Source organism: Falco punctatus (assembly GCF_963210335.1).
Source record: "Falco punctatus genome assembly, contig: scaffold_52, whole genome shotgun sequence".
NCBI classification, from domain to species: Eukaryota; Metazoa; Chordata; class Aves; order Falconiformes; family Falconidae; genus Falco; species Falco punctatus.
In genome coordinates, this window is record NW_027660219.1 from 144,935 (window position 1) to 216,224 (window position 71,290).

The 71,290-nt window shown below is 46.4% G+C and overlaps 1 protein-coding gene and 4 long non-coding RNA genes across 5 annotated transcripts; 4 read left to right on the top strand and 1 right to left on the bottom strand.

Annotated features, from left to right (window-relative positions):
• Positions 1-11,780: 11,780 nt before the first annotated feature.
• LOC308057582 (MLV-related proviral Env polyprotein-like) lies at positions 11,781-18,995 on the top strand. Its single transcript, XM_080411654.1, has 2 exons — positions 11,781-12,588; positions 17,419-18,995. The coding sequence occupies exons 1-2, from the start codon at positions 11,891-11,893 to the stop codon at positions 18,233-18,235; spliced, it is 1,515 nt and encodes a 504-aa protein (XP_080267780.1). The 5' UTR covers positions 11,781-11,890; the 3' UTR covers positions 18,236-18,995.
• Positions 18,996-30,506: 11,511 nt separating this feature from the next.
• On the top strand, positions 30,507-35,654 carry LOC308057579. Its single transcript, XR_013925339.1, has 3 exons — positions 30,507-30,586; positions 32,175-32,440; positions 35,038-35,654. It is a non-coding gene; the product is annotated as an uncharacterized lncRNA (long non-coding RNA).
• Positions 35,655-41,224: 5,570 nt separating this feature from the next.
• Positions 41,225-45,030, top strand: LOC308057575. Its single transcript, XR_013925335.1, has 2 exons — positions 41,225-41,836; positions 43,487-45,030. It is a non-coding gene; the product is annotated as an uncharacterized lncRNA (long non-coding RNA).
• Positions 45,031-45,080: 50 nt separating this feature from the next.
• On the top strand, positions 45,081-45,951 carry LOC308057577. The gene is made up of 2 exons (XR_013925337.1): positions 45,081-45,134; positions 45,617-45,951. It is a non-coding gene; the product is annotated as an uncharacterized lncRNA (long non-coding RNA).
• A 17,151-nt stretch (positions 45,952-63,102) lies between these two features.
• On the bottom strand, positions 63,103-64,394 carry LOC308057583. The gene is made up of 2 exons (XR_013925342.1): positions 64,054-64,394; positions 63,103-63,257 (listed from the first exon to the last, which is right to left on the bottom strand). It is a non-coding gene; the product is annotated as an uncharacterized lncRNA (long non-coding RNA).
• Positions 64,395-71,290: the final 6,896 nt, after the last annotated feature.

A 71,290-nucleotide genomic window follows, 5' to 3' on the forward strand; every position in this document is an offset into this window, starting at 1 on the left:
GCACGGGAATGTTCTCACAGGAAACACTGAAGGCTGTGCAGAAGTAAACATACCTCCAGTGTGGAGTGGCACGGTGACCCAGCTGAGACCCTCTCTGGGGACTAGATTCCCAGGGATGATGCACAAGGCCCTTGGGGTATTTACACAGCCTGTTCTCTAAAAACCAGCTGCCACTCAGAACAGTTTATCTTCTTTTCCTGATTATTCAGTCTGTGTTCTCTTTGCTCCTCCTGGCTGCTTTTCCTCCAGTTCCTGGAACTGTGAGGAGCACAGAGGAGCCTCTATAGCACCTGTGTGTGCATGCCAGGCACAGCAGCTGCCGCATCCCCCGATGCTCAGTGCAGCCTGTCCACCACACACTTTTCCACACCACTGGGCAACAGGCTACTTCCAGATCCTTCCCATGCAGGTTTGTTCCTAAGACCAGAAACTTTGTATTTTCCTTGAGCATGAAAACTCTGTTCTTAGCCCTAGGCACCTCTGCATTTTGTGTTTCTTTAGATCAAGAGGGCTACCCAAAAAGTTCCACCTTCTTGCTGCCAAAATTAGGAGAGACAGTTCCAGCTTGTGACAAGCCTGGACGAACTCCAGTAGAGGCAGAGGGAATAAAAAGAGCGAGGGCCTCACTGGATTCCTGCATTTAGGTCCTGCAAAAGGCTCCAAATTCCAAGAGTCTTTCAGCAGAAACAGCATTTAAAGTGGACACAGTTCTAGTGCTTCTACAGAGGGTCAAAGCCCTTCTTTGTCTCTGCTCGCAAAGGCTTGTGTGTCCATATCTGCTAGATCTCCCTGCAGGGACACAAAAGATGCTCAGATACTTGTTGTGGTCTCCACTTGGGCTGGAGGAGCCCTGACTTCCACAGGATTTCCAAACACACAAAGATTAAGCAGGCCAGGCTAAACGGCTGGCATCTCTTCAAATTTTGCTTACTTCTTGCAACAGCAAGGCTCAGAGGGGTGCATTATTCTTTGTGGAACAAAGAGGGTACTATCTACCAAGCTTTTGCTGTATAAAATCAGTTCAGTTCAGTGAAATTCACGTTTGCTGCTTGCATGCTCCCTACTTCCACAGGCTTGCTGTCTCAACTGCCTTCATTAGTCCCATTATTTTTTGACCCAACTGCTGTAACAATAAAAAAATCAACATGAATTGGCCACAGAACACAATTCACATCTGTTTCTGGAACCCAGCACCTAAAAGGGAGATAGATTTCTTTATCCACCCAGGCCTTCTCTAGAGTCATAAGAAAAATGCACAGAAAGAATCCTTATAAAATACGATCTTCAAAAAGAGAAGTACTTATTAAATGTGCAAACAAAAGCTTCCCTTGCTACTTTCAAGTTCTATTAGCATTGAAGATCTCCATTTAAGAACAGTGGAGGAGAGGAGAAATGATAATGTTACGATTCACGAGTTGTTCATAGCACCCAAGGATGTGCTGTTTAAACAGAAAAAAGATTTCTTGCGTGCTGCCTTCTCCCGAACCAGTTCTTACAGGGTAGGAATGTGTGCCTTGATGTTCTTACTACTGAGGGACCAGAGGGGCTGCCTTGGTGGGTACGAAGTCTACGGATGTTTACAAGGTAGGATTTCTACAGCATACAAGGGAGCTAGTCATCAGCCAAGGTTACTTCTGGCTTAAGCAATCAGTTCAATGGACTTTAGCACTGTTATAGAACTGTAACCTGAAGTCCTCTGGGAGTTTGAACCATGCTGTTGTGCTCTCACAACAAGTAATTTGTGAGGCATCTCTCCCCTTAGGAGTCCGTATCAGTCAGTAACGTGAAGCAGCTGTGAGCTCTCTGTGGGAGAGAGGTACTCCCAATGGCCAGAACCTAGGTCATACTCTCATCAACTCCCATGATGTTATCTCACAGCTTTTCAACAAAGCATGTAGCCACCTCTTGACCACTTTAACTTTCTCATCAAGTTCATATTGTAGATTTATAATTTTGTTTCTCCACACAAAACATCCAGCATCATACCCAACTTCACCACAACTCTTTTACTGCCATTTCTGCTACTGCCGTCCCATTGGCTCCTCATTTGCACTCCACAGATGAAATCCTGTTCCAGCAAAATCAATGAAAGCTTTGCTACTGACTTCTGCCAGACCTAGCTTTCAACTGGTAGCCTCTGGCTGTCACAAAACCTGTATCTTAACCCAGATACTGTTTCTGGTTTCAGATATTTTCACAGCACAATTCTTCTAACCATTCAGCAATACACACATCTAACAGCCCACTTGAGCTCCTATTTCTGCTTACATCAAGTAGATAATGTTTTGAAATAGGCTGCAGCTTTCACCTGCCCTCAGCCAAGTTCATACAGCTGTGGCCCATCAGTTCAAAGATAAATGAACTCAAGCTGCCAAGATGTGATTCTGGGTTAACAGGGGCAAAAATAAAGCTATGGCCAAATGAGAAGGAAACATTAAGTTGTTTCGTATTTTGAAACTGATTAGGCATTTGTACAGAGAGATCCACTTAAGTCCTAGAACTAGGCATCCAGATCAGTCAGTACTGGCCCAAACAGCTCTCTCTCTCTCCCAAAATAATTACACCTTAACTCATCCCTGCTGGTAGTGTAAAAGTAGCTGTAAAACAAATGGTGCTTGAAGTTGCCTCGTGGTGGTTCTCTGGGAAAGGAAATTTGGTTCACAAGCACCACCGTAGTCCAAGTCTGCATGTCCCAGGTGCTCAGAAGTTGGCAACAGCCCATCCCACAGCGATTCTACTGTGCCAGGCCAAGCTTTGCAATGTGTTGTTATTAGTCTGAGGTGAACCGTAAGACACACTATGGCTGTCTAAACCAGTAGTCCACCACAACACCCACTCCCCTGCCCTCAGTCCCAGTTTTCTTTTGAATGGAAAGCTGGAAGCATGGCAGGGAAGAGAAGGCAGACCATTACACATCCAGGCTGCATCCTGTCAAGCAACCAGGATGTGACTGCAGTGCGCATCTGGGCCTCTGAGCTGGAAAACAGTCCCAGGACTCACAGTTCCGGTGTGCCTCTATGCCTCAAAGGTTGCTGTGAGCATGGAATTGCCCTGTGGCTGGCTATAAAGCCCGAACAACTGACTGTGTGAGACCCACCCCATTTTCCATTGGCACAGTGCTGTGCTGCTGCATTGACAAACTCACGGTGGGGGCTTGGGCATGTGATTTCTCCTATTGTTGTTGAGGAAACTTCCCTAGTTCAGACCTACAATGACCTCCAGCCCTTGCTGGCCAAGCTCAAGGTTACTGTGTTGCAGGAAATCCAGAGGTAGAGGCCAGCAGAACTAAAGGCACATCTAACAGCAGGAAAGCAAACTGGTAGTCATTATGATGTGTGACACCACTTGTATTCTCATACAGACTAAAGGCCACAAGTGAGACTGGGGGGAGGATTAATTCTCCTAGGTGCTGAACAAACCCAGAGTGACCCTCCACCCTTGCAGTTTACAGGTGTAAACCAGGCTTATGTAAAGGAAAATTTCTAAAGTTGCAGCATTTACTTGCTCGCTTTTTTTGCTCTGAATACTTTCACTTACTTAAAGACCAGAAAACTTGAAAAGAGATCAAACCAAGAAAGGCTGGAGTCTGCAAGGAGCTGTGTGGCTCAAGCCTAGAAATTATGATTTTATAGAGTTAATCTGGTTTTGGGAGCGATGCAGACAATTATAAACAAATCAAGGCAAGAAGGAGAGAGGTAGGAAATAAATGTCAAAAGATCGTAACTTATTAAGAGGAGTCTTCATGCATGCCCATGAAACCACAGACTGCATTCTCTCTTTAGATCAAGTAGGAGTCTCTAAGCAGACAAGAAAGAAAAATTTCTCCTACCGGAGCTCTGTCAATAAAGAAATGTCAATAAAGGTTCAGCTGATTAAAACAATTGCCCAACACAGAGGATAAAATAAATTTGACAGGGTGGTCTATTACTTCTTTCAGTGACAACCCTTCTCCTCTCAGTTACAAATAATTACTTAGCTTTTCATTAGCTATGTTGGAGGCACGCATCCATTTAGTATTTGGAATTTTTCACATATAATTCCCTTCTGAATGATCAGTGTGTGTTTAAGATTTTACTAAAGGAATAGGGACAAATTCTGCTCTTTGAAAATTTGATGTAAATCTGAAGTATCTGCCCTAATATAGACGTACACTTGTCGTTAAATCAGAGTAAATGAGAGGACACTTTGGCCTCGTGATACCTAGCACAGGGCCAGGAATATAATACAAGAAAGGGTTACTTTCTAACTGCTTGTAAGATTTAAGTCAGACAAATACATGATAATAGTAAGTCTTTGTTTCTGAAAGGAGATATTCAGTCTACCCAAAGCACCATCCGAGTCATTAAAGGATTCCCAGGTGCCAGTATTTGGAAAGGGTATTAGCTATTCAAACAGTTTAGGCAGAGGTCTCTGCTGTTCTCTCTCCTGGGTCATCTCAGATGTCCTCAATCTCTGCCCAGAACTGAGTACAGGCAGCAAAGAAAGGCTGGAAATTTCAGAGGAGTAACATTTTCTCCAGAACTAGACAGAACATATTTTTCAGTCTTGCGGTAAAAAGGAGGAAACCCCTCCTTTATTAGCGCTAAGCAACTCCAAGGCTGGCAGGGTGAGGGCCATACAGTGCATGTGGAGGGACAGACTCTGCAGCAGATGCTGTGCAGGGAGCCCTCTTTTCCTCCCCTTTTCAGATATAATTTACCTGGTTCCACTCCATTACTGGGAAAAGAAACCACATGAAAGTATCAGCATGATGCAGCTGGGTTGCTCAAACAAAGCAATTCAGCAGCAGATTGGAGGAGTGAATCCACACAAAGGCAAAAGGCTTGCTGAGGAGATGAGTGAGCTCCGCTGACAAAAGTCAGTGCCTCAGAGACAGGGATGCAAACACAGCAGAGAGGTCTCTGCGTGTTTGATGCTTGGAGGGTGCAGACAGACATCTGAAGCCACCCACCCCACCTCAGCTGGTGTCTGGCTCCTGCACATTTTTAAAGATTAATAGTTCTAAGCAGGTGCCTGAGACTGAGCAGAAATTTCAGACTGGGAACTATTTTCCTGAGGAGGAAAAAAAAAAAAGGTGTTGGAAATGGCAATTGCTATAGAAAGTGACATGAAAAAAGGCCAGTGGTCTCTGACTATCTGGCAAAGGGAGGGATGCAGATATCTCCAACGGGAATAACCTCTGCCTAGATAAAAGCAAAGCTAACTAGAAGGAGCATGTTTTCTGAAAACGTCATCTTTAATTAATGAGATCTGCCTTGTTGATTACTCTGATCCCAGAGCTCCCCTGGATTCGCTTCCTTACTTCTGCTCTGGGCTCTCAGGCAGTAGGCCAGAAACACTTATCCCATCATCAGCTTGCTGCATGCTTTTCTCATGCATCACCCAGGTCTTCCTTGCCCCTGTGCTTAAATGGTTTACAGAGGTTCTGCCTGGAGCCATCTGCAAGCTGCAAACTTGTTGGGCTTTCTTCCAAGGGCAAGTTGACTAAACCTTGTTATACCAAGACTGTGCTTACTGATGGCTGCCGATTCATTCCTCTCTGTCATATGTAATCTTGGTCATGGCTCTGAAAAACCTAAATCGTTCAGGTCCCTGCCACTATAAGACATGCTCTTCCACCACTTTGCTGTAGCAACTTCAGCTTGTAGAGACAAGATGAGTGTCAGCCATAAAAACTGAACTTGCAAAGACCAGGGATCATTGTCAGCAAGCTGCTTCCAGGGAATCACTAAAACAATTTGGCAGTATTTCATGCAGTGCCTGTCCTTGCTTAGGATGTCTAAGAACCCCTTTATTATATTGGAGTATATATTTGTGTATATATTAACTGCTAGTGCCAAGACACTAGGATGATGGGCAGCCTGAAATGCGGCTAATACCTATACCAATGCATTAAATCCTCCTGAAGCCTAATCACAGCCAGGACTACACTTACATAGCAGTTTCTCACCGTCCTGTTTTGTCTTTCCCAGGCTTCCTCAACAGCATCCTCCTACTCAGACTGCTGGCAGTTTGACTGGCAGTATGGTGGCTGCAAGGTCAGAGGGCTGCATCTCACCCCTCTGGGTACCTGAAAAACACAAAGACAGACGTGTGTGTTCAGCTGCCAGCTGGAAGAATCACAGCTGCTCATGTGATGCCTGGGCAAGATGATATAATCAGCACATTAGTACTTCTTACCCCAGTAAACTCTACCTGTCCCCTGTGCCAAGAGCAGTCAGGAAGACAGAGGCTATTAGGGGAGTGATGAAAAATACGAAATGAACCTTAAAGACATAGAAAACTTCATGTCACAAAATGACAAAGCTCTTTGGCTCTTGTGCCTTCTTCCTGAGTAGGGCAGTATAACACATAATGTCTGCCCCGGATTACGCCAAAGAGAATCTCCAGGGAAGACTTGTCACAGTCATCCCACAGATTCCTCTTTTATCTCAGCACAGCTGTTCCCATCCTGACCTACTAGCCTGATTTCTTGCTGCCTTCTTACTGAGAATGCTACTGCAGGGATTCGATTCCAGATGTGGAGGAACCCAGCCCACAGCACACATTGTACCTTCACCCCTTCCTTTCCGAGTCTCCCAGTGACTGCACACAGCTAGCTCCGGTCTCAGTAATGGAGACAATGGCACTGGTCCCAGACAAGCCAAAAGACCCACATTCTTTGGACAGCTTGCAGTCAAAGTATTCCCAGAGTTTTTCTGTATTCAGTACAATCTCCAAACCAGAGGAAAGCGTCTATATTATACCAGGTAGGGACACCCCTGGTCCCTTCCATTCCTGTTAAACTGTTACTTGGCTGCAGTTCCTTACTTCATGCTCAGCACAGCTCAAGGCTTCATTTTGCAGCTCTTGAAGTTTGTCCAACTGTTCGTCACCCACAACCTCCTCCCCTTCTGTCAAGCAGCCACCTATCATGCCTTCCTTATTGAGAAAAACTGTACTTTTCTTTCTTGTTTCCTATCTTTTACTATCCTTACACAGTAATGACTTACACGCAGGAAAATGATTCAAAACCACACTGTTTCTGAAGCCAGACAGTCCGAACTTTTGAGATAACTGGAAGGAAAACCAGACCTTATATTCAACACACCTGGGAGGAATAACCCCAATCTATTTCTTGGTGCATCAGAACCAACTGCAGCCTGTCCCCACCACACTGAAGTGACCTGGATGATGGATACCAGTATAACTCATGAGCAGTGTCAGTCTAATGGGTGCCCAGGACAGTGAAACAGTTTGTCCTGCAAGAGTATTTTGAGGGTAGCCTTCTTAATCTGTACCAGCAGAAATGCTGACATGGATTAATAACTATTTTTCTTTCTCTTGAGATCAGTATACTACAGAATGCAAAGGAAGGTGAGCTAGCTTCCTCCTAAATCACTGAAAGTTTTTTCAAATGTTTTATAAAGCTGTGCAAGCATACAGGAGTCACTGTGCACTCAGCATTAACTTACAGGTACTTCAGGATTTTTAACTCTGATGCTGTAAACAGTTCTGTGAGCTTCATTCAGTACCTTGCTCAAGATGAGCGGAAGGGAACCCGAGTTTGATTTCTCACCCAAAATGATGCCAGCTCTAAATGAGTGGAGCTGGGAGGAGCTAAAGCTGTTTGGCACACAGGTACACACACGTTCTGTGCAAAGGCAGGAGAGCTCAGTCCTCTGACTGGAGCTGCTGGGCATTGCTGGAGCATGGCACCTTCCCTCCCTGAAGCAGGTGTCCACGCAAAGCCGCCTAGCCAGCAGCCGGCTGAATGATGCCTGGTGCCTCTCTCCCCTCCTGGCTGCCCGAGTGCTGCTCCAGCCTGGGATGGCAACGGATGGGAGAAACTGCTTTCAAACTGTTTAATAGCAGTGATGGTAACCTCTGACCTTAGTGAATAGCAGCACTTTTGACCTTTCATTTGTTAAATAATGCAACCACTTACTTCCCAATCCTTATCAGTGTTCAGTAATTGGGGTCAAGACAAAGCAAAGCAGAGTACAGTTACCCACCAGACTTCACTGAACCAGGAAGAATTTCCTTAAGCTATAGATTTCCTTTTTGATAATCTTCAATCAGGACTGGCAAAAGCTAGACACTGGGTGGCTTAGAAGATCCATAACAGGCTAAAGAGCCTCTCAGCTGTTAGCATCTGGTTTGAATCCAGCTGTGGTTGACAGTGGCAGAAATTCACTTCAGATCTCAGGTTGACTCTGACTGGTTTGCAGTTCTGTTTACTAGCCAGAGAGCCATAGCATATTAACATGTGATTCTAGAGACATCAGTGATTGAATGAGCTCACAAAGCCTGAAAATGCCTATTCCCATAGAGAGAATCAGACTATGGCACAGTGGTAGGTGACAGCATGGACAGAAAGTTTGCAGTCACTCCTACATGTTCTGCCTGATTCATGTCTAGGAGAGGTGGTTAATCTTCAGGAATCTGAGTCGCTTTTTGTGTGGCGTACATAAAACTAATGGGTCAGATTGTGTGCTGCACAGCTCCTTAAAGATTTCACGTGACAGATCAGCAGGTGACAATTGTTACAGGCAGCAGTTCCAGGATCACTGTTTTCCTTAGAAATGAACAGGAAACATGAAAAAGAAACCCAAGAATTTATGATGTGACAATGGATTTAAATGTAAGTGCATACACATATATTTATTTATATAATGCACACATATAAAAGCTTCAACTTCCTGAAGATGTCAAACAAATTCTGTTTGTTTAAACACCCACACAATCTCATTATTTATTGCATTTTGTACTAAGTCAGGTTGCAAGGGCAGGGACTGTTTCATGGCTGTCTGTATGGGATTCAGCAAAATGAGCTCCCAAAGAGTGACTTGCACAAAGAGTGAAAGCACAAAGAGTGCTGTCGTTTATAAACGAGCCAATTGATTATAGATGTACACGAGCTAGGTAAGAACTGTAAAAAAGACACTGCAAGTAATGAGATTCAGAGGTTTGGATTTTTTTAATTTTTTTTTTTTTTTTTGCTGCCGTTCATGTAACAAATGAGGAAGGTGGAGCCCTTTGTGGCATCCTTTGTGGTGTAATCGTATGCCCTCCTGCTTTTGGACGTACATTTGGATTTGGGCCTCTTGAAATGGAGGCCATTGACCTAGGCAGGGCAGCCACCCCTAACCGCATTCCGAGCGGGCTGCTGCCCCTCAGGGCCGGGGCTGGCTCCCCACAGGCCCGGCACAGCCTGCCCTGCCTGCCCAGGCTCTCCAGGGCCCTGCTTTCTCCGCCGTTCCCCGAAGCCCGCGGTGCCCCAGGCCTGCGCACGGCCTCCAGGCCGCGGCCACCCCGCTCCCCTCAGCCCCGCACCGCGCGGGAACGGCCGCCGCCTCGCGCCAGGCACTGAGGTACACCGGCCCCGCGCGGCTCCCGGCGCGCCCGGGCCCTCAGCCCCGGCACACCGGCCACCTGCGCCCGCCGGCGCCACCGGGAAGGTGGGACCCGCCATTGCCGTGCATAGTTTATGTCAGCGGTTAGCACTTATAGCTGCAGTGAGTTCTCTAGATATAGGGTGTAACCAAACGGGCACAGAGGGTTGGTCTCAACTCAGTGCCCATTGCTCATCTAGGACTGCAGTTAGCATGGCGTGCAATGCACATCATTGATGACTGATGTCACCCATTTCCGGCAAGTCTTTGGTCTTCTGTGGAGTCCACTGAAGAAAGATTGTGATTCTTTCCTATGTTGTGGGCATTAGAGAAACGATATGATACTCTATGGTGTGACGAACGTTAGCCTAGCTCACTCTGTTAATGGTCATCAGTGGCTGTTTGCAGGTCTTTCTTTGATGGAGGCAAAAAAGTTAAGTTCCTATTTCCATTTCACTGAGCCTGTTAAGCTGAAGAATAAAACCCTGCTGGAAAAGGCTGACCTCGACCCATCCACTGACTTTCTAGACTCTCTGGAGCATGATATCCCACAAGGTAAAGGTAGAAGAATCGACAGATGCAATGAAAGGGAAGGCAGCCTTGAGTAGTCTGGGAAATGCTGAGGTGACAGGATGCAGGTTACTATGGAGTTTGGTATGCTTGTGAGGAGCTCCTGCAAATCTGTAAAGGAATTGTATCCTTTACTAACTGTTGTACTTAGTTCCCTTCTTAAGCAAATCTAAATGCTTACAGTGGTAGATGTAAGTGTACCAGAGCTGTTACATCCTCACAACAGATCTGACCACATCAGCAGTTAATAACCCCTCTGCCTGAGTGGCATATTGTCTCTTGGCTTGGGTAAAGCCTGTGACAGCTGGTGTCCCTGTGGGGAGAGATAACTCCGCCAGTGACAGAGGGAATTTATGTGGTTTGAAGTATTGAAGAGACCTCTTGTCTCACCCAGTATTGCTGCTCTTTATCTAAATGGGCTCTCATTAACACTAAGCTGGTATCTCTGAGAGGCTGAATTCAAATGTTCCTTTGATAAACTGTGTTAGATGCTGCAGTGGGGAATAATCTGTATTCTAGTGGGATTACACTGGAAGCAGAAAGGAAGATGTGCCTACTGGAATGTATTTTCAGTTCACATCTCTATTGTTCTGCTGGACAACTGTTAAGTATATTTAAAGCTTCTTCCTCTGGCAGGCTATTTCTCTAAAGAGATGGGCATGATTTTTATTTGCTTCTAACTACCTTTTGCTGATTTGTTGCATTTTTTTGGATTGGGCCAAGTGTTTTCATGGCCTGCTGTCTAGAAAGAACAGAAAGAAAGATTCTTGGGTCATAGTCAGAACTTAAGTTTGCTATTTTATTCCTATCCTGGAGTAGCAGGATAGGATAGTAGGTGACCTGTGCCTGATGGATTTGGCTGGAAGGACAGTGAATTACCAGTGCTCTGACTTTCAGACTTCATGTGTGTGTGATTAGACAAGATATATATATATATATCTCGTCCAATCTTTCCTTTGACTGAGAAGGAACCTAGTGAGCTCCTGCCTGAATTGTGAACATTTCTGACTGTTCAGAGCATAAACAGCGCTAAAATGTAAACGATTGTTCAACTTACTGGGAGTGTCCTTGCTGCAGTCATTTTACAAAGGTGTAGTCTGGAGGGACTGCACATTTTTATGTATGCTGGCCCATTGAGCTGGCCCTTTTGACTCAAAAAGGCCAGGGAGATTAGGTCCTAGATACCTCCTAAGAAAATTTTAGCTGCAGTTTTGTATGGTAGTTCAGGCATTGCTACTGTTTGCATTCCCTGCCCACCCTTTTTTTCCTAGGGTTTGTGGTAGGGAGACTTTTTAATTTTGTGAGGCCTGAAACCATAGAGCCACTGCAACAGGCGATAAATCTGGGGTGCTTTCTATGTTTCCACTAGAAAACAGGCACCAAGGGCTAAGAGCCTTGTTGCTAGGTAGGGCCTGGCGGCCGGAAGATCTCGCGCTGTATGGAAACACAGGGCCCCCCTCCAGGTAGCCAACAGCTTTTGGTTTATGATGTAAGCAGACGGAAGTGACATTGTAAACCTAGGCTATATAGTGTCACGTCGTTCAGCAATAAACGCCATTTGCCATCCACCACATTGGTGTCTGTGAGCTGATGGACCGCGCGGCCAGGGGTCGGCCGCCGTGCCGTTCCTGAACCAGGTCACCGCGTGCCTGAAAAGGCAACAAGTGGTGCCGAAACCCGGGAACAATCACCTGGAGTTGGGTGAACGGCGGCCGGAGCGGCAGGACCAGCCCGGCGGGGAGGACGCTCCCGGACCAGCCAAGAGGATGGAAGCTCTTGCGAAGGTCGTATTACAGCTGCATAAGCAGTGGGGTATTGACTGTAAGCCCAAAGATTTTACTCTCGCAGTCGTGAGACTTTTGGAGCTGGGGGCCATTGACCAGCCGGTGGATATACTCCACCCAGATGTGTGGGACAAATGTTCCCACGCTTTATGCGATGAAACGATGTCTACTGGTAGTGGGAAAAATCTGAAAGCGTGGGGGAAAGTCGTCCAGGCTCTCCAAAAAGCTAGACACGAGCAGGAGACCTGGAAAGCTGCCAGGGATTGTCTGTTAACCACCCCGCGGGTGGGAATTGGGGCGGCTACGCAAACCTCACGCCCCCCGGCTGAGGAGGGTTCCGTCGACCCTCAAAGCCGACAGAAAAGTGACGCGCCCACTCAGCGTCCGAAAGACTCTAACATCTTCAGCTCGCCCACAGACTCCTCGGCGAACTCCTTTTGGGGCAAACTGGCGGCAGAGGCCAGGGGTGCTGAGGCGAAAGCCGAGGCTGAAAATACACGGATTGAACCACCACCATATGTGCCCCAAGATGGCGCCGAGCAGCAAGAAGAAGGGCGGGGCGAGACCACCCCCGGCGGGAGCAGGGGGGGAGCGCTAGAGTTAACAGGCGCACACCGAGGGGAGGGGGAGGAGAATGGGAAGGAAAAGAGTGATTGGCATGACCAAAAAAGGGAAAAGATCACGAGCGAGGGGCAGAAAGCTAATCAGAATGACCCTCCCCAAAACCGTCCTTATAAGGCAGGCGCCTCCCCAAGCGGAAGGCAGGGCGGGCAAAAAGGGAAAGAACCGCCCAATTACACAAGAAAGGGGAGGGGCCGAAGCCCGACCACATACCACCAACACCCGGAAGAGAGCAGTCAGTCGGACTCTGACTCCGACTCAGACTCTGCATGGGAGACTTGGCTTGCAAATACAAAGACCAAAATATCACCACTCACGGGGAAAGAAAAACCTAAGGGGACAGAAATTACTCTCACTGATTGGAGAAAAATACAAATTGCATGTGCCGATTGGGCCCCATCGGACGCACTAGCATTCCCAGTCCGAGTGACGGACGGGGGACAGAGGGTTCACTCGCCCTTAAGCCCTAAGGATATACAAGCGATTGTTAAAGCAATCGCGGGCAAAGGACTCAATTCGGCCATGGTCTCCACCCTCATAGATGGGGTTTTTGGGGGAGATGATTTGCTCCCGTTCAATATAAAACAGACCTGTAGGTTGATTTTTGACGGGGCAGGGATGATTGTGTTTAAACAAGAATGGGAGGAGAACTGTGCGAGGCAGTTAGCCCGAGTAACCGGAGCGGATCATCCGCTACACGGCTCCAGCCTACAGCGGTTGATGGGTACAGACCCAACAATGATTACCCCCCAAGCACAAGCCCAGGGCCTGCGGGCCCATGAAGTTATGGCAACCACCCGTGCGGCTAGAGAGGCTATTCGCACAACCTCTAGAGTTATTGCCAAGCCATCGCCATGGTCCACAATAAAACAAAAAGAAAGCGAGAGTTTCACACAGTTTGTAGATCGCCTCCAAGCAGCAGTCGATTCCTCGACCCTGCCCCCAGAGGCAAAAGGCCCGGTTGTCGCAGACTGTTTGCGGCAACAGTCTAATCTAAAACCCAAGGAAATCCTGCGATCGCTGCCACCTGGGTCAAGTCTCGCAGACATGATTAAACATGTAGTGAGCGAGGAACACCTAGCCCCAATCCAAGTGGCCGTTCGTGCACTGGCTAATGTGATGATATGCCCCAAATGTGGCCAACCAGGCCATGTGATGATTAATTGCCCCCAATCAGGAGACCCGCCAACAGCACTCCCCCCGCAAAACCGATCTAAAGGACCATGTTGGGCCTGTGGAAAGAGAGGGCACCTCGCGAAGGAATGCAGACTTAAAAAGCAGGGAAACGGGAAGGGGAGGGGGCCCCTGGGCCGCACACAGCCCTCTCCCACTTGGGATGTCAGGCGGCCCCATTACACCAACCCCAGACAGGGGGGGGTCACTCCCGAACCCGTTGCCCCTGCAGGAAGCAACCAACTTTATGGCCCAGCCAACGACCCCACAAACCTGGCCTCCGTCCCAGGGACAGCAGGGACCGCCCGGTGGGGGCGAGACCCCTGGGTGGCCCTGGCAGTAAGGTGTGACAACCCGCCAGTGGTGTGGAGGATTTGTTCCCTCCATAATTCCCTAAATGGTACCACCATCAGTATCCCCTTTTTGTTTGATACCGGAGCAGATGTTACAGTCATTCCTGAAACGAGCTGGCCCCCACCTTGGAAATTGGAAGACGCCTCCATGGTGCTCCACACAGAAAAGGGACCAGAAAAGACCATTACCCTCTTCCCATACGTCATGTCAGGAGTTCCACCCCTGTTGGGAAGGGACACCCTAGCCTTATTAAAAGACAGAGTGACAAATTTACAGTAAGGGCCACTGCCGTACACCCACTCCCACCGATCAGACTGACATGGAAATCGTCTGACCCAGTCTGGGTCGAGCAGTGGCCCCTGTCAAAGCCTCGAATGGATGCCCTTCTTGAGTTAGTTGACCGCGAACTGCAACGAGGTCATATAGAGCCTTCCACTAGTCCATGGAACACCCCAGTCTTTGTAATACCCAAACGAGCAGGCGAGGGGTTTCGTCTCCTCCACGACCTGCGCGAGGTAAACAAAAAAATCCAACCAATGGGTCCCGTTCAAACACTGTTGCCCATGAACTCCATGGTTCTGGAGGGACAACCTTGTGCTGTCCTTGATATTAAAGATTGTTTTTTCTCAATACCTCTGCATGAGGCGGACAAAGAGCGGTTTGCTTTTTCTGTAGTGTTTCCAAACAGCCAACGCCCTAACTTGCGCTTCCAGTGGAAAGTGCTGCCCCAAGGAATGATCAATTCACCCACTATCTGTCAAATCACAGTGGATCGAGCACTGGCACCGGTTCGGCGCAGTGACCCGACTGCGACTATCATTCAATATATGGATGATATCCTGATTGCCGCACCATCAGGCAATCAGGTAGACCACCTGGTGACAATCATTTCAGAAACCCTCAAGACAAACGGGTTTGAAATCGCGAGTGCAAAAATTAAAAGAGGACCCTGTGTCAGTTTCTTGGGAATGGGAATCACAAGTTCTTATATAACACCTCCTCAAATAAAAATCCGTCGAGCCGTTAAAACACTCCATGATATGCAACAGCTAGTGGGGTCTTTGCAATGGCTCCGCAATGTTGTCCTGATCCCTCCCGAAATCATGGCCCCCCTGTACGATCCTTTGAAAGGGAAACACCCATGGGAACAAAAAACTCTGACGACAGAGGCAGTAAACTGTCTCGACTTTATCGAACAACAGGTGTCATCAAACACGCTCGCCAGGTGGAACCCAGCTATGCCACTCGACCTGTATGTGCATTTCACGGAAGGGGGGAGGGTAGGAGCGCTGGCCCAAGGCCCTCCTGAAAAAGCTCAGCCAATACAATGGATAGTCCTGGGAAAAACGTCACGCGCTTTCTCTCCAGGAGTCGAGTGCCTCGGTAACCTCATCATGAAAGGCAGGAAACTCGCCCTAAGGCATCTGGGCATTGAGCCAGCCAGAATATACCTACCCTTTCGCAAACAGCTCCCAACACAATCAGTGGCAATGTCAGAATATCTAGCTATAGCCCTCGCCGGATTTGGGGGGGAAGTCCGGTATGCCACAAAGCCCCCCTGGACTCAAATGCTAGCTATTGTCGACGTCGACCTCCCGCGGAAAATCATGGACCAGCCCCAACAGGGACCAATGGTCTTCACAGACGCATCCTCAGCGACCTCAACTGCGGCAGCAGTATGGCAGTCGGGAGGAGAATGGCACTGTGTCAAAATGACCGATCGTGCGATCTCCGTCCAACAGCTGGAAGCAGCAGCTGTAGTGCTGGCATGCGGTCTGTTCCCAACAGAACATCTCAACATAGTAACTGATTCAATGTTTGTGGCCAAGCTTTGCTTAGCCATGTCAGGGCCCGGCGTGTCAACATCCACAATAGCTCTGATGCTAGAAGAAGCACTTTTTTCCCGAAAGGGCACTATATCGGTTATCCATGTCAACAGCCATAACCCAATCAAAGGGTTCTTCCAAATCGGCAACGACAAAGCAGATGCCGCTGCAAAAGGGTTGTGGACACTGAAAGATGCCCGCCAATTACATGAGTCCCTCCACATTGGAGCTAAAGCGTTAGCAAAGAGATGTGGGATCTCGGCCACTGACGTGAAACATATAGTAGCTACATGTCCCCACTGTCAAAAAGCACCATTGTGGTCTAGCAGAGTCAACCCCAGAGGTCTTAAAGCCTCTGAGGTGTGGCAGACAGATTTTACGCTCTGCCAATTGCTAAAACCTCGAGCATGGCTAGCAGTAACTGTAGACACATATAGCGGGGTGATCGTAGCGACACAACACCTTAAGACCGACACTAAGGCAACCATCCAACATTGGCTAACAGCCATGGCGTGGCTTGGCATCCCTAGTCAAATCAAAACGGACAACGGCCCGAATTTTTTGTCTAAATCAGTCCAGGCGTTCGCTCTGAAATGGGGTATTACTCTGATACATGGTATCCCATATAATAGTACAGGACAAGCCATAGTCGAATGGGCAAATCAAACTCTGAAATCTAAATTAGAGGTATTAGCAAAAACAGAAGGTTTTACCAACATCATTCCCTCAAGGGACCAGGCACACTTATTAGCAACAGCCCTGTTAGCTTTAAACCAGTTCCCCAGGGGAGACGAGGTGAATAGCCCTGCCCAGAAGCACTGGGCCACTCGAGCGCTAGAAGAAGGTCCGTACGTCATGATCAGTAATGAGCTAGGAGAGTGGGAACAAGGGTGGAAATTAGTTCTGACAGGGCAAGGGTATGCTGCGGTCAGAAAAGATAGCAGAATCAAATGGTGTCCACTTAAGTCTATCAAGCCAGACCTTCAAAATAAAACTAATGAAAACTGTGAGTTTTTATCTGCAGGACCAGATCATCGGACACCCCCGTAACCAGTATACCCTGGTGACAAGAGAAGACGACGAGTCGGCAAGCGGCCTGTCCGCATCTGAGAGCTCTGCACCGGCGGAGTCCAGACAACGGCGAAACAGCTCCCGCAAGGCGGGGCTGCGATGTTTTTGTGTGATCTCAATTTTGGGGTTCATAACGCCGTCTAGCGGCTTGTATGAACATCAGCCGTGGGAATGGGTACTGGCAAGATGGGAGGACCAAAAGATACTGCAAAGGATAGTTACCCCGGGATCCCCTAGTTTTCAAGTATATCTCTGTGATCTAATCCTCTCAACCCCCTGTTCGAACACTATAATGTATTATATGTGTCCCAGCTCTAACCCCGGCAAATCTTACTGTAACGTCCCTAATCAGTATTACTGTTCTCGCTGGGGCTGTGAAACCATTGCATCTGGCTGGAAGGTAGCGAAACCAGACCCGTTTCTTAAAACCAGTTGGGGACCAATAGGCTGCACCCCTAGGAGACCAAGTGGGATGGGAAGGACAGTATGCCGAGGCAAATGTGACTGCCAACATATTTTCTTAAACGTAACCAATGAAAACGACCTAGGATGGACATCGGCAAAACTTGGGGCGTTAGATACTGGCAACCCGGCACAGATAGGGGGGGGACTGTTTTTTATTAAAAAACAGGAAGTAAAAAGCAGAACAGCGATTGGCCCCAACGTCGTGATCAAAAGTGATAACCAGCAAAGAAAAGAAAACTTGCAGACTGCCATGCCCGCCCCAGCCGATCCCTTACTAACCAAGCAGATAGTTCCCTCAAGCCAACCTAACATGAACCTTCACCATTTACCCGACAAGCCATTTTTTAGCGTGTTAGATGCCACCTTTCGGTCGCTGAATCAGTCAAACCCGGATCTCATGAATTCCTGTTGGTTTTGTTATGACGTGTATCCCCCCTTCTACGAGGGCATTGCCCTTGATGCTTCCTTTGATTATTCATCAGACAGCAATCCAACCCAGTGTAGGTGGGATACACCATGGAAAGGAGTTACCTTGAACCAAGTCAGGGGCCTGGGCGTATGTATTGGTAATGTCGCCCTAGCAAGCTGGGATAATGCTGTCTGCGCAAGAACCGTTGCGGTTGACAAGACCCGTAAATGGGTGATCCCATCCGCACCCGGAATGTGGATCTGCCATCGATCAGGAGTAACTCCCCGTGTGTCCCTCAAAATTTTTGACGATTCTGCTGACTTTTGTGTACAAATTCTGATTGTTCCTAGGATCCTATACCATCCAGAAGAAGAAATGTACCGCTACTGGGGAGAAGCCAATAGCAGGCTTCAAAAAAGAGAAGTACTGACAGCTGTAACAATAGCAACGCTGCTTGGTTTAGGAGCAGCCGGCACGGCCACGGGAGTGACCTCCCTAGTGACCCAGCGACGAGGCCTGCCTCAACTGCAAGCTGCCATCGATGAAGACCTACAAAAAATCGAGAAATCCATTACCTTTTTGGAGTAATCCCTCTCCTCGCTATCAGAGGTTGTTTTGCAGAATAGACGGGGATTAGACCTCCTGTTTATGCAACAAGGAGGCCTCTGTGCCGCCTTGAAAGAGGAATGTTGCTTCTATGCGGACCACACCGGAGTAGTTAGGGACTCGGTGGCCAAATTGAGAGAGAGATTGGCTCAAAGAAAAAGAGACAGGGAAGCCCAACAAGGGTGGTTTGAATCATGGTTTAACCAATCTCCGTGGCTAGCCACCCTGATATCCACCTTGGTAGGTCCGATTGCAATAATCCTGCTGACACTGATCTTCGGACCCTGTATATTAAACAGGCTTGTGTCCTTTGTCAAGAGCCGGCTAGAAAGGGTCAACATCATGTTTGTAGAACACCAACAACTGCTTTAAAAATGTACTTGATCAGTATTTCCCCCGATTCTCCCTGGCTCTCCCCAAATATCCCAAGCTACACTCCATTACCCCCAGTCGCTTCCCAAGTGCCAATTGCTCAGTGTGCCTTATCTTTGTACTCTTTTTTAGAAATATTTTTACTATTTTAGCCTGTTGGGTTAAGCGGGGGGGGGGGGGGGGGGGGGGGGGGAATGTTGCTAGGTAGGGCCTGGCGGCCGGAAGATCTCGTGCTGTATGGAAACACAGGGCCCCCCTCCAGGTAGCCAACAGCTTTTAGTTTATGATGTAAGCAGACGGAAGTGACATTGTAAACCTAGGCTATATAGTGTCGCGTCGTTCAGCAATAAACACCATTTGCCATCCACCACATTGGTGTCTGTGAGCTGATGGACCGCGTGGCCAGGGGTCGGCTGCCGTGCCGTTCCTGAGCCAGGTCACCGCGTGCCTGTGAAGGCAACAGACTGTGTTAGATTAAATTGTTTGCAGTAGTCATTGTATTAAATTAATTGTAATTGGCTACAATGCTGGCTTATCTGTTTTTGAGTTTGCTGCCCAATCTTTAAATCCTGGTAGGCTGACAAATGGGACAAGCTGGTTAGAGGAATGAGCCTCTTTCCAGGGAAAGCTCCACTGACTTGAACTTTAAGCCTAAACTATCACCTTACTGCGTTTACTTTGTGTGTGTTAATGCTTACCTGATAAATATATTTCAGTTGATTTATCAGTTTAGTTACAAGTTGGAGTAAGTGGTCCTTGGCTATACGTAAACCTCTCCTCTGCTTTTTTAACATGTTGTGTGTCATAACACTTACTGTTGTACTTCAACACAAACCGGGAATGATTCTGGTAGTGTTGCAATCTAACGGTAATACTGCATCATCTTGTCTGTGAAGAGAAGGGAATCAAGCCGACTGTCGCTGTTCTACCAGGCAGGGTGGACACCTGAACAGCTTCGGTCTCAATGCCCAAGCCTGGGCCCAGCCCAAGAAACGACTGGCTGCTTCAATAATTTGGCCATAAGGTATTAACTGGTTGTGTGGGAAGGTGCCTAAACAATACTGTCTGTTCTTTGCTTCGGTATGTCTCATCTGTAATGGATTCTTAAACGCTGGGTGTTGCAGGAGGCTTGGAGAGGCTGTGCTGGTCCCTGGCCGGCAGGCCGTGCCCTGTGGCAGGGGCTGGGGTCTGCGGGCGGGCAGAGCTGCAGTGTGCAGGGGCGCAGCCCATCCCCCGCTGAGTCACTCTGCCAGCTGCTCCGGGGAGGCTGCTTTGAGCAGCGCTTTTGCTTTTGTATTCCTCTTGCTGAGAGGCAATGTTTTACTTTTGTTCTCATGAGATTTTATCACGTTAGCTTTAGGCCCGTTTCTCACTTATTAATTAAACCTGGTCTGCGAAGGACTGGGGCTGCCCTTCTTCCACCCGTGCTGTGATGTCATGTGCAGATTTTGTATGTAAAGTCTCTGCTCTGACATCATGGCTGACCCCTGTGCAAATACCTGTCTTGGGCTCCAAGTGCAGTATTTTATACACCCGTTCAAGCCACCCACCTTATGGTAATTACAGCATGACAGGATTTCCCTTGTTTGCTTATAGGAGATTTGCATGGAATAGGGTTTTAGGCTTTAAAAAGGTTAGGATACAGCCCATCCCCTACTTCCCTCTACTTCGCTGATCCAGTTATCCTCTTAAAGGAATTAGAATGGTATGACACTACTGGCTCTTGGGGAAAAAAAAATTGTGACTGTTTTCTAGTGCTGCGTTACTTTTTAGGTGCTTGTACATTTGTTTTGGTGTCCCATTCCCTTACCCTGTGGTTCATCCTAGTATCTTTTCATATTGAGTCGAGGCCAACCACTGTGTCCCTCACCACTGCTCCTTTCGCTATAGGAGCAGGCAGATAGGGCAAGTAAGAAACAAGCGGTAAAAGTGCCGAGCAGAGGATTTGGTTCTCCCTTTCCCAGGCATCCCTTTGATTTGCTTTGTGACTTATTCCATGGTCCTTTATTACCTCTTCTTTAAGAAAAGATAGGTATTTACCACACTGCCATAACATGAGTTTTAATTAACCCACAGCTGAACAAAGCAAACCAGACCTAGCACAGATAGTTCTGTCATTCATTGGCATGCTTTAGGCGGGTAAAATGGGAGGAGGTTTACCCGGAGACCTGTCTTCCCTAGTTGTTTAGCTCCTGGCACCACCACCTATCCATCACCTGCCTCAGTCCTACCTTTCTTTTCAGGGTTGTGCAGATTATCAAGGCATATAGGTTGTGTGAGGTCTTGATTTTCGAGCCTTGCTTCTTTGGAGGAGATGCCCTTGTCTGCACAAGGGGTGAGGCATGTGTCACTGTAGATGTCCACCAAGAGCTGGACACCTGGCCATTCTGACATGAGGTGTCTTGAAATAGATCTGTATCAGTCATGCCAGTCTATACATGTGCAAGACATTAGGAAGAGCTATAAGAAAGCAAATGCAGCGTAGTCGTGTATTCTGCACATACACACCACACACCGTGGTGTTCTAAAGCAGCCTTCTGCTTTCAGCCTCCCAGGCAACGTTACTTTACAGGACTGTGCCTTTTTGTGGTGGTTCCCAGGCTCGTTCAGTCTCCTACTGAGCCTTCTTTTATGGATGGATGGTTTTTCTGTCGTAGGTGATGATCAGGGCTTGTATGTAAATCTGAAGTTTGACAGGTAATCTCCGTGGAGCAACAGTAGTGGGTAACAGGTAAACTGAAGCCAGGAAAAGGCAAGAGCACGCCTGCAGTTTCAGGCAGTGAGGCTGTAAAGAGGCTGTGTAAGGACAGTGGTGATGACTAATACGTTGTCCTTTCCAGATGCAGACTTGTGGGGTTTGTGGCAAAACAAAATAGCACGTCAGCACAGGATACAGATGCATCCACAAGTCATGACGAAACGAGCTGGTTTGCCTTTACAATTCATTTATCAAATCACATCCTGTTCCCATTTTGAGGCTAGAGGCTAATGATTGATAAGTATCACTTCAGGAACACTACATGGTGCTCAGCTCAAATGATGTTCAGTTAAAAAGCAAAACAAACAAAAAAAACCCACCCCCACAAAACCCGAAGAGTGTCTGTTTTGGCTTGAAGAGTATTAAGCAACCTGGGAGGACAGCTGAAAACACTTTGCATATGCCGAAGCAAACAAGAATTTTTGTTGCCAGTTTGGATTTGGGGAGTATACAGAGATGTTCATATGCAACGAATCAGTCCCCAGTTCAGAACTTAGATGCTCATTTGCCTGGGGGGGGATGACCCTCCTATACTTTTTTTTATTTAATCAGTGAAAACTGCTAGCTGGGAATTGATTTGGGGGATCGGATCCAGAAACACCTTTCTCTGAAAGGCAGCAGTAACAGCAGTTCAGTAGAAAGGATAAACAGCTTATAGGTGTCTTCTGACACTGAATATTGGTCTAGGACCCAGATTACTAGAAATGCTGTCCTTCCAGGCTTTCGTAATAATCTAAACGTTTCTATAGGTTTTCTATTAATTAGGATACGTAGGGGTGTTTATTGACCATTGAGAAATAATTCCAGTGTTTATCAATCTTGCTGTGTTGTTGGCCGCTTCAACTTGCTGGAATTTGCCACTTTTAATTTGAGGGCAGAACTCTGTGGTTCTTATGCCTATTCCAAGAATTCACGAGGGAGAATAAAAGGCTGTGTGTTGTTTTGGGGTGGGGTTTTTTGTTTGGTTTGGTGGGCTTTTTTGGTTGTGATTTTTTGTTTTGTTTTTTAGAACAACAACCGCCTCAGACACACTGTCATGTCTTAGTCACCTCCTCATTTTCTAGTTCTGTGCAAACGTGCTGCATTAAAATGACAGTCTCTCTCGGTCTGCCCTTACGGAGCCAAGGCAGTTACGGCTGCGATTCCAAAGAGAGGCTATGTCCTTTATTTCATTTGATTCCTATTAGCTGTAACAGAGTCACTGGACAGCACTGAAGGATGCTTTACTCAATGTTCTGTCCTGTTTTTGTTTACCCGATTGCCTTAACGGCACAGAAACCATTAGGAACAGCCTTCAGCAATAAGTATTTAGACCCTGTTCAGAGCTTTGAGCACAGCCATGTGAGTTATCTGCTCTGTTTCTCTGTGCTGCTTCAGATTTAAGTTTTTAGAGTAAATGTGGAGTGTGATCAAGTACATTTCGGAGCAATTTGCAGGCACTGCTTTTGGAGCCCGTCACAAACTGCCAATGTGAAATAACGCCTCCTGCGACGCTCATCTGCACGGGAAGCTGTGGGAGCAGCACTAAGCGAGGGTTGAGGGCAGAAGGCTTGAGGCTTCTACTTCTTGCCTACAGGTAACAAGCCTGGCCCCGACCAGGGACTGGGGCTCTATGGAGGAGTTTTCCCTGCCTGCCACGTCCAGTTCCCGTAGCCTCTGGGGAGGGACGGTTTCTGCAGCTCCCTCTGTGCTGATGCTGCAGGCAGCAGCTGAACCAGCCGGGCTGGAGCCTATAAAGAGGATCGGAGAAGTGTACTGAGTTTTCCGATGTCCCATCCTAAGCTAGGTGCTCCCTTGTTTTTGGACCAAGGGCTCTGGGGATCTGTGCTGAACTCTTTACAGTTTATTGAGCCTCCTGTGACCAGATGTGGTGATGACCCCGCTTTGCTGAGGGGAAGGATGTCTGATGTTAACTAGTCATGTCCAGTGGAAGCCTGTGGGAGTTAACGTGGGCATAGAGAGCTCTTTAATCCAGTGCTTGGTGGCACAGACTGCTTTAATTTTGACTTAAATAAGATAGGCACTTGGAATGCAAACTGCAGAGATGTTCCACTTACAAGCAAAGCATTTGACCGTTTCACTTTTTTTAGAAAACTGAACAGGCAGTATAAATAAAGGAAGCAAGCTGAACTGTAAAAAAAATAAAATAAAAATCAGTGAAGCTATCAAGGAACTATGTGTACCCTCTAGAACAGGGGTCCTGAAACTTTTTAAACAGGGGGGCGGCGTGCAGATGAAGTGGCAGGCAGTCATCTGCAGTTGCTTGGTTCCCTTCCCCGCCCCCTCCCCCCCCAACCCCTGGCAGGGGCAGGGGGGGTCTGTAGATACTGGGGGCCGGATTGAGGACCCTGGGGGGCTGTATCTGGCCTGCGGGCCGTAGTTTGAGGACTCCTGCTCTAGAAATTCAGCTAGCTAACATACCAGTGGGTGAGATTTGTGCATTTTTCTTGGTGGAAAAATATTTCTGCCCTGTGAGCCCTGAGGATGGCTCTGATAGCAGGGAGAGGCAGTTTCTATCACTGTGCAGAAGGGTGATGCTTCTGCTTTCCTGGCTGGGTTTGATAGTGCTGTCAATGGTGATTGTGTGGCTCTACCAGATCAGTCATTTGAAATGTTGCCGCTTGTTATGTATAATTGGTGGCTTTGGTCTGGTGGGAAGCTAGATCTGCCCTTCACGCTGTGTGACAGGCCATCAAGACCATGTGTCAGACTGGTTATGCCTTTACTGGTGGCTATAGAAAATCAGAGGGCAAGTGCTGCTCCTCACATTCACTCTTTCCGCCTTTTTGCAGGCTCCGTGAGAGAGCACCTAGATGTGTTTGAAGCGTCTGGGAATGAAGCAGACATGGCTTTGCCACCTCCATCAGGATCTCGGAAGGGGAAAATAGTAAGAGAAGCTACCAAAGCCCCAGCAGAATTGGGACAGGGGAGATGGGAGCTCCCAGTAGGGTTGGACATTTGGGAATTGTGTGCCAGACAAGTACAGAATAAATGCTACATGTGAAGCAAAGACACCGTAAGGTGAGGAGTGTGTGAAGGGTGTGTTTGTATGAGAAAGAGCAGTCTGAAGGCACAAAAGGAAAATTGGTTGAACACAAAGATAAAATAAATGAAAACATAAAGCAAAAGCAAGAAAATGAAAGTAGTAGGTAATGTTTATTTGGAGGGGAGTGTGTGTGTGTGTAAATCCCAAGCCTTAGGAATAGCCTGCAATTTCTAAAAAAAAACCCACCCCCAAAAAGGGCAGGCCAGGGGGAGAAAAAAAGAGACTGGTCTAGGAGAAACATGTAAGAACAGGGAAAGAACCTGGAAAGGGCATGAGGTTTAACGAAACATTTGAGTTGCCACTAGCAGCAGGGATGTCCACTGTTAGCCTGTATAAATGTGTGATCTAGTGGTGACACGGCCTCTCCTCTTTCTCTTCTCGGTCCCTGTGCTCCCCTAATACATCTGCCTAGTCTGGGCTCGCGTCCTGCCCCATCGCCAGGGTGTTTGTGCTGTGGCCAGGCTGAAGGGTCCTTAGTTTCTATTGTGCTTGTGGCGGTTCACTATAGTACAAATAATGGATATAAGCTAATTATTAATGTAAGCTATGTTGTCATAGGGAGGCTGAGTGGGAGAGAAAATTCACTTACAAAGTAAAGGTTTTCAAAGAAAATATTTACCAAAGAGCTTTCTCTGTTGATGTGTTCTGTACCTTGGAAATGGAGACTGACTGTTAAAGAAAACCTTGAGTAAAACAAGAATAAAAGAAAAATAACTGAGAGGTTACTGTGCCATGTGCACACTATTGCCAAACAAAGAACTTCAGACTTGATGACAAAGCTGTATATAAGCTTGCATGATGAAATCTGAAGCTGGATAAACGCAGCTTGGTTTTCATTTATAGTTTAGTGCCCGTCATCTGTCCAGCATCATAAAGATCTTAAAGCTGAGCCAAGTTTTAGGAGACCCTGGGTGAGTTATAGTTTCTGATGGAAACCATTCAAAGAAAGATGGGCTTTCATGCCAAAGCAGACAAAAGTTAGGGTTTTGACTGTGTTATGCTTCAAGTTTCAGAATTAAAGTCTAAGCTCAAAGTAAAATAAAACCGGGACACTTCTGGCCAACAAAAGAAAAAGTTAACTGGAGCTGCTGCTTGCTTGCTGCTTTGTTTTGGGGTTTATTTCTTTTTTTGTTGTTTTTTTTTTTTTTGTTGTTGTTGTGACAATCTGTAGTCTGCCTTTGTGGTTTTTTTTGTACTTCCCACGTTGTCAGAAATGAAAATGGAATACAGATTCTGTTCTGCCTTTTATTTTCTTGTTGACAAACATCTGGAGACTCAGCTTCTGTAATAACTAAGCCTTAGCAAGTAGGTCTTGCTCTACAGTGTCTCTTGGGAGTGGTTGTTACTACTGGCTCTGCTCTAGAGGAGGAAGACAGCTCAACTTGTGTTTTCCCGTTGCAGATGTTGTCCTGGAGAAGGCCATGCATAAGCGCATTCTGAAGCCGTTGAAGAGCCATAATGAAGCAATGTTGAAAGTGTTTCATACTGCAGATGGTTTTTGGAAACAACTGAAGGAAAACTTTCAGGTGGTGCGGCAGAGGAATCCTCAGGAACTGGGCGTGTTTGTTCCAACACCAGACTATGTGGATGTTGAAAGTCTGTGACCACGCAGAAGATGTATTCACCTGAAAAGAAAGTCATGCTGCTGCTGAGAGTTTGCAAATTGATTTATACTGTTATGGAGAATAACTCAGGTATGGTGCTTCTTGTGGTTCAAGGTCATTGTTTTTCTAAACCTGGGGTTGTGTTTTGGTGGAGGAGATGAGACCACCTGATTCTGCAGCTTTGTCTCCTCCTCCTGGAGCTCTTGTAGCATCTCCTTGCCCTTTTGAGAGGGATTCTTCCTCTCTGCTTCCTTCCTGATCTCTCTGCATCTGGCAGCACATCTTACAAATTCAGTGTGAAGCAGAGTTGTGAAGCAGCTTCAAAAAAAAACCCAACCACCAGCTTTGCTTGACTGTAGGCATTTGAATTTGGCTGTCAGAAAGGCTGTCCTGTAAGCCTAGAATTTGACACTGGTTCTAAATTAGTATTTTCCTGGAAATCGTAATAAAGGATGCACCCAGTATCTAGCTGTAGTAATTCAGCAGTGTGTATGCAATATGACAATTACAAGGGCTCTGTGTTAATGGCTGGAGGAAAGCAGCCCCTGATCCAGTGTTTTGGGTTTGCTGTGCCTCTGAACGTTCTCATTTGGACAATTTCTTTGTGTTTTTGCAAGAGAAATAACATCTATTTTTACGCTGTAGCAGGAGTCCCAAAGTGACTTGAAACCTAGATGGTGAAATGGAACCACAGACCAGTTAAGACCCGCTTGATTAGTCAGTGGCACAGTTAAAACGCTGTGCTGGACAGCATGAATTCATAGGTGCAGCTCTATTGCCTGACATCTTATCATACGCTGCCGTGGTAGGTCACGAGCTAAGGTGAAGCAATGCTGGTGGTAGTGGAAGATTTTTTTCTCTTAAGAAAGTATAAGCTGCTGCAGGTGGTTGGCAGTTTTCTTTCGAGCGCTGAATCTGCAGCTGGGCTCTGTGCCGATCAGGATGCTTGCTTTCTTTTGAGACTTGAGGTGAATGGTGAAAGCTTGAGGCTGTAAAAGACCCCCAGGCACTTTGGCAAGATTTGGGCAGGAGCTTAGACCTGGCTTATTTCTGTGCAAAATCCTGCATTTTAAAATGTATATAGGAATCTTTGCCCAAAGTGATGTAAACTTTGGTTTTTTCTCCATACTGTATTATCACATTGAGTAAGGTATTCCCAACATGCAAAAGAAAAGTACTGAGAGGCTTCTGGTGAACCATTGTACTGAGGGGCTTGGGCTAAGATGCAGCAAATGCTCCTTGGGGTTGTCTTGCTTTGTCATGTAAAGTTTTAAAATGTGGCATCGAGCCAGCACCTGTTTCCAGTACCTGCTTTGTCCTGTAATCTCAGCCATATAATAGTGTAATACCTGGAGGGTATGTCTTAGCTGGTCTGACTTTCAATATCAGCCCTTCAGTCCTCTGGAGTTTCGCCATAGTTTAAACTGGCTCCCGATCTTGATGTTTCAAGTGACCATCACACCACTTCTGCAATGAGCACAGTTTGGCCAGACCCAGAGATCTAGCCACATAGCGTTTTCTAAAGAGAAAGTTTAAATGCGGTAAGAGGAACACATACAGACCTAGGTACAGCAGAGCCTCTGTGTGTTGCGTGCTGTTGTTACTGATGATGCTTCACCAGCTAGTTGGGAGTTACGTGAGGCTTTGCTCACTGGTGTTTTTAACCATGATCCATCAAGGAAATGTGCAGAGTTTTCATGTAAAATCTAATAGGCTTTTATATACAGGCTTCTCTGCTGGGTTTCGGACTCAGGAACTGATACTTGTGGCTGGATCCTTCCAGAAAGGGGACGTCGTCCGTGCACGTATAAAGAAAATGCCCATTGATTTTCTTTTAGCCACTGACAGAAGTGCGGGTGGAGGTCAGGCCAGACTGGCATGGCTACCTCTTGTGAGTTCACCGGTTGAGCTGACACCAAGGTGAGCCCAGTCTTTAAATTCCCTTGCGTGCTTCAAGGTCTGCGTCATCCAGTTTGTGCTCGTTAGAAGTACAAGATGAAGCTGGACGCTGCCCACCAAGTGTCCGATGATGTTCTCTTTGCTGCACATCCGTAACGAGAGGCTCTAGAGTAATACAAACCCGGTCAGTAAAGGCAGCAAAATAACACTTTCCTTTCAAACACCGAAACTGGTAAAAGGGCGTGATTTGTCTATCGCTGCCTGTGTTCTCTTTGACCCAGGGAGGCTGTTTGGAGCTGATGACTTCTTGCCTGTGTTGGCATATGTGCTGGCCCAGGGTGATACGCTGGAGCTGGATACTGAAACTGAATACATGGTGGAATTGCTGGACCCATCTTTGCTGCATGGAGAAGGTAATCAACTGCTATTAGAACTGAGTGGAGGGCTGGGGAAGGGGGATTCTTCCTCACCTCGTTTGAGTAGAAACCCTTTTGACGGAGTCATGTAGTCGGTGATGGCGGTAGTGTAACAAGAGAACCTCGTAATTATTTCCACCTTAAAATAAGAGAAGGCTGGTTAGCTTGCAGAGTTACAGCCCCAAGTGACCTGGGAATCTACCGACGTCTTAGGAGGGAGTATGTTGTTTTCTGCCAAGAAGGAGGAGGCGTCCTGACTTAGCAAGCAAACATAGGCTGTGCGGGTGCCAACTGTGGTTATCCTTCTGTGCCTGAAAATGTCCCGAGAGTATGTCTGGGTCTGCAGCATTCAATTGAGTTGTGAGACCTGGAATGGGACCCGGGTTAGGTGCTTTGTAAAATCTTTGGGGGAATTCTCTGCCCCTCTGGGGAGAGTGCTTTTGAGAATGTTGCCCCCCTTAATGATCCTGGTTTATGCCCGATACTTGCTTCTCACAGAGTATTTTTATGAGGCCTAGGAATATGTTTCTTAAGGCACTCTTGAACAATGGCTGAAGTCTGCTAGAGGCAAGGAAATCTCCCTCCTTTGTTTTCACGGTGGTGGTTTTAACAAAGAGGTATTCTGCCAGCCCTTGGTAGGCCCCAGAATCTATCAGTTTATGAGGAAGTTTCAAAGGTTCTTGTGACCAAGCTCAGCTGTGAGTTAAGTATATGTGTATACGTCCCATTTCTGCTGTCTCTTGGGTTGCTGAAATTGCTGTATCCTTTTACATGCCGATATGCATGACAGAACTGTGTCGGGTTTCCTCCGGTTCAGTACTAGTCTGTTCCCTGCTTTGTGTGCAGGGTGCATTGTTCAGGAATCTTAGGACAGAAAATACTTGAGATGTGAAGCTGGAGATCATTAACACGCTTGAAAGGCAGAAATATTTACTGGGCTGTTAAGTCGTGTCGTTTTTAATGTAGCAAAAGTCATTCATCTATTGGCTGGCCCTGTCTGTGCACTAGTTAAACTGTACGGTGCAGGAAAAATTGTTTAGTGCTTTGGGGTTGTGCGGTTCAAATGTAAATGTATTTTCCAGTTTGTCTGCTGGGTCTTGCGTGTCTTCCACGTATTGAACTCGTCACAGAGCTGAAAGCGAGAGGATGCTGTCGGTAATACAGAAAGCACTACTGTGAGCATAGACTGCATCTCTGAATGACTCCACAAATAGACCGCGCTGCCTCTTAATTGAATGCTCCCACTCAAATAGTTTACTTAAAGAGCAAGAGAAATATATGATAGCCTGTCTTCTGTTTCTCCTGGTTGCTGAGGACTGTTGCCTCCTGCTGAGAGTCCTTTTCCTTTGTGGCCTGCAGCTCCTTTTGTACATCGGCAACTCTGTTGTGGCTGTACTTTGTTCTCCACTCATGTAATAAAGGTGAAGTCTGGAGAGCTGTACACGCTGCCTCCTGAACTAGTTGGATGTAGTGTTGGACATAGGTGAACAAACACAGCCTGCCTTTTAAAAACAAAAGCAAAACCTTTGGGATGCTTCCAGGTACAAATCACACGCTCGGTCATTGCTTTGTTGCCACTAAGGGGGTCACTTTTAAGTTCCTGAACAGTGGTAGATGGTCTTTTATGTCATTTAAACAGCTGTGTTTGTTTGATCCCCACTTGAAGCTCAGGAAGAAAAAAAATCGCTGTTTGGAAACTGTTTAGAAGAAAACTCATGTTCCACCTTTGTAAAAACACTCAGGAGTAAAGGAGCGACACTGGTCATTTAAATAACCGGCCACCCCCAGCGCTAGCGGACCCAGAGATGGATACTGTTGCACCACTTTGATAATATGGAGCCCAGGCAACCACTGCACGGCTCTTAGCAGCTGAGAACACACTGTCCAGTATTTTGCAGGCAAGTAAGCTGTTTTTCTTTACGTATAAATATTTTGGCCATAGAATGCAGTGACTTTCGTGTATGTGTGCGTCTGTTTATTAAAAAAAAAAAAAACAGAAATCGTTTGTACTTTTGCCTGTGACCCGTTGGAACTGGCATGGTGTTTGCGACCACTCTGAATTGTTCTTCCCCTGCTGTCCTTCACAGGAGGATATTCCTTGGCATATGCTTATGGAGCACTTTTGCTGATCAAGAACTTCCAGGAAGACCAGGCTGCCCAGAAGCTAGAGATACTCTCCGGCAATGGCACAAGAGGAGGACAACTAACAGAACAATGCCTTCAGTTGATGATTTTCAGGTAGAGCTTTAGGCTGAAGAGAAAAAAAGCCCAGGGGATGGTTGTTTTGTTGGAAATCTCCATTTGAGAAGTACGATTCATAATGATTTCCTTGGGGCCACAAGTGGTGTGAAGCAGTGCTGAGAAGATGGCTGGCAAATTTGCCTCTGTTTCAAAGTCTTTCCACTTCATAACAGAGTGTGGTTATGATGGTATAAAGGAAACACTAAATAATGGAGCTTTCCCACTGTCCTTTGTATTTAAGTCGTGCAGAGCGAGGACAGACCAAATTGTATTTTCGATTCAGCTTCTTTGTACGCTTTGCTGTTAAAAAGAACAAACCCAGATTTCCAGTGGTATAAATCATCACAACTCCCCAGTAGCGATTGGTGGCTTACCGTGGGTAATAGAGAGGAGACTTGGCAGAAAAGCTTGCCTACAATTTGAAAGTTTAAGCAAGGAGTAGAGTTCTGTATTGTGGATGTCTTCATGTTTGTAGTTTGTTTTGTGGGTTTTTTTTCTCCCCCCTCCCATTTCTTACTGCTCTTTCAGAGTAGGGCAGTAACTCCAACTGAAGAATAACAAAACAGTCGGGATTACTTTATCTTTTAAAACCAAGTCTGCATGCCTTTCATATAGGAAAAGATTGTTACGTAGATAGGCGTGCTGCTGTCTGTCCAGATGCATCAGTTTGCGAACTGAAGCAAGGAGGATGTTGGAATCGAGAAGAAAGGATTTACTCCTTTGTGTCTGGTTGTTTACAGCCCATACCACAGTGCAAAGCTGCTGGAGAGGCTAACAACAACCGTCAATGAGTTATGATGTAGCTAAGAGCTTGATAAATGAAGGTATGGGGTCAACAGGAAGTAATTAAACCTTTCACTTGCGGCTCCTTCTGCTTTATCAGTGTCCATGCAAACAACCACAGCACATCACTGAACAGGAAGGAGCTGGGAAAAGCAGCAGTCTCCCACAATATGCCTCTCTTAGGAAGAGGAGAACTGACAAACAGAAATTCCAAACTGTGGCATGTCGCGACAGAGGGAAGACACAGTCACTCAATATGAGTGATCAGCAGACTTCGTTTATTGTCTCTTACAGTCACCTTTTATGCCTTGTTATAATTAGCTCATACATATTACAAAAGTTAAGCTCATTATTGGTTAGTTGCCTAAATACCAAGCCCGCCCCTAGTTTCTCTTCTGTAGTTATCTGTTCCCACCTGCAACATTCTTTTCCCACCGAAATCTTCCTGTTATTGTGTAACAAGAACAGCCAAAGACAGTGTATTTTGCTTTACTTCAGATAAGCTGAGAGCCATGTGCATTTTTGTCCAGCCAGCTGGACTATGGCTATGTGACCCTTTTCAGCTAGCCAGTTATCCACAGTGGCAAGTGCACAAAGCTAGTACATCTTACTGGGATCCATTTTATATTCTGCTTACCTGTAGTTAGGTGTCACATTCAAGTACCTTGAGTCTTTGTTCTTTCTAGCAAAATATTACGCTTAATAGGAAAATTAATCAACTTTGTATTTCTGCTGGATGACTAAATGACAGAAGATTTTTTTCAGCAGGATCTTGTATTCAGTTTCACCTTCTCTTCCTCAGCAACTGAACTTCAGCCAAGCTACCTGTACAGCTGGACGCCGTGCTGGATGCTGGAAGATGCAGGGGAGCACAGGAAGAGCTGGCACCAGCTGTGTCCAGGGCTGCTCCTTTGACTCTTTGAAAGAGAGCCTCAAATCAGTAAGGTCGCTCCGCTTCCAGGCTATGCTTGGCACAAATTCAAGCACTTTGCTGCCTGCCCAGAATGCCAGTTTTCCATCTCCCTTCTCCACATCTGCAGTCCTGACATGAAGCACCTTCCCTACAAGGTATGTGTAACACAGCTTCAGCTCAACTCATCTTTCCCACATTGAACCAGGATGTGGTCACTACATGTCTGTGGTGCTGTCTCACAGCCTTACCACCAGCTTTTGGGTCCTGGAAAGGCCTTCATCCTCCCTCCCTCAAAAGGATGGAAAAGCAAAAAATCCGGTATTTTGATGATGATGAAATACAACTTGCTGATACTGCATAAAGAATTTTGATACTTACTATATGAGTTACAGGCATTTGCACAAACCTCAGCCTCTCCTTGAAGCAATCCTGTCCATCTAGAAGCATCGAAAAACAGGTCTTCTGTGTGTTAGCTACGTTAGAAATTGAAACTGTAGTGTGCTTTGCCTTATTTAGAGCTGATTTGATTTTTTTTATTTATTTTTTTCTTCACACCGGCTAACGAAAATGGATTAGTTCTGCTCAGTCCTAATGGTTTAAAAGCTGTTGCAAAGTTCCAGTGTTTCAGTCTGCAAGCTATCAAAAGTTTATTAAAAACCCAGAGTGCTCTTTGGAACTGAAGTCATATGAGCATTCTTCTCAGTCTTAGCTTTTAACAGCTTGTTCTTAGGAAACGTGAATTTTTGCTATTGTGATTTAGCATGCTTAATTTATTCAGCGTACAAACGTAAGTATCAGCTCAGTAAATAAACAGGTCTTTCTTACTGTCATTTTTCCCATCTCCTTTCATTTTACTGCTTTTAGTTTCTAATTGCAGTTAGTTTTTTGCAAAAAAGCACGTGATGGCAGGCTGCTTTGCTCATGTGTCCAAAAGTGTTTTGTGGTTGGGTGTGTTTTTTTCCAGTTGCTTTTTATTTTACTTTTTAAATACTTTTTGAAAGGTAGAACTGCGTTTGCTTGTAGGACTTGTTTAGAATTAATCTATGTTATCAGTTGTGCACATGTGTGAATTTCAGCAGAGAAAAAAGATCCAGCTTTTGCCTCGTGATCATACGGTTTTACTTTAATGTTGCAAAGTAAATTTTCTTTCTGCCTCCCTCTAAGCCTGTTAGATGAAATTTGGTTACATCAGGCTCAGACACTAAGTTGCCATCGGTTAATGTGATGAAAATGTCCTGCATGAAAATGGATTGCCTTTTGCATGCTGCAGCATAAAGAGTGTGAATGGTTTATCGTGCACCAACCTGTGGATCAACACCCTTGTGTGTTGCTGGCAGAGGGTTGGGTTTTTTTCTTTTTCCTTATGATGAACATATTGTGTGAAGCTTCTCTTCAATAGTATTGACCAGCAGTTGCAGCATCATCTCTTGGGCATGCTGCCTCTTGCGGCGCAGTTCCCTAACAACCGAAAAAGAAAGAGGTGGTTCCCCTGCCCGACCCTGAGTGTACAAGACCGGAGCAACTATAGTCTTAGCCATTTCTAAATCCACCTCCCTTAAAGCTTGTTTCTTTATTTTTGCCCACAGATCGCGTGGATCAGGAGAGTATAAATCAGGTCCTTTTTCAGGGTCTGCCAGTCCTGGGTCAAAGGGATCTTCCTCTGACGGATACTCAACTGCATTCACACCCAGGGGTTTAGAGCACTGTGACTTAGAGGCTGGTAAAGAGCATGCGACTCCTCTTCCTCTCCTTCCTCTGCCTTTTCTTCTTGTGCTTTCATAGTTTCAAAAATAACTCTCCATGAAGAGAGCAGACGGTGGGACTCAGTATTGCCTTTTGTCACAGAATCCCACAATTTCACCCCTGTGTTGTTCTGAAGTTCCCGTGCAAAAATTGTAGATGCAGTCACTGCGGGCATATCTACTTGCACCCACTTGAGCATTGCTTTAAGGTCATGCCCAGAAATACTTTTCTCATGTTTGTTAGGGAGACTTTTCATAAGCTCATAAACGTCTCTTTCTGGGGACGAAGCCTGATTCGCCATTACGCATTTCCCACAGCTCACCTCTCAACTCCGGAGGGATTTCAGGCCGGCCGGCTCCCACTTCAGCGGTTCATTCAGAGTTCTGTGGGATTTGCTGCAAGTCGCTCAGGCGATTCAAGGGCCCCTCCACGTCGGATCCTTCACTGGATCATGTCAGGGTCACCAATTTGTGGCGAATGAGGAGACGGGACACAGCTTGATGCAAGCAAGATGTCAGTTTATTAGTGATTTTCTTACAATTATATACGTTTCTACCTTCTACATATTACACACCAATTGGTTGACATTTAAGACACACCGTTTAAACAATAGGAAGTTTACCTTATCATAGCAACAATTTCTATTCCAAAGTTAGGGAGTTTCTTTCTAGGCGGCTTTCTTGATTAACAAAGTTACATATCGGCGCCATCCGTTCCCTTATCCGGCTACTTGTTTCTCTGTCCGTCTTGCTGCCTCCTCAGCTGTAGCGGCTCAGGGGTCTGCAGTTAGCTTGTTCCTTGGTTCCCAGGGCTTGTGCCCTACAAGTCTCTATGCATCAGGCTAACAGTACTTGGACTCTTGTTCTTGAGGCCTTGTCCTACAGCCTCTGATGTTTATTTTGCTTCACAGCATTTAGTTTCCTAGTAAGGCCAAACACCCAGTCCCGTTAAAACCACTGATGTTTTCAATGGGGCTTTAAGACTGCTATCTGTTCGTTTGTAATTGCAGGGTTAGAATGTGAGCCAAGGAAAGGAGGATGTCAACTTATGAATTTGTTATGCCTGCCACAGTCTTATCACCAACGTCAATTCACAAGGTGGCTGTAATGTACAGGAATCACTGGTGTGCGTTTCACAACTAGAACATAGAGAGGATTGCTGTTTGTTGCTAAGCTTCCTGTTTTCAGAGGATGAGGTTTGGAGGTTTTGTTTCTGATGTCTGTTTTCTCATTCTACAGAACTACCTTCGTGTTGCATTCCAGGAAGTTAACAGTGCGTGTACAGGAAAGACCTTACTAGTAAGACCCTACATCACTACCGCAGATGTATGTCAGCTTTGTGCTGAAAAGTTTAGAGTGGAGAATCCAGAAGACTATAGCCTGTTTCTTTTTGTTGATGACACCTGGCAGCAACTGACAGAAGATACCTACCCTCAGAAGATTAAGACAGAGCTGCACAGCTGCCCGCAACCCAAGGTCTTTCGCTTTGTCTACAAGCGCATTAACAGTGATCCATATGGTGCCATTTTTCAAAACAATGATGAGTCAGCTTCTTAAAACCAGCAACTCCTTTAATTTCTGTTCCTTGTTAACTCTTGAAAACATCTTTGCTGGCTGCCTGCCTTAGGAGCTAAAAAAGGTCTTAAACCATAAATACCTAGTTAAACATGTGCATTGCATACAACACTCCGTGTAAACCGTGCGTATGGCCAGTTATACAGTGTTCCACCAGTGTGTTTGAGCCAGCAGCCCATGAGGCTGAATTTCTTGTACCACAGACTCTTTTGAAGCATATTATACCGTGGCCCTTTGCAGGTCTCTTGCTGTAGTGTGCAAAAATGTATTTTCTTGCACTCACTCTATAGCCGAATGTCTTAGCATACATATACTTGAATCAAAATGACAAGTGTTTCAGTAAACCAACTGGTATGAGCTTAGTTTCACCAGCATGAGTTTGACAAGACTGTCCGATGCAGCGCATCAGTTAACTCCTCATTACTTGGATGATTGCATCCTTTCCTAATTTTTTTAATTACAGAGATTCGCCGTGTTTTTACGTGTGTGTGTATATATATATATGTATTTGCTCCTTCCAGTTGTTTTTATTCCCCTTCTTTTGGGGGGTTTGAGAAGGTGGGCACAGAATGGGAGTCTTTGTAGGGACCCAGGAAATGAAGTGTTTAACAGTAAAGCTTAAAGCGTTTGCTGTACGGAAGGTTTCTCTGTACCCACCACATCAGTTGCTTATTTAGCAGTGCCCTGTGGAAGTCTGCATATTCATTAACGAGCTAACAGTAGCTTGGCTCTGTGTAGAAAGGAGAGGAACTATGAAGAACACACACCCATCCCTGCTTTTATTTTTTATTTTTCCTTAAACGTCCAGTGTTTCCAGGGCCTTTGCTTTCTCTTGCCACATTGGCAAAGCGTCCCAAGCTCTATTGCCCCATAGTCAAAAAAAGTCTTCAGTAATTGCTGGGATGGTGAGTGAGTTTTGGGCTTCTAGCCCTCCGTTCCTTCAGTCGTGAATTCCGCTCAGTTAAAGACTCAAGAGAATTGCTTAAAACTTGCATTTGGAAGTCACGCCTCAAACAATGAATTTGTGGAGATCCATTTATTTATTTACACTAACAAAGAAAAAACTGTAATACTGCATCAAAATGAAACTTAGTGGCTGCTGAATCACTGAGTAATAGCATAGAATCGCTGCTTAAGCCTTTACCACAATCATCGCAATGTTTGTTTGTAGACTGCTTGGTTTTTTGTAAAGTCGTGTGGCTGCGTGTGGTGCATTATTCCCAAGGTGCTCCTTACTGCTCTGATGCTCTGTACGTTCGCAGTACTGGGTAAAGCGGAAGGCTTTGGGGCTGGGGAAGAGTGGCACGGACATGTTACTGCTCTCTCTGTCGCACCGGAATTTCAACAGCTGGGTTTGGCTGCTAAATTGATGGAACTACTGGGAGAAATTTCAGAAGTGTGAGTACCATGCTTATCTTTAATCTTCTAAAAGTAACCTCTCAACTGACATGGCTTAGGTATTTGACTTGCATGAAAGAGACCCAGAATTTTGCTTTAAGTAGTGTTCTGATTCGCTGAGGATTCCCTGTAATTAGAGAACAAGACTAAAACTGTCATGTGGCGGTGTAAGATCTCAGGGTTTCTATGAAAGCTAACTTGCCAGAATGAGTAGGGTGTAGCCTGAATTCTAATAGAGATACTGTATAGAAAAAGGTCCTTGTCTTGACAGCAAGAGAGTTTCATGGAGGGTCAACACTTTCCCGTAGGGTCTCCAGCGTGCTTGTTCAGTGATCGTGAGATTTTTGCAGTTCCTGCAGGCAGCCTTGGAACCAATTCTGTATGGCAGACAGTACCTTAGCTTACTTTTTGTTATGCTTGGCTGCTTGTACTTGCTGAAGATTTAATTTAGCATCAAATGAACCCACAGGGAAATGTCCTGAACTCATGGTGGTAGGGCAACCCCATTGTAATCGGTAAAATGGGAAAATTGCACACTGAGGAATCTGCCTTGTGAGGAGAAGGGCTGCCTTGTGTTAGGTGACTGAACTTTGTGACCCGTTCTGCCACTGCCCCCTGCCACACACATTGAAGGAGGCAGTCCCTAAGCCAATGCAATTGAAAATGTGGATTTTTAGATTATTTTTTTTTAAAATGAAAGATTTCTTATGTGTATGAGACCTGTGCGAGTGCTTAGCTTGCCCTGTTCTTTCTGTTCATAACTTTGAACCTACAGGCTGGTATAAAAGAATGGTTATATGACAAAAATAGAATAAAATCTGAACTTATACCGGATTTGTCCCTTGGGAAAGGAGTGCATCTGTTACTGCAGTGTGAAAGGTGTTTGATTAGCATATGACATCGTCAGACCTGCTCTTGGTCAGATTACAAGTTATGGGTTATTTAGCAATACATTCACCTGCTGTTCCTTACTGTGGTTTTTCTTTGGTTTTATGTTTCCAAAGAAAGGGTGGATTTTTCGTCGATCTCTTTGTGAGAGTATCAAATCGGGTTGCAGTAAATATGTATAAGCAGCTCGGCTACCGTGTGTACCAGACTGTTGGGGCTTTTGCTGTATTGAATGATTATACTGAACTTTGAAGCAAGTGGAAAAATACTGAAGAAATAAGACGAGGGCACAATCAGAACAGTGGAATGAAGAGGGAGGAACAAATTGCAGGTGCTTGCACAAAAACAGGGCCAGCAGGACGCGATAAGAGGAGCTGGGAAACGGCAGAAAAGAGCCTACGTGCCAGAATGAGCAGAAACAGAAATCTTGCCAATAAACAATTGTTAACCAATCATATTATTATACGCTTGTAAGATAGCCAATCATATTATCACACGCTTATAGAGTGCCTTATAAAAGTGTACCTGGTTTGTACAATAAACGGATCAGATCTTGAACTCCATGAGTATTTGAATCTGACTCCCGCTCGCCCAGAATGCCCGCAGCATCTGGTGACCCCGACGTGTGGATCGGTCGAAAAGTCAGGAGGATTCATTAAGGATCGTGTTACAAGCTGCGGAGCCGGCGAGGATCCTGCTGCCAGCGGAGAGAGAGCTGGGCGCCCGAAGAAAGGCGGAACGTGCACGGCTGACCGGTGAGTCAGGAAATTTATGCAGGATGGGAATCACTGCATCAGTGGTGGAAAAAGCAATCGTAGACAGTTTGATGAAACTGGCAGAGAAAACTGAAACGCCAGTCTCACGGCAGGCAGTAATTGATCTGCTATGTTGGAGTCGCCGCCGTGGTTTCCTTGCTTCTACGCAAGATGTATATAGTAATGAAACATGGAAGAAAGTGGGAGAGGACATATGGGAATCTGTGCAAGTCGGGACTAAGGGGGTAAAGACTTTGGCTCGCACGTATCGGGCTGTACGGGGTATGGTCGCGCAGTTACACGGCGAGGCACAAGTCGCTGCAGCTGTTAAAGCTGCAGTGCGGTCTCCCGGCGATCCTACCGCTCAGCCGGAGGAAGAGCCAGAGGGGCAGCCTCCGTGCAAAAACCCCCCCGATCATACATCTAAAGCTTATCCAGTAATGACTACTGCTGAACGAATAGCGTGGGGATTAGATGATGAATTGCCACCCTGGTGTCCTGAAAAGGAACAAACGGCAAGCGGCAGACAGACATTAATACCAGCAGTTACGAGTACTGGATGTAAGACTGCTGGGATGGGAATAACACAGCCCACAGCTCCACCAGGGGAGGAAATGGAGACTGAGCCTGAACTGTTTGGCAATCTGCCTCCTTTACCTCCCGAAAGTGGCAGTCTTTGCAGTAGTGATGAAGAGGCAGCACCGACGCCTTATTCGGCACTACGGAGAGAGCTGCGACAGCAGGAAAAGAAGATGTCCGACCTACTACATCATATGGAGAGGCTCGACAAGGACTCTAAAAAGAAAGATGTTAAAAAGGCGTATAAAAGTGCCCATAAGGCTATAATTGAGGGGTTAGAGGCTCTGGGGGATAAAATTGAACAAGATGCGTGCGTGGTACCTATAGACCCTAATTTTGACCCTCGAAGGCGATACAGGGGCCTGGTAGAGAATTGTACCATAGAAGGGGATTTTTCGTTTACCCCATTAGCTGCTCCTGTAGTGTTGCGACAGGGTCAGCCGACATGGGAACCCCTGGATTGGAAATTGGTGCAGGGCATTCAAAAAGCCATAATGCAGTATGGCCATAATAATAAATTAGTGAGAAATCAAGTAACAGCCTTAATTAAGTATACTGAGTTGGTGCCGGCCGACCTAAGAGCAGTTATGGAGCTTATCCTGTCTCCAACAACATTCATGCTTTGGTTAGCAAAGTGGCAGGAGTATCTAGAGGTGAAACTTATAGAAAACATTCAATTGCCACAAGCAGATCCCTTACGAGTAGCGCCGTTAGATGCCTTAATGGGTACAGGTCCTTATCGTGATGGACCTGCACAAGCAGCGTTACATACCAGGGTGTTACAACAATCGAAACAAGCTGGGTTAGCAGCTTTCTTGGCGTTACCTCAATTGCATACACCAACCTTACCATATACCAAAATCTTGCAGAAACCTAATGAATCTTTTTTTAGTTTTGTTGACAGGTTAAGAGACGCCATTGATAATGCTCCTAACGTCACTCCAGATCTCAAGATTATGTTGACTAAAGAGATCGCTGTACAAAATGCAAATGTCCCTTGTAAGCAACTTATAGCATCCTTACCCCCTGGGGCATCCATCGCTCAAATGATAGAGGCATGCGCAAGGGCTCCTTTGGTTGAGGAAGAGGAAAAGGCAAAAATACATGCCAATGCTCTAGCAGTAGCTCTAAACAACAACAAGGTACAAGGCCGAGGGGACCAGGGTCCTAAGCCAAAACGTTATCAATGTGGACAGGAAGGTCACTTTAAACGTGACTGCAAAAAGAATCTAGGAGGAAAGTCTCTGTTGAATGGAAATTGTTTGCGTTGTCAAAAATTTGGTCATAAAGCGGCCGATTGTCGCTCAAAATTTAGAAAAGATGGTACACCCCTCTTTGTTCCGGGAAACAGGGACAGCCGCGTTCTGAGGGACGCGGCCAAGAAATATCCCCAGAACCCAACAAAATTCATGGCTGCCTCGGCGAGCTGTATTCAGCCACCAGAGGAAGTGCAGGAGTCGATTTGGCCGTGGCAGAACCTGTAAATATCACTGATGAAAAGGTACATGTACTTCCTTCTACAGTTAGTGGTCCTTTGGGTTATGGTTTATCTGCACTCCTTATAGGACGCTCTTCTGCGTCAAAAAAGGGGATTTTTGTTCTTCCTGGTTGTATTGATGCCGATTATACCGGACCTATTGGAATTATGGTAAAAGTTTTTTCTCCACCTGTTCATATTCCAGCAGGAAGCACTATTGCACAGCTCATTCCATTCCAAGCTACTGTCCCTCAAAAAGGAGAAAAGGACAGGGGTCAAGGTGCATTTGGCTCAACGGGTATGCCTAACATTGCCTTTTGTCAACTTATTGGTGCCGAGCGGCCAAAATGTAATGTTAAGATATCTGGTCCACAAGGTCTAAATCTTCCTAATGTTTCAATGATGATTGATACTGGTGCTGATGTTACTGTTCTTTCTTTTTCAGTTTGGCCTACCATGTGGGAATTAGATAGTGCGGGTTCAACCATTTCAGGCATTGGGGGAAGTCGTCTGACACAGGTCAGTAAAAACTTCATTCTTTTCATGGATCAAGAAGGACATCAAGCATGGGTAAAACCTTATGTCCTACACACATCCTTGTCCTTGTTAGGTAGAGATGTACTTTCCCAATGGGGAATGAGAATCTCTACAGATTTTTGATTGGGGCCATTGATAGCAGCTCTCGCCCAACCTTAAAATTAAAATGGAAATCAGAAACTCCCGTATGGGTTGATCAATGGCCCTTACCTCAAGAGAAGCTGCAACACATTCAAGAATTAGTCCAAGAACAATTGGATTTAGGCCACATCAGACCTTCTGTTAGCCCATGGAATACACCCATTTTTACAATTCAAAAGAAATCAGGAAAATGGAGATTATTACATGATTTAAGAGCAATAAATGAAAAAATGGTTGACATGGGTGCCCTTCAGCCTGGACTGCCTTCTCCCACTATGTTACCACAAAATTGGGACCTATTAATTATTGATTTAAAAGATTGTTTTTTCACTATTCCTCTGCATGAGGATGATTGTGAAAAATTTGCATTTACAGTACCAGCTATAAACCGTGCCGCTCCAGCAAAAAGGTATGAGTGGGTAGTACTACCTCAGGGTATGAAAAACTCCCCAACAATATGTCAGTGGTTTGTGGATTTAGCTCTACAATCTTGGAGAGAGAATAATCCTAACCTTATTACCTATCATTATATGGATGATCTCTTAATAGCCAGCCCTCACACACTAGCCCCTGAAAAAGAACAGGAACTTATACAGAGTCTGCAGACCTTTGGATTGGTTATAGCAAAAGAAAAGGTACAAAAACTAGCGCCCTGGAATTATCTTGGTCTGCGCATCTCAGAAACAAGAATCCAGCCACAAAAAATTATTAGTGTCCCAAATATAAAAAACGTCAACGATGTCCAGAAACTAGTCGGAGACATTCAATGGTTAAGAACTTTCTGTGGAATTACCAATATGGATTTGGCTCCTTTATTGGCATTATTGAAGGGTGGCTCGTCACCCGCTGATCCCAGATCTCTTTCACCTGAAGCTGAAAAAGCCCTAGAGAAAATTACACAGAAAATTCAAAATGTTGGAGTGGACAGGCGACTATTGAATTGTCCATTTACCCTACTCGTGTATAACCGAGACACAGAAATTGTGGCTATAATAGCACAATTGCCCGTTGATCGATCTATGATTCTGTTAGAATGGGTTTTCCACAGTAACACCTTAAAAGCCACAGTTACTACTAGAGTGGATGCAGTAGGACAGTTATTGCTGAAGGCACGAGAACGTTTGCGTACTCTCGCAGGCTGCGACCCTGAAAAAATTATTTTACCTGTGAAAAATTTGTTCTTGGCTGACTGGTGGATTCAGATTTCTGAGTGTTTTGCAGTGGCAACCCTAGGTATTCAATTAGATAATCATTATCCCAATCATCCCTTATTTAAAACTTCCTTAGTATTGGAGGAAAAATCTTTACAGCAACAAAATCCTATAAAAAATGCACTTACAGTTTTTACCGACGCTAGTAGCAAAACTCAAAAGTGTGGCTATGCCTATAGGGATGACAGGAACAATTGGATTTCTCATATAGAACAAATGGAAGGTTCAGTTCAAGTTTTGGAATTAAGAGCAGTGTTAATGGTGTTTCAGGAATTTCGCAATGTCCCTCTTAATGTTGTGAGTGATTCTAAATATGTTGTTGGAATAGTTTCGCGTCTTTCGCGTTCCCTTTTAGGGTCTTTTACGAATGACAGACTTATGGCCCTAGTTATTCAGATGTGGAATGAAATAAATTTTAGACAATTTCCTTGGTGGATCACGCATATCAGAAGTCATCTGGATTTACCTGGTGTCTTATCAGAAGGTAATGCTTATATAGACACTCAGGTGGCATCCCCAGTATTACAAAATTCTCCTCTAAAACAAGCAACAGAGTCACATGCCTTTTTTCACCAATCTGCCCAGTCTCTCCAAAAACAGTTTGGTCTGTGTCGTCAAGACGCTAGGACTGTCATAGCGGCCTGTCCTGGTTGTGCCAGGTTAACACCTCTTCAACAGGAAGGTACAAATCCTAGAGGGTTACAACCTCGACAAATCTGGCAAACTGATGTTACAGAATTCACCCCATTTGGAGTACTTAAATATGTCCATGTCACAATTGATACCTGCTCGAAAGCTATTTGGGCGACTGCTCATAAATCTACCAATGCTGTTGCCTGTATTCAGCATTGGACGTCAGCCATGGCTGTGCTGGGCCGCCCAGATATGGTAAAAACAGATAATGCCCCTGCATATCTTAGTGCCAGAATAAAGACCTTTTTGCTGCAATGGCAGGTGAAGCACGTTACCGGAATTCCGAATAATTCTGGTGGTCAGGCAATTATTGAACGTGCCCATCAATCATTGAAACATTACCTGTCTGTTTTTCGAAAAGAGGGGGAGAGGAGTCCTCATGTAATAGTGGCAAAAGCATGCTATGTACTGAACTGGTTGAATCCCAGAACGGAATGTACTGAACAGCCGATTTTCTATCACTTTTCTAACAATCCCAACGATTTTTCGAATCGTGACATAGCTGTCCAGGTATTTGACCCTGTCTCAAATTGTTGGTCAGGACCTCATAATTTATTAACGTGGGGTCGGGGTTATGCATGTATCTCCACAGGGGCAGTGACCAAGTGGATTCCGGCAAAATGGGTTCGCCCGTGGATTGAAAACCGACCCACTGAAAAGAAAAAGCAGGGTGACTACGACAGGATTGACTCCTAAATGAACAGGAGGGATCAGTGGGCTCAGTGGGCACAGCATCGAGAAAGGTTATTCCGACCGCCACGACCAAATGAAGAAAAGCGGCTTGTAGATAAGTTAACATACATTATTCTGCCCATCTTGCAGCAGTCACCTCGGGAGATACAATGTCAATTACCCTCCGGTGAATTGTCTTTGTTACACTGTGACCGTATCGTGCGTGCGTTGCAGGATCTTTTTGGGCAAGGACCGATAGAAACAGAAAATTCTTGTCCTATATGTGCTACTTCTTGTAATTCAACAGTTACTCTATATTGTGGATATTGTAAAAGGGTTGGAGCATATAGGCGGAAGGTTTTCCTACGTTTCAGTTCCGGCGGTTTTTCCCTTCTTACTGGGACACATGCCCCTACTTTTCAGGTATAAATGAGGCCTTACAATCTTATGAAGCCTTCGGACAGATATTTTTAGCAGAACATCGAAACGAACTCATCTTCTGGGTTCGCATTATCAGAAAAAGTTTTGAATCTCATATAATACAACATTATTGTAAATGTGAACAATGGCATTATTTTTAGGAATAGGCCTAATGAATATTGCTTTTGCTTCTGCTTTGCATAATATATTGTTGTTTGTTATTCTTTTGTTACTTTTAGTGCCTTGTCTTTTACAATGTTTCCAAAGCTGTATTAATGCTGTATTTAAAAAGAAAGGGGGAGGTGTTGGGGCTTTTGCTGTATTGAATGATTATACTGAACTTTGAAGCAAGTGGAAAAATACTGAAGAAATAAGACAAGGGCACGATCAGAACAGTGGAATGAAGAGGGAGGAACAAATTGCAGGTGCTTGCACAAAAACAGGGCCAGCAGGACGCGATAAGAGGAGCTGGGAAACAACAGAAAAGAGCCTACGTGCCTGAAAAAGTAGAAACAGAAATCTTGCCAATAAACAATTGTTAACCAATCATATTATTATACGCTTGTAAAATAGCCAATCATATTATCACACGCTTATAGAGTGCCTTATAAAAGTGTACCTGGTTTGTACAATAAACGGATCAGATCTTGAACTCCATGAGTATTTGAATCTGACTCCCGCTCGCCCAGAATGCCCGCAGCACCGGACACTATCGGAGCGCTACTCTGCTAGCAGTGGAGAGCCAGATGAAGATGCTTACGGTAAGTGGTTGTTGTGCCTTAAGTTGAATGGAAAGGTTCTTGTGTTGAGGGTTCCTGGGCCTGTACAAGTTCAGATAGTCGTTGATGAATGGGATTCTGTATTCTGCTTTAGATAGCTTTTCCTACTGAAGAGTACATCAGTTAGGAAACTTGATTGCAGGAAACGGAATGAAGCTGCGTCAGGGGAAGTTCAGGTTGGACATTAGGAAAATCTTATCCACTGAAAGGGCGTTCAGTCAGGGCACCAAACCTGTCAAGAGCTTAGGGAGCATCTGGATGATGTTTTTAGTCATATGGTTTAGTTTCAGGTAGTCCCGCAAGGAGCATGGAGTTGGACTTGATGAATCCTTATGGGTCACTTGCAACTCAAGATATTCTAGGAAATCTTCTTGAAAAATGATCTTAACGTAATAGAGAAGTCACTTAACGTGGCTTTGTGCAATGACTGTCTTTCATAATAGCATTATTTTCTTTTGCCATAGGTACGAGGAAAGCTCTTTGCAGAGTTACAGAGAAGAAATCAATTATACCTCTGCCTCATCCTGTGAGACCAGAAGACATTGAGTAACCGTAAACTGTGATTCTCAGACAACCTAGTAAGAGTGTCAGTTTCCTTCTCCCCAAAGCCCCCAAGAACTCTACAGATGAGAAATATTAGGCTCAATGTTTTTCCCTGTGAAATACCAAAAAGCAATATTGAGAAGCTTACCAACGCTGCTTCTGTCGGTATTGGCTGCATATTCGTGCTCTTACCCTATTGTTCTTCCTTTCGAACCGTGACACTTTGGAGACTATTAAAATGGAATTGCTTCCTGTATGGTGGTGTCATGGTTTTCCTTCTCGGCCACAAAACAGTCCCCTCACTTTGTCAATCCCACGGAGCCCTGCTCCGAAACCGAAAACGTCTGGCCGCTGCTCCTACACAGAAGGTGCCAGGAAGGAGTTCTGTTGCTGGCTCTCGCCTTCCCTTTGCAGCCATATAACTGCTGCGACAAAACCTGGGCTCTGTTCTTTCTGAGCCACAAAACCAGAAATTGGGTACATCAAAATATACTCTCCAGAACTCAGAGGTCTCTGTTTCTCTGTGCCTTTTACTTACCTCATTCCCTAATTTAATTCTTGGATCCATCTGTCCCTTCACAGTCTGTCTGGATGTCACAGCTGCTGTTACTTGGAGGCATTGACCAGGCACTTAGTTCCAACACAGGTTTCTGTCACTGTCTTCCCTGCAATTTCTTGGAGTGCAGAGGAGTGAAGGCAGAGGGTTGATGAGTATTGATAACATGCAGCTGTGACCTTGCCTCCAAGGCAGTGGGTTGAGGGACATGGATGATGAGCAGCTGTAGCTCGTTCCCGCTAAGTAGTTAAATAGCCCTGAGGAGTGTGGGAGAGGGGATCTGATCCCATCCCATCCCATCCCATCCCATCCCATCCCATCCCATCCCTGGAGGAAGGAGAAACAGCACAGACAGTAGAATCTGACTGATGGTAAAAGCCTTGTTGCAGCCTGATAGCTTGCTTGTGCTGCAGCAGTGGGTGCCCTGTGTGAGGCTGCCTGAGTTGGGCTCCAGCTACAGCAACTGGTGCCCAACGTAGCTGAGACAAGCGGGAGAACCTGTGACCCATAACAGACATGGTGAGAGGCGAGCTGTTGCAACTAATCAATATGGGTGTGTTGTGATATTTGTTGTCTGTCTTAACTCAGATCGCAACTGAAGAGGATGTGTATTACTTGTGCTCATAACAATCTCCAGGCAGGGTTTTTTCTTTTATTACAGTCCTGGGCACGCAGGCTTTTGCTACTATTCTGGTTTTGCTGTTCTCCTTAAGTGCCCAGTGAGGTTTGCTCTAGTATCAGTCATGGCAGTTAATGTTCTCTCGTTCACCTGTTGTGTTTTTAGCACCAGCTTCTGTAGGCGCAAGGGGTCTATTTTAGATCTTTGAGTCACCGTGTCGTGCTGTTGTGGTTTTTCCATTGGCAAACTGCTGCTGTAATTCCCTAAGGGGCTTCCTAGGTCAGGAGGTAGCGGATGGGAGCAGGTTGCCACCCTGGGTCAGTGGTGAGTGCTGGCATGTATCATCTGACCTAGAGCTGATGTCTGTCACCGCTTTAGCTCTGGAATTACTCTGAGACCCAGGGAACTCTGGTTCCCTTAAGCTGCAACCTTGGAGCTTTTCCAAGCAGTGGATGAAATTCCTGTCACAAGCTCTAAGGCACCTTAAGGAGAAGGGGGCACAGTCTGAGTTTTCCTCCATGCAGGTGTCAGGGAGGTACAGTTCTGAGCTTAGTACTGGCCGCTACTGGGAGACGCTTTCAAGTGATCCGAGTGCAGCTCTGGCTACCCAAAGCTGGACAGGGGTGGCAAATGCTGATGTAGAGTTTTGGTGGTAAACTTGACCAGCCTGTCTTAACGAGCAGGCATGTTCTTTGTTTGCAAGCACCGTTTAGTCCTGCCTAGGCATCCCGAAAGTTTGAAGGGCCGTGGTCACATCTTCCCTTGGTCACACACAATGAACGGTTGCCTGCGCAGAGTTGCTTTTTAAGGAGCATGCTGTGGTTATATTTTCTCTGTTTGGCTTTGCATTTGGGAAATAATGTAACAGTTACAGCTGAACTGAAGGAGCACGATACCTGATGTGGCAGAGAAGGAGGTGCGTTTTACTAATTTTTTGATGTGCACCAGTTTGACCGCAAAATGACATTGTGTCAAAGCTTGTGGCCAAGTTCCGCTGTAGATGTTGACTTGGGGTATGAATGGCTCCAGGTGTGCTTTAGGAGAGCTCTGTTGGTGTAGGTGTGCTGAGCAATTGCTCTGCTGTGTGTGCAGCTGTTCTGGTTTGGCTTCCAGGTGTGAGCATGCAAAAGAAAACTCGCCAGTGTGGTCAGCCTTGCTGTAAAATCAGAACGCTTTCTGCTGCTGCCTGGATATCCGAGAGCCTCCTGAATGTTTCAGGCAGGCAAGAGATGTGCTCCAGTACGTCTGAGAGTCCACAGCTCTGCAGTTCCCTAGAGGGGCACTCACTACAGGTAAGGCTGTAAGATCGCAGGGCTCTTTGCAAGTTACGCTGACGGAGTTTCTTTGGGTATATATTTGGATACATGTGCCAGCTGAAAAGGTATTGTTTGCTTTCCTGCTCAGTAAGCACAGGTCACTTGGGTGGTCATGGACACTTGTCATTTACTGAGGAAGTTTCCACTCGTTGGATGGAAAGGGAAACAGTTCAGAGGCACTGTTTAGGGTTTGGGGCTTTTTTGTTTGTTGTAACACCTGGAGTCTTAGCATTTTGTTCTGTGTTGTCTGTTAGAGAAAAAGTATTTTGAATTAGGAAATGTGAAGTGCTGAAGCAGCTAAGTGGCAGAACCACGCCTTGTCCCTAGTGTAGCCCTAATCCAAGGCTGGTTTAAAGCCCAGTCCAGTTAATCAGTGGGAGAGCAGAGAAACAACAGATGATCAAGTTGTGTACACAGGTGTTCTCAAATTCAGGTGTTTTTGGAAAAATTTGTCTACTGGAATAGTAATTGCTTGTTCAAAGACTTAAGTGTACTCGAAGGAGTGTGTGAGTTAAAGCAGGCAGAAAGAAGATCAAGATCTGAGGAGCAGCCTGGAACTGAGGAGATGAATCACCTGGGACAGTCAGGTGATGGATTTGCAGAACTGACAGGACCAAAGGAAACTCCTAAAAACTTCAGACGTTGACCAACGGTTTGAGAAGCATATCTAAGCCGTGCCGTATCCCAACGGTTTGAGAAGCATATCTAAGCCGTGCCGTATCCCAACGGTTTGAGAAGCATATCTAAGCCGTGCCGTATCCCAACGGTTTGAGAAGCATATCTAAGCCGTGCCGTATCCCAACGGTTTGAGAAGCATATCTAAGCCGTGCCGTATCCCAACGGTTTGAGAAGCATATCTAAGCCGTGCCGTATCCCAACGGTTTGAGAAGCATATCTAAGCCGTGCCGTATCCCAACGGTTTGAGAAGCATATCTAAGCCGTGCCGTATCCCAACGGTTTGAGAAGCATATCTAAGCCGTGCCGTATCCCAACGGTTTGAGAAGCATATCTAAGCCGTGCTGTATCCCAACGGTTTGAGAAGCATATCTAAGCCGTGCTGTATCCCTTTGCTCCTGCCACTCGCTGGGGTGGCAGCCCGGCTCTGAGTTGTGACTAAAGCAAGCCCAGTGGTACCCGCATCTGTTTAAATTTCTCCTGGAACAACAGCAATCGCCGGGGCTTATCCGTAGGGCCCCACCATGCACCGCCCCCCCTGCACCTTGTGCCAGGGGTTCCCCATGCTGCTGCTGCTCCCTCCTGGTGGGCCGGGGGCACGGGCAGAAAGAGCCACCCAACTGTAAAGCTGTCAGATGCAAAGGATTTAGCCACTCGAACCACGCGGGTGCTTTTTAGTACGGAGGCAACGGGTAATAGCGGCTGGGCTGCGAGTGGGCGAAGGGCAGAGCGCAGGGCACCCCGCAGCCGCAGCGGGTACTCCCGGGCTCCGGTGGCGTAAACTGGGCTGAGACCCCGCCCAGTGCTCGCGCGGCCCCTGCTCAGCACGGGGCTGGTGGGGCGCTGCTGCCACCTGGCGGCCAGGAATTGGGTACTGCAGCCGCGCGCTTGGAGCGCTTGGTTAGGGTTAGGCGCCGGTTAGGGTTAGACGTCGGGGTCGGGTTTAGGGTCAGACGTTGGGCGTGGTCAGGGTTGGGGGTGGTCAATGGTGCTTTAAGGAACTCTCTCCTCATCAAACTATTTTCACAAAATGTCTTCTCCAAACCACCTTCCCTACAAGTGCCCTGTATAGCTCTGTGACCAGTCTCAGTAGATCAGTACTCTAACCCTAGAGGAATTAAATGTCGGGGAGAAGTGAAGGAAGTTTTATCTGGGAGACAAGGACTAACTCTAAACTAGCTGCTCCATTCTTCTAAATCATGAATAACTTCACATGCAGGGAACGCGTTTTCTGTTCTCTCTCTGACTTGGTATACTGGTTACACTGTAAACAGTCACCTGGCCCACAGCTCAGAGACCTTTGTACGCTGCTGCACATACTGCACAGCAAGAATCACCCTGCAACTGCCCTGGGAGGCTGGCTGTGCACCAAGTGACCGTTTTGCTTTGTGATGTGCTGTCAAAGGACATGGCACTGGAACACCTATGAGATGGTAGGAGGACTGATGCGCCGCTCTTCCTTACTGGTTGAAGTTCAGCTGTCTTGGGGTTATGTAGATCAGAATCAACCTTGAGATCTGTACAAGAAGTTTAAAGGGCACAATCCGATTTCCCTTAAAACCAACAGCAAATTTTTACTGACTTGACACTTCAGTGTTCTAGTCCTCCACAACAGAGCAAGAGATTGCCCTTCTCTGCAAAGGTTTTGGGAAACAACAAGTTTAGCTACACTCAAGTGATGTCTCTATGATGTAAAAAACACATTTACAGAAATCACTAATGGAATAAGGCTTTAAGTATCAAAGCTGCTCTTATAGTAACTGTTCTCTCTGACCATTGTAAGGCAAGAGCTGCCACCTTTGGAGTCCCAGTTGCTGGACAGCTTCCCTGTACTTCTCTCTGCATTTACTATACTTCTTTGTGCATCCTGCAATTAAAAATGCATCCTTCTCTATTCCTCTGTCCTCAGAGGTTATTTATTGCTAATTCATAACTGTTGTGAAAGACTTGAGATACCAGAGATGTAATGCAGAAGAAAGCCTCCACCAGATTCTCTCTTTCCCTTAAAGCCTTTGTTTGTGCTACTCCACTCTGCACCACTGCTCAGAAAAACTCCGTGTATCAAAAGATGGTGAAACGACAGTCACGTATTCATCTAAAGCTTGGCTGTGTCCCAACACTTGTGTATATACTCTGTGCTACTCCACTTCCCTAACTTCCCGCCTGCCTTCCCTCCTACAATCACAGTAACAAAAAGATACCCTGAAAAACTGGTTATCCAAGAATCTGGGTATGGTTGGAATCTGTTGCTGGGTTAAAACAATTAAAAAATTGTGACCGTTGGAAAGATGATAACATTAGGCATGCCATCCCAACATCAAACAGTGCCACAGACAAATAAGCCATGGGTCTCTCCCTTAATTCACATGCATATACAAATGTGGACAAACAGCACTTTTTTTAGGATAGGCAGGTGAACCTTGTTAGCTACTCCTTTGGAAGTAGTGTTTCAGAAGAGTCTAGTGCAATCAAGGTGTGACTGCTTTTAATACATGCTAGAAAGATCAAATTAAACACTAGGTAGAACCTGCCTTGACCAATTTAGGGGGTGCTAAAGTACACACCACCTGAGCTGGCTTACAGCTGTCAAACACATTAATTAGAGCTGACACGTTCAAAAGTCTTTAAATCGTTCACTGGGCATCTCTGCAGACAGGTTTTGTATTGTTCTTATTCTCCTCTTCTAGAAACTGATGTAGTGTAGTCACTGCCCTACTAATGGTGGGATGAGCATGCATCACCTCTTCACTAGTAAAACTGCACCCCAGGAGAGAGCTGTGCAAATGCCGCTAGGAATGTTTCTGAACAATTACTGTTACAGCAATGTGAAACTGTGTACAGATAGGCCCTAGTCAGAGCTGTGTCTATACTGCAGTTTCAGATATGACTGCAAGTGCCCGTCTGCCATAGTTCAATGTTCCTAAATTAACACTGGTACTCTGAGAAGACATCACATAGGAGCTCCATCAATGCGGACCTATGTTTGTGTAGGGAATTCTCACTGAAGTTTGTGCTGCTGTGCTTTCTCTGTGATTGTTTCATGGACTACCTAGATCAACGCCGGTACAGGCAGGCAACTGTAACTTCAGCGTCACTGTGACCAGAACTCTTACATGGTCTCTTCTACCATGTACATCGTATTTGGACACAACATACTCAAAGGCATACCTACAAACAGTCACAGGCACAAGCAGAGCCTCCGGTGAACTCAAGGAGACAAATGCACATGAACAACTTTGCACTCACTCCTTGCTCACACCTCCTCCATGACTATGAATAAATGCTGGGTCAGGACCACATGAAGGCTTATCTTGTCTGAATTTGTTTTTCTTTTCTTTTAAATCTTACATTCCTAAAAAAGAGACTCAATGAAGTAAACTTGTTGCTGTGACTACACTGCAACAGAGTGCTTAAATCAAACAAAAACTTAGATGAGATTAAGAAAAGAATAACAAAAACTAAATAAAGGGAATTTCAAAAAAAATATGTAAGCAGGCATTTACACGTTTGAATCTTCTCATGGGGATTTGAGTTCCTTGGAAGATGAGCAACTTTTCTGCTCCTTCCTTTGCATTGCTTCATAGCAAATGCAGCATGCTTGTGGACAAGAGAAGCTGCCTGCTGCAACTAGTTAGCACCAACTTTTATTTGTTTGTCAGACTTCCAAACCTGAACTTTTCTACATGTGGAGTCAGGCATTCCCATTTCTATTTCTGCCTATTTTGCATCACTGTGTGACGGCAGCAATTCACCTAGTGACTCCAAACTCAGGTTCTTCACTCATGAAACAGAGAGAAAACATCTCTGTAAAGCAGAGCGGGGAAGTACTGCTCTTCAGGTGCTCACACTCTTCATTCATTTCCATCTCATACTATAGATTTCTATAGCTCTGTTTCTCTCAAATTCAATAGCTCAGTCACTGAGCAAAACCAAGTAATTATGAGCCACAATGCACCACAAGCAGCAAATGCAGAAATGTCAGAGCATGCAGTTTGCGCATAATTTTCATGCCTGATGCCTAAAATTGTTCATCCTAAACTCTTTGGAAAATACTTAGAAATAACTATTTTGTTCACAGCAGGAGAAAAAGATTTTGTTTGTCATACATCTTCCTTTTCCTAGCCAAAACTAATCTGCATCCAGACATGGCACAAAGCATTTTCACTCACTCTTCACACTCAAAAGGCACACATGCAAATAAATACGTTGTCAGCATACACTTAGAAAACTACTCTGTACATAGTCAAAAACTTTAAAGTTTTGCACCAAAAGAAAAGGATAAAAAGGCATTTTGAACATTGTGCTGTTTGCAAAAACTATTCCTTTCGTCTGTTGTCTGTAGCACAGAGTTAGCCATAGCTGCGGATAAAATGAGGGGAACAGCTACAGTCCTGTAGCACTTGACACACGCAGTAGTAGTGACAGCCTGGCACCAAGGGCCATCCCGTGTTAGACACAGACACACAGAGATGCACGGGCATGTGCACTCAGAGAATAGATTCTGGGTAAACAAGAAGGCTAATTTTTCTTTTTTTTTGTGCCCTGAAAAAGAGAGGAAGAGCTAAAATATCAAACCTGAGGTTCTGTGCATATCAATTGGTAAGAGACATGCTGCTGAAACATTAGTTTGGCTTTATGGAAGCAGTCATCAGAAATTCAGTCGCTAACATTTCAGCCATATGGTAACGTGCATCTCATCCTCAGCAGATGAACAGATGTGCCAACAGCTGAAGGGGCAAAAAGCTGGGTTCCAACACACATTTCATTTTTCACTACCTGGAAAAGACTTAGGAGGAAGTTGGGGCCAATTATGGAAAATGAGTAGGGCAGGAAAGAGATCTTCTTAAGTTCCTGTCTTCCCTTTTAAGTACATCAAGCATGCAGAAATTTCTCACACATGCTTTGCACCCAGAAGCAATGCTGGCATTAGCCATAAACCACTGCATATAGGTTAAGGCTGCACTGACCCTCAAATAAAAAAGCCTAATCCATTGTAAATATGCAGAAGACACTCAGTTCTGTTACCACCCACTGCTTGCTACTTTCATTCAGTTTTTAAGGAGTCTGCCTCTGAGGTATGGTCTCTAATTACAATTACAGCAAAACACTGATTAGGATGCACATGGCAACATCATAGGAAACAAATATAAAATTGTCTTGACAAAGTAACTGAATGCATTTATTGGGATGGTATTGCTTTTAAATAGCCTTAATTTCCAAAGAATTATTACTTGCTAAAAAAAAGAACATCTTTATGGATCTTTAAGTTTTTGAGTGCAAGATTCTCCCTCTCTCTCCTGCTAATACCTGAGAGAGTAGACCTAGCATAACTCATCAGGGAATTTGCTGTATTTGACTGCAGGAATGCTCATTGTTCCAATATATTTGGGGGTTTTGTTGTTTACTACAAAGATTGTATGGGTTCTCAGTGAATGAATATGGAAATCAAGTCCCAGTCTGGATTAACCTTCAGACTACCACAAATACATTGTGCTTCTTGGAAGTAATCTGTGTGTTTGTACACACGTGCACATAAACACACACACACAGAGAGGCTATATACATCTGCAATTTTATACCTCATTCTGATCAGATTTGTAGTTTGCTTCATGAAATACAGTAATGCAAACCAGGCCACTCATTTCTCTCTGTAACATGAATGTGACCCTATTAGCGTCAACCTTGAGAAGCCCAGGACACAGTGCAAATCCAGGTAAATGGGCTTGGTTAGGGATGTTATATCCACTTTATTCTGGGCTGAGCCTCCATTCTTTCTCCTCCCTTCACTCCCTTAGTTTCCTGGTCCCCATGGCTAATGCTCATAGTCTGCATATGCCCCTACCGTTTGCTTCCATCCTCACAGAAGAAACACCCTATGCTGTTGCTGTCAGGACGTCTGGTGTGGTACACTAGGAGGAGGTTCTAGATACTAGAAGTCGTAAGGCCAACTCTGGGACAGCAACTCAGGAGTCCTTTCCAAAACGGCTGACATCTGTCCAGATCCTTAATTCTACTGAGAGAAAAAGGGGTTTAAACTAAATGAATCACCAACGGGGGTTTCTTTGGAGGAGTCTCATCAAGCACAGGCATAGGCCCCATCCTGCTTATTGTGGTGGCAGGAAAATAAGCAAGCAAGCACATCGTTCAAACTAAGATACAGTTTTGTGCATGCCCCACACCTTTTTGCACATTTTAGACCCGTTCAGCAGTGCAGTTTTATCTTCACTTTGAGCTGATGGCAGCCACTGCTGCATGAAAGCCCCAAAATGGCTTCAGCAGCTGGAACGCCTGTATCAAGACAAAGCAGGGAAAGAGATCTGCATGACCTACTAGAAACAGCTTGTGCTCCAGTGCCCAGACATGAAGATTCACATCATCTAAGAAAAAAAGATTCCCAAAAAAATGCATAAAACCAGCCCCAAATCTCAGCTGCAGGAGCAAGACAGCCTGCCCTTGATTATGGAGATCAGCACAGAAGTCTGTTTAACTCCCAGCCATCCATGCTGAAAATTCCTCAGTATTTGCTTCCTGTCACATTCTTTGCAGAGCAGAGCTCGTATTCAAGAAGTCAAGGACTGTGGTACCCATAGTGCGTTCACAGACTCTGCAGTGTGAACCAGTTTTAGATTCCACCACTTGCCTCCTCAACTGTAACTCTGGAGTGGCTCAGGGCTGAGAGGTTCCCATCCCTGTTCCCTGGGTGTCTCAGCACCACCAGAGATGTTACCTTTGGTACCCCTTGCTGAGGATTCTTCTGTGCATTTTAACCTTTATCTCAGGAGGCAAACACAACATTTTACAGAGGACAGAGACACTCTCCCCTCTGTGCTCTTGTTCTGCCTCATGAGAACACAGGGATGATGGGTCCCAGTCTCCTGCTTATCAGCAGTCCTGGAAGTGGACACGGCTCCATGCAGTGCCCGTGGTCAACCGCCAAGTAAAACAGACAAGAATGGGCATGCCTGGGTGAATGCAGCTTTTTCTTCCATCTGGAGCTACAAGCCTTGACGATAAGTGTGTGACTGGGTGTTTTCATCCATAAAGAGATCTTCAAGACGTTGTTACAGGGAGTAGCTGACACATCCCATCTATCTATCTATGTCACTATGGTATCTAGGCACTGTATAATTTCACATTATAGCTGATTATGGAAAACATTTCCCTAGAAGACTGTTGGCCCTTTAGTAACACTAATGCCCTCTTTTGTGACATGCCCCGGGACTGTTACAAGAGCGGGGCTTGTCTGCACTAAGAAATTTACCATTAAAATTATACAGCCATTTCATACTGCATAACTCCCACTCGGGATGCTTTTCCAAAAGAGGCACTTTTCTGATCTTATTTGTGTTACTCAACTGGGGAAAGGCATTATTCTTTGGAATAATAATAGAGATCATGCTGTTACACCTACAGTACTTTAACTACGCTGATAACTGTTGTAACTTTTTTTCAAGCCAACAGACCTTTCTCAGTCTCTGTCATTCTCCATTCATCCAGTACTGTGCCACAGGAGAAATTCTGGAAATCCAAAGAAACCTGCAATGACAGTCTGTAATCTGAGCTTCTGTGAGACCAGGCGTTTTGGGATTGGATTTGTCTCCTCCTGGACTAGACAGGAAAAATCTTCCCCAGCTGATTTCTGCTAATACCTTGATCTGTGGCCCATCAATGAGCAACTTATTACAAAACCTACATCTTTGTATTTCAAGGTGTTTTGCTTTGGTTGGATGTACTGTTCATGAAAAGATCTAGGTGCCAGAATCAGGCTTTCAACATGCATATTTGCAATGACAAATTCAAAATTCCCTTTCCATTGATGTTCTTGGAGGCATCTTCAGACTTGCTGCTGCAGTCGCTACCACTAAATGCCACTAAATCAGTAAATCCATTTATTGAAATAGTCATACAGAGCTACAGCAATGACACACAAACTCAATCCAATTCAAAGCTCTTCTAAGCAGAAGGAAATAAAGATTCAGCTCTGTTCTCTGTGAAACTTGAGTAAAAAAGGGTGGAAGCTTATGGATGTATATGGTAAAGAAAAGGCCATTCAGGGGACAATACAAATGAACCCTAGCAATAACTCAACAGGGACAAGAAGGTGAATGGTGTCCCACTCCTTTAGCAAAGCACTGAAAATACCTCTGGGATTGTCCAAGGCCCCTTGATTCAAGATATGTCTTTCCATCAGCTCTCTGAAATGCTCAGCAGTAACATCTGGAACCCCCATCCAATTATCAGATGAAATGCAGGAGGATCAAAGAGAGAGTTTCCCAGCTCTCCTGAGAACAAGCTGGAGCGTGGGATAATCAGCAGCTTCTGACTGCTGCTAACCACCTCTCACTCATTAGCATTTTCCCCCGGCCTCCCCACCTGCATGTGCAGTCCCCTCTGCCTCCAGAGTACCAAGGGCCCCTCCATGCACGTTTCTCTAAACCTGCCTGTAACAGTCGCTGCCCTGACACATCCTACAAGTTTATAGCGGTCTCTTTTCTCCTCTCGCCATTAACTGGAGGCAACGCCTTTTGGGACATACTTGCACTGCTTGGGAGTGGGGATGAGGGCAACAGATGGGAGGGTTGGGGGGGGGTCAGGAGCTCCAGGGATCCTGGTGCATCTCCAGACGGGTGACACCAGGCGAAGAAGGTCCCCCGTGGAGAGTCAGCCAATTCACGACAATCACACCAATATGGCTACGTGCCGTGCTCACTTTATTAAACAAACAGGTCGTATTTATAACTTAAACCGGCCGCCCACCCGACTTTACACACAGGTGATTGGATAAAAGACTCTGGCCATGCGGGCACCCGTGTCACATGCTGCAGGCACCTGATCAGAGTGTGCCAATGACTGTGTCGATTCTGCGGTTCCCAGGACTTGCTCTGCACCTGGCTTCTTGTTCACGCATAGCTTGTTTTATTTCTCACACTGCTTGTTCCAAGGACAATTTAAAGTTGCTCTGCAGCTTCAACTAACAGGCCTTGGTTGTCCAACCTGGACAACGGTAACATATGTCCTCGGTCCTTTAAAAATCCCTCTACACCCCTCCAGCTTTCCTGTCAGTCCCTTCAGGTACTGGGAGCTGCTCTAAGGTCTCCCTGGAGCCATTTCTTCTCCAGGCTGAACAACCCCAACTCCCTCAGCCTGTCTGCACAGCAGAGGGGCTCCAGCCCTCTGAGCATCTCCACGGTCTCCTCTGGACTTGCTCCAACAGCTTCATGTCTTTCTTATGTTGAGGGCCTCAGAGAAGACACAGCACTGCACGGGGAGGGTCTCACGAGAGCAGAGCAGAGCAGAGCAGAGGGGGAGAATCCCCTCCCTCGCCCTGCTGGGGATGTAGCCCACGGCATGGTTGGCTTTCTGTGCTGCAAGCACACGTTGCTGGGCCAAGTTGAGCTTCTCATCCACCAACACACCACAGTCCTTCTCCTCAGGGCTGCTCTCCATCCATTCTCTGCCCAGCCTGTGCCTGTGCTTGGTATTGCCCCAGCCCACATGCAGAACCTGGCACTTGGTGCCTCTTTCCTACTTTCCGTTAGATCTAGAGATGTGGGTGACTTTCCTTCTACGGAACGTGCAGCAAGAGCACTATGTCAAATCAAGGTTCTCTCTCTTTGAGTTTCAAAATTTTTTCACAGATTGGTACTTGCATAACGGCTGCTTAGAAAAGAAATCTTTGCCCAGAGGAGCCTGCTGTGTGGCCCAGCTCCCAACGAGGTGTTCAGGCCTGGACATAACTTTTAATACCAAAGTGCAAACCACTTCTGTTTTGATGGAGTTCTGAGAGTTCCGACACCGTTCAGGTAACAGCATGAAACGTTGGCATGTGGCTGAACTCTGTTGATTCAATAGCTGGTAAATATTCCCTGGCCAGCCTTCCAAAAGTAATCTGCCCAGGGGGATGCAGGAGGCTTGGCAGCAAGTAAAGCAGGGCTCTGCAGGGTAGGGGGGTGGTTTCTCATTGAACGTGTCCTCAGGGAGACTGACATGTTTGAAGCAAATGGGAGGCTGGTGGAACAGGTGCACACAGCCAGTGTGCATGTTGTAAATAGATGTTATGATTGCTAGCCTTAGGCTCTGTGTTAGCAATTACTATATCCAAATATAAAAAAATTGGAAAATATCAGAGCTGCACAACACAGGACAGCCCTGGGAAGCACAAAAGCCAGGAAACAAAACCAGTGCATTTACAGGTACCTTAACTCTGCATCTTCGTGTTACATGGTTTGCTGTTAGATGCTGGCAAAACAGAGTGTATTACCTCTGGAAGAACTAAATTCTGCAGCAGAGTAATAGTGAGTGCTGCTTATCGTATGGAGCCTTTCCCTCTTTGTAGACAAGTCAGCTAAGAAGTTAATTGTATTTGTGATTGTTTTGCTTAAAATGGTCTGGCGCTGGAGGCTGTCCCAGTGTGCCTCCCCAGCCGAGGGCAAAGCCGTGTCTTTTTGCTACTCTAACGTTGTTCCTTGCTTGATAATACCGCTGTAATGGTACCCAGTCATTTACAAGCGGAGCTGCAACCCTTTGCAGCCTGGGGTCAGATGAGAAGATGCCGACAAGTGATGTTACAAGGTGGGACAAGTGCTTGCCCCTGTGTCTCTCTCACTTTCGTGCACTCTTCAGCCTTTGCCCTCAAGACTGAAGCCTTTTGGCCAGGAGGCTCCGTGAGGGCCATGGCTGCTTCTGGAGTGCCTTGTGCAGATTATGTAACAGATAATAAAAACGATTATTGGTAATGAATTATTTAAGATTTTGTTACTCCCCTGTTTTCCTTTTTCCCGACGCAAAGTTTCCCTTACTTTCTGCTATGAGGTCCCTCTTTTTTTAACTTATTACTGTGAGATTCTGCCTTATTCCGTCCTGACCCCCGCTTTCCATTGCGAGGCCTCCGGGCTTTTAATAGGATTTGGCAGTAACCTTGGTTTGCTCGATCTGCCCTCAAGATCGCTAGCGACCACCCCTTGGTCAGCAAACCCCCTTCCCAAGGTACCTTTTCCTCCTGGGGACTACGCTGCTCACCTGACGTCTCCGTGCATCTTACCAGCCTCGGTGGCCACAAGCCAGCCATGCGCCACTGCTCCAGCGGCGTGCTCAGAGGCTCTACCTGGGAGGTGTCCTTTAAACACCCCTAAAAACCCCAAATCCAGCCACACCCCGGTGACAATAACAAAGCCACAAGCTCTACCTCCTGCACCAAGGGCTTCAGAGTCGAGAGGGAGCACCCACATCCTCGTGAGCACCCGCTGGCAGGGGGCACTGGGTTTCCTCTCTCACCTGAGGCTACCACCCAGCACGGTGCACCACCTAGGCTTCCCCCCCACCCTCACACCTGGGGGGAGCAGGTTTGCAGGCGCTTGCCTGACCTGCAGCTGCTCCATCTGCCTCTCCAAGGCTGCCACTTTCATCTTCCAGCTCTTCCTCAGCTGCTCCTCTTGCTGCAGCACCTCTGACTTCTCAGAGAGCTCGTTCATCAGCTTGCCGCACCACTCCTGTAACCTGGCCACCTCAGCGTTTTGCCTGCACCAACAGAAGCAGCGTTATTGCAGCCCGCAGGCCAGTCAAGCATCCCTGGCGTTACCCAGGGGGAACACATCCTCCTGTGGGCCTGATAACAGGGCTTGAAACATCTCAACGGTTGTGTTGGCCTGCTTCTCGGACACGCCTGGTCCTTCAGGGATGGGGTGGAAGGAGCTGACACATCAATTTCAAAAGCTCCGTTTCCATCACAGGAGACATTCCTTTCTCATGAAATAGAAGACGCAAGGATCTGTGTTCCCAGACACAGGAGAAAGCACTCTAAGCAGCTGGAGTCTGCTCCGTAATTAATTGACCACTGTTAATCACCAGGCAGTAGGGGTGGTGGTGGGTGGTGGGCTCTCAGCTTGCCATTCCCTCAGCCAGAATTCAGCAGGACCCCTTTTTCTTGCCTGACCAGAGACAGGTCATGCACATACCGCACAGCCCAAGTGTGATTTGCACGTCCCTTCTCCATCATGACCCCCAAAGCTGCAGTGCTGGGGGGACAGGACACATGTCTACCCAGTCCTGCCTGCGTGGAATCTCTGGTGTGTCTAATATAGAGGCTGAGCACACGCAGACTTCTCTGGGAACAAAATGGAGGCGGGTCTGGCCTTCATCCCCCTTCCTGGCCTTGGTTCTTCACACACCCCAGAGGTACCAAGTACTCTGGGGGCCTTTTCCCCCCACCAGCTCCTCAAATCCCACTGATGTCAGCGCCAGGCTCAGCAGCTTTATTGTGAGGAGGCAGGCACCAAGCTGTGACGTGGTCTCTGCCATTTCCCAATAAACCAACTTGAAATAAAATTAAAAAAAAAAAAGAAAAATTATTTAAAAAGAAGAAAACCTGGGGAAAAAAGGGTGGTTTTGTGTGGAGTTTCAAAAGGAAAGCCACAAGAAGGGGAGAGAGAAGGCAGTGCCCAAGGACCACTACCACACAGCACCCGCAGGGACAGAATTTCAGGGGTGCGCTGAGGCTTAAAAGAGCAGGAGCAGCCTGCGCTGGGCTGGCGAGGCTGTGCTGCTGTGCCCTGTCCCCACGCTCACGCTGCTGTGCCCTGTCCCCACGCTCAGCCTGACCCCATGGCAGGGGACCTCGGGGTGCAGCCAGTGTGAGGACACTTGTGGCTGGAAGGGAAGGGTTCTCTCCTTTGCGTATCTTGGAGAAAAAACAGAGGGGATGGCTGTTTGCAGCACAGCAAGCAAGGCGGGGAATAAAGGATCTGCTCCCGGCCACAGCAGGGTCCTTCTTCAGTGACCCCAAACACCTGGCTGGCTTGCAAACTTAATAAAAAATTAGTAAATAATAACCGGGAAAATGAAGCAAGGATTAGCTCTTTTCACTACATCATTGTAAATGCATCAACACCCAGAAATACACAAAAAGATACGTGCCAAGAGCCACCCATCAAAGAGAGGCTTCCTTCCATGCTGGGTCTCACTTTCACACTTCTTGCACTCCAACAAACAAAAAAAACCCAAAACAAACCAAAAAAAGTAAAAACAAAGAAAAAAAATAATTTCACCAGTTGATGTACAAACAGAGTCTTCCCTTTTCACAGATCTGTGGGTTCTGCCTGCCCCGATGTGGTCGGTGCGGTGCCCTTGGGAACAAACGGTAGTTGTACAAAACAGTATGAAGATTTTCTTACAAACATATGCCTCCAGTGTTTACTGGTTGGGTTTTTGTGTTTGGGGTTTTTTTTAAGTTTCAAAACTAGGTTTTAGGTCACGAATGGCTTGCAACTTTTTTCTACAGTAAATCAGGCATATATTTTTAGTTTTAGTTTTAGGAATGTGTAAGGCATTTTGGTAAGCTGACAGTAAGGTCTAGGTCACAGACTCATCAAGCTGAAGTCCCTTCCTTCAAACTGTCCTCTTCCCCCTGGAGAAGGAAAAGAGAGGTGGGTTACTCAACTGGGTCTCGACCTTATTCTCGTGGCAGCTCAAGCATCAAAGCGTTTCACAGATGGGCCAGGTCCTGCCTTTTGAGAAGGGAGAACCATGACCACCATCTCCTGTGCTCCCAGAGCTTCCCAAAAGCCACCCAGATGGTTTCTGGCAGCAAGTGCCACCTTGTCTCCGGTTTTCAACCGCTGCCTGACACGCGCTTCCCCCTGCCCTCCACCAGCACCAAGGGGAGGGATGGCTGTGGCCACCACCAGTACCGTTTCCTGAAGCTGTTCTTTACACTTCTTCATTCTCCCTTTGGCCAGTTGGTCCTGGGTAACCTTCAGTCGCTCCTGTAGTTCGCTTGCTGCCTGGCCCCGGTTCTTTCTTTTTTTTTTTCCTAGTTTTTCCTACATGGGAGTCAAAAGAAGGCATCTGCCTGAGTCTCCTTTGGCCGTCTGGCGACACTCCCCCCTCCAAAACATCTCGGGTCACCTCAGGTCTCCACTGAGCTGCCTCGGTAGCCACAAGCCAGCGATGCACCACTGCTCCAGCGGCGTGCTCAGAGGCTCTACCTGGGAGGTGTCCTTTAAACACCCCTAAAAAAACCATATCCAGCCACACCCCGGTGACAACAACAAAGCCACAAGCTCTACCTCCTGCACCAAGGGCTTCAGAGTCGAGAGGGAGCACCCACGTCCTCGTGAGCACCCGCTGGCAGGGGCCACTGGGTTTCCTCTCTCACCTGAGGCTACCACCCAGCACGGTGCACCACCTAGGCTTCCCCCCCCACCCTCACACCCGGGGGGAGCAGGTTTGCAGGCGCTTGCCTGACCTGCAGCTGCTCCATCTGCCTCTCCAAGGCTGCCACTTTCATCTTCCAGCTCTTCCTCAGCTGCTCCTCTTGCTGCAGCACCTCTGACTTCTCAGAGAGCTCGTTCATCAGCTTGCCGCACCACTCCTGTAACCTGGCCACCTCAGCGTTTTGCCTGCACCAACAGAAGCAGCGTTATTGCAGCCCGCAGGCCAGTCAAGCATCCCTGGCGTTACCCAGGGGGAACACATCCTCCTGTGGGCCTGATAACAGGGCTTGAAACATCTCAACGGTTGTGTTGGCCTGCTTCTCGGACACGCCTGGTCCTTCAGGGATGGGGTGGAAGGAGCTGACACATCAATTTCAAAAGCTCCGTTTCCATCACAGGAGACATTCCTTTCTCATGAAATAGAAGACGCAAGGATCTGTGTTCCCAGACACAGGAGGAAGCACTCTAAGCAGCTGGAGTCTGCTCTGTAATTAATTGACCACTGTTAATCACCAGCCATTTCAGACTTTCTACAAAAACAGAGTGCCAAATTCTTCCCCCTAGCTCCTGGTTGCTCTGTATGCACCAGGCAGGTCTCGGTTCTCTGCAGCACCGCTCCCATCAAAGAGCCAGCGACATTTCTTCTGAAGTTGGTGAGCACAAGCTCTCCAAAGTGTGGAGAAATGCTGCAGCGCCTTCTGGTCCCCTCTGCTCCCTCCGCTAGCATCAGCACAGGTGACTCCAAAGCAGAGAGGGCTTCCCCTGCCCTTCCACTTGGGAAAAGCATCCTTGTTTCCCCTGCCAGGCCCACAAAAGCCATTTGGCAATCTCTTCCTCACTCCCTCCTCTACCTCCAGCTAGCTGGGGCGTCTGTAGAAGCACCCTCAAGAAAGGGGGTGGCCAATCATGATGGACAGCCACCCCCAGGGCTTGCCAGAGGGCGGCCCCAGGCTCTGCCCCCCACCCCCACCCCTAGTCTTACTTGCTCTCCATCTGACTTCTGATCTGGCAGAAGGCATCGCTCAGGATGGAGTTCTCCTGCTGCAGGCGAGCCAGCTGCGTGTTAGGGCCATTCTCCAGCTGCTCCTGCAGGGTGCGGATCTAGGGAGAGACCAACAGGGGTTAATGCCGCCGCTGCCAGCCCCTCAGCTCTCCCCTGAGGAGCCCACTCCATGGGCAAGAGGGACTGGCAAGGAAGCCACAGCGAGGTGTCTGCTGATGCTGACAGCCCCTGCGGCTGCTGCATCCCATGAGGATGCTCCCACATCCCTCTTCTAGCGTGAGCACCACGGCTCAGGAGCACTGCGGGGCTCTCGCCCCTCCCCGAGGCTCTGGTCCCCTCGTCCAGGTTTTGCAGTGTCTGTGACACCATAGCTGTGCCACGCAGAGCAGCACATCTGCACCATACAGGCTAGAAACCATTAGATTCCTTCTAGAGCTGCTGCTGTGGCAGAGGACGTTCAAGCCTGTGTCTGTTGAAAGACACGATCTCAAACATCCTGTGCAACAGTAGTAATTAACAATGCGCTTGATTTAGAGATGTGGTTGTGATTACTCATTTCAAAAGGCATTGCATCTCCATGTGGAGAAGCAAAGTTCTGTTCAGCCTGTCAGACACTGTTAACCAAGGAGTAAACATGTTGCTGCAGCATTCAGAGATTTCATGCTCAGTCGGCGTGGCTTGTAGCCAGAGAGCACTGACCCCCTTCAGTTCCTCCTGCTGCACTGGGCCAAAATCTTGCAGCCTGCAAGACAGACAGGATCGTTGTGCAGCAGTGCCAGCCTTCACACGACAGCTGGCCAGTGGACTGGAACTAGCCAGGGAGGCTGTGCTGCACAGGTGGAAGTTAAAAAAAAAAAAGAAATCCTGAAGAAATTCAGCTTTTCTCCACATCAGATAGGCTTGGGTTGGGCTCCCTGATCTCCAAAAAAAGAATCCATTGTTGACCCCTTGGAGCAGCAAAGCCTTTCTGGTCTCTGCAGCCCAGATTCTCACTCTGATTCTTCCACCCACCTCTCCAGAGCCAGCGGGAGCTGAGTCAGCCATTGGAGCCTGCCTGCGTGTAGCTTCCTCACCCGCCATACCCAGGGTAGCCCTAGAAAGGAGAGATGCGCTCCTGAGAGAGCCTGCAGTGAAAAGGGGAACAGTCTGAGCACGGATGTAGTGAAAACGTTCTCCCCGGTATTTCTGCATTGCTATTTGGCGTGTAGCCAGATGTCTGCTCTGACACATGTCAGAGAAAACCATCCAAATGCCTAAGCCAAGGCAGGGCTTACCTGCTTGGTGACCCGATTGCCTCTTCTAATGTTACAACCAAGTACATTTCATTGATTACTAGCATGCTGGAATACCACATTGAGTGTTTTGCCTCTTTTTTAAGGCATAAAGCATGAATGCCAAGCAAATGGGCCAGAGGACCTGACCCGAGCTTGCACTGCTGAGAAGCCAGGAGGCTCCCTGGTCGTAGCTTTTGAAGCACGTCCCGTGTAGATGTCATGCAGTGCCACAACTCTACAGGCATTCCTGCAGGAGCGGGCTGCAAACTAGGACCATGCGTGGCAATCAGTTAGCTGAGGGGAATGTGCTCGAGCTTGTCTAGACAACAATTAACATGATGAGGCATGTTTACAGAGCACAGGGGAGTGGGAGACGGATGGAGCCAAGGATGGCGCCAAGGAAAGGTAACACCTTGCTGTTAATTGATGGTAGTTAACCACCAATCAGGGATTGCCTAGTATGTAATTCTTAGCTTAAAGAACCAATCTGTTTAAAGCACGCAGCTTCTGAAAACATGTATAAACTCATGATTGTGTACAATAAATCGGCAACTTGCTTGCATCAAGCTGCGTCCCGTCTCTTCATTCGCCGCACATTCCATGTTTTAATAGATCAGTTATGTAAAGCAACCATTCTAGGCAAGGGTTTCACTAACTGCAGGGAAGCTGTCTGGTAGAATAAAGCACATTTTGGAGATGTAGCTCGTATGTACAAATGACCCTCAACAAATCAAATCTAAGGATTTCTCTTGGTTTATTAATATTTGCATTGGTTGTCCAGTAGCCCAATACTGTCCCCAATGGATTAACGCTAAAGGTCTCCAAAAATGTTGGTCCAACTCTGCAAAGTGTCAATGTATCATGGGATGAAAGGGGGGTGGGGGTGGGGGTGTGAGAACAAACTGGTTCCTGTTCTTAATTTTCTCAGTTGTAAAGAGCAAAATTCAGTCAGTCTTTTTGAGGCTGACGTGCGGAATTAGACTCTATAACTCGAAAGTTATAAAGTAGGTATGTTTATTGCGCGCAGATGCACGGGGGATCGCTCCTCCACAAGCGTGCATACCCGAAGTGACGAACCATCCCACATTTATACAATGAAACAAATGAATATTCAATTAACGCCTATACATATTCGTTACCTAAACCCCGCTTCGTATGTTAATTAGCTTATCAGTCCGTTTCCTGGAATGTGGTGGTCTTGCAGGTTTGTAGATGATTCATGTTCTTGTGACCATCCGTGACCATCCGATCTTCTCCAGCAAGGAGTGGTGATTCATGTCCTTGTGACCATCCCATCTTCTCCAGCAAGGAGACTTAGCACTCCCTCCCTCTAGATAGCATTGGAATATCTCTCATCCTTTTCTCATTCTTTTTTAAATAGCCCCTTTGTTAGAGGAAGTAGGGCAGGCGTCTCCCCATCCCCACTTTTGTTAGAGCATCACTGAGCACAGCAGCGAGGGAAAGCCCAGTCCAGTCATTCACTGCAGCGATGACGTGTCTGTTTTCTGGTTGCCAGTGAGAAACCTGCTCTCAAATGTGGGTGGCTGCTCCTTGCTGCTTGTTGGAAACAGCCCCCACTACCCTGCAAGTGGTGCGGTGTCATGGTTTAACCCCGGCTGGTAACCCAGTGCCACGCAGCTGCTCGCTCGCTCCCCCCTCAGCCAGAGGGATGGGGAGAGCTGGAAAGGAACGCAAAACTCAAAGGCTGAGGTAAGAACGATTTAATAATTGAAACAGAATAAAAATGGAAGAATAGCAACAACAGTGACAATAATAGTTATAATGAAAAGGGAGAGGGAAAGGAAGAAAGGAGCAGGTGGTGCACAACGCAACTGCTGGCCGCCCACCGGCTGATGCCCAGCCAGTCCCCAGGCAACAAGCCCCCTGCCCAGCCAGCCCCCAGGTACACAGAGAGCAGGCGTGCCGTCCCATGGCATGGAACACCTCTGCGGTTGGTTCGGGTCAGCGGACCTGGCAGTCTCCCCTCCCCAGCCCTTGCGCCCCTCCAGCCTTTTTGCTAGCGAGGCCTGAGGAACTGCAGTGCCTCACACCAAAGCCAAAAGACAGCACTGCGCTAGCCCCTAAGAAGGTAATTAACGCCATCCCAGCTGAAACCAGGACGTGCTGCTAACACATCTGGCAATACCCGAGCTCACTATGCTGAAGCAGAGCTGTATCCTGTTCTATAAAACAGGGAACTGATCTTCTGTGCAGGTGTCTATCTTGCATAATTTCTGTCTAAGCGTCTGGACCAGTTACCTAGCGTCGTAGTACCTGACCACGCGCTATTCGCACACAGCGAGGGCATGCTGAGGGTTGGCTGTTTTGTTTTTTTTTCATTTTGTCTGTACAATGCAAACAGTGCAGGCAAATCGCATGTGACCAAGGGAATTTCAGCTTCTCCCTGCACCCCACTGCCAGTGTTCCTTGCACTCCAGAGCAAGGGGTTCAGACAAAGGATGCCTTTCTTAAGCAAGGCAGAAATGTATGAGACTTTGAACAACCAGCATGCCAAGAGATGTTTCCCACTACCAAACCACACCTCTTCAACTATGCCTATTAGTGGAGCTTTTTCTCTAACATGAGCTTTGGTTTCTTTCCTATCCATCACACCTTCAGCTCCAGACCACAGTGTCAGGCATTCTACTGCTAAATCCAGCAGGCTGTTGAGGATGCGACAGTGCAGAAACACGTATAGCTCTGTATACAAAGATACGTGCATGCAGATGTGTCTGCAGACGGAGATACCTAGCTAGATACAGGCACACACAGCGTGGATCTCTCTAGCAGTCTACTGGATTTGGCAAGCCCCTTCCTCTGAGTCCTTAGTTTGGGTTCCCGCCCACCCTTGGGCCTCTCTGCTCCCCTGAGCTGGTGCAGATGGGCCTGTGAAGAGCTGGCAGCTCCTCTGATGGGCCTGGGTCAGCTGGAGCAGGGTATTATTCCGTGTCCCACCCCACCTGCACCACGGTCTCCCTGTCTCTTTTGTGAAGGCAAGCAGAACAGCTTTTCTCACGTAACCCAAGACTTAACTCCTCAGTGCCTCAACACCTTCCAGCATGCATGTGGGTCAGATTTCTCACACTGTGTCACTTGTACCCGTTATTTACCCATAAACCCCCAAGAAATCGGCAAGACGACCTTTGGCTGTCCCAATCTCTCCTCATACCAGTGTCTGTTAACTTAACATTGCTGTTGGCTAACTGATTTCTTTTCACTTCTAAAACAGGTTAACATCACAGAATGCTTAAAGAAATAGCAGTGTGAAAGACAACTTCTTGATCTGCTTATAATTATAACGTCTTTGCATGCCTTTTCCTAGCACAGCTAGTTTGAGAAGACTATGGAAGCCACCATCAAACAGAGCTCCTCTACGTGACAGCCAGCAGCATGGCAGCACAAGGTGCAGGTGCTGGGAGGTATCAGGGTACCTAGAGAAGGCCCCTAGGACAAGGGGTGGACAACCAGTTGTTCAGCTTTTACTGTACCATCGGTTTGATTTATCCCTCCTCTCGCCCGCTGGTTACATATTGCCAGTAGCAGATGGTGTCGGCTCTTTGCACCTGCAAATGAAGTTGATTTTATAATTGTCTTTCTTGACACAGTCAACCTTGAATTTGCAAATTGCTTTTCATTGATAGTACCGCCTCTCCCTAAGCATAAGCGCTACTTTAACTGAGGTTACTGTGATAGCTGATCATTGTACTACCTATTAACTATGATGAATTATTAATGATCAGTTATTACTATTAATCACTGCTATAAGCACAACAAGGACAGTGACTGTTAGGAAGACAAGCAGCACAGTCCATGTTTTATTCAGGATAATCTGGACCACACACTAGTTGGGCCTTTTGAGCACAGCTGTGTATCACGAACAACAAGGACAATATTCACTTTTATCTTCCTTGCAAATTCTGTTCTATTTGTAGAAACTGAGTACAAGTTCTGCTCCCACCTCACAGGCCCACCCCCAGATGTCTACAGCAATACCTTCATGTAGAATGGAGCTCCAGGCACCTTTACAAACAAACAAACAAGCAAGCTTCCTTCACATCTATAAACACCCGTGGCATCTACACGAATACTACTGCCAGTCACCTTCTGGCTGGTGAAGTGCCAATTGGCCATAGCCTTAGAGAAAGTTACCTTTTAACCTCCAGCTGTATTATCAAAATCCTGTGCATAAAACTGTGTTCCCTGTTGCAGGAATGAATAGACAGTTCTTACCCAGCTCAAATGCTCCTCTTTAATGGCTCTTCATGAAACAGCATCATGCTTACCTATTTCTGGAGCATCAAGGCAAAAATAACCCTGTACAAAGCTAACAGTCCTTTCACAGCAACTAGGTAGCCACAGTAGAAATTATTTACCAAGGAATCCTAAATCACACAGGCCCATTCCAGCTCCCTTTTCCACATAATTCTTCAGACCAATCTCATCAACAATGTGTCTTTGTATTTACTGTTCATAAACTCTGTTTTGTGCTGCCCTCTAATTTTCAGGAGTTGCAGGGCTGCTTCCCAGAAATACATCAATATCTCAGAGAAACTGGGATTTAAAACCTGGCTTGTTTCTTGGCATCCACAATGGCGCTGAGCTTTCTCCCATCAAGAAAAGGACATACGTGGGGGATTTTTTGACTCATCTATTTGGGGGCAAGGAAGAAATTACTTTGAACATGGGCTGAATTTAATCTTCGCCTTATAAATGACTGGCTGTATTGCATTCCAGCTTCATCCCTGCAACAAAATCCTGCACCTGTATTTTGCCATCTGTCCTATGAGGGGCCCGAGCCACTGTGAGAAAGACCAGCTTTCATTTTGCACATGGAAGACAAGATGTGTCGATGTTACGGGCATACAGACAGGAGCAAACAAGAGAAAAGTATGCACCAGAAGTGCAGGGGTAAAACGATGGATCACTGGCTTTTGCAATTTACCTGAACGTCCTTATGTCTAGACTATCTTCACTGATTAAGCCTTTCTTGGTGCTGTAGTAGAACCTTTGTCATTCTAGAAGTTTTTCACTTTAATAAGTTACTATGGCTCAGATGGTACATGGAAGAGTGCAGGGAAACTTCAGTGCTTTCATCAATAACGCTCAGCTGCTCAAAGGCCCAGGGTGATGAAGGGCATTGCCCTGGGTACATCTGTGTGTTGAAGCATGGCATTAGCAGTAGGGTAGCCTGGCAATTCCCTTTCAGCTATGAGCAATTCTGCTGGCACGTGCACTTTGCAGAAAAGCAAAACTGCTGACATACACAATGTGATTGTAGAGCATCATACACATCTTACCAAAAAAAAAAAAAAAGGGCTCCCAGGTTGAAGTTTGTCTTTCTTACTGCTTTCTACACTGACCGGACTTCTAAAAAATGGTGGAATCAGAAGTTAGATAACACTCAAAATTACTGAATGGATACTATAAACTACGCCAGATGTTAACCTCTAGATACAAAGGAAGCTGTCCCCTTCACCCATATAACAATCATCACTTACATTATAACAATAGCTAACTCTACCAAATATTTGAATTCTCTTCCATTTCTCATCAGAGACACTTTCCACTCAGATCCTGGCAATTTTAATTGAACGCGAGCTGATGACTTTTCGGGGAAGTGACCTTGAAAATCAGAAGCACAATTCTTCACAATGCTTCCCCAGTACAGTTACACAGAAGAATCTTAAGCCTTTTCAAAGGCCTCTTTGCACTTGCTAGACATAAGCTGCCCTTACGCCTGACTCTTGTATCCAGGATGAATTAGAACAAGCAGGAGAAGAAACATGGCAAAAAGCAAGGCCGTTTCCACTCAGCGTTGATGAGCACGCACTTCCATGCATTTTGCACTTGCAGTTTAATCATGGAAATCATTCTGCACACTCCTACTGCTAATGACCTGATTGTTAGGAGAAAGGTGGGCCCCGGTCCTATTGACTGTTTAC

Coding starts and splice junctions, on each gene's coding strand:
- LOC308057582 (XM_080411654.1), top strand. CDS start 11,891: ATGTCTACTGGTAGTGGGAAAAATCTGAAAGCGTGGGGGAAAGTCGTC. Junction 12,589..17,418: donor CACCCGGAAGAGAGCAGTCA/GTCGGACTCTGA, acceptor AGTAAAAAGCAG/AACAGCGATTGGCCCCAACG.